General features: G+C 36.7%; 1 protein-coding gene and 2 long non-coding RNA genes across 4 annotated transcripts in view; all 3 read left to right on the top strand.

Moving 5' to 3' along the window:
- Positions 1-32,774: 32,774 nt before the first annotated feature.
- On the top strand, positions 32,775-34,839 carry LOC311288283. Its single transcript, XR_014626911.1, has 4 exons — positions 32,775-33,086; positions 33,325-33,434; positions 33,535-33,578; positions 34,687-34,839. It is a non-coding gene; the product is annotated as an uncharacterized lncRNA (long non-coding RNA).
- A 5,187-nt stretch (positions 34,840-40,026) lies between these two features.
- LOC311288278 lies at positions 40,027-43,403 on the top strand. Of its 2 annotated transcripts, XR_014626908.1 has the most exons (5): positions 40,027-40,873; positions 40,961-41,131; positions 41,230-41,293; positions 41,389-41,442; positions 42,143-43,403. It is a non-coding gene; the product is annotated as an uncharacterized lncRNA (long non-coding RNA). The 2 variants fall into 2 exon arrangements; XR_014626909.1 differs by having other exon boundaries at positions 41,389-43,403.
- Positions 43,404-68,480: 25,077 nt separating this feature from the next.
- The window catches only part of acsf3 (acyl-CoA synthetase family member 3), a 78,594-nt gene continuing 74,985 nt past the window's right edge, over positions 68,481-72,089 (top strand). Inside the window, exons 1-2 of the mRNA XM_084405090.1 lie at positions 68,481-68,527; positions 71,288-71,982. Of these exons, the coding sequence (XP_084261216.1) occupies positions 71,308-71,982 (675 nt within the window). The 5' untranslated portion in view covers positions 68,481-68,527; positions 71,288-71,307. The remainder of the gene's footprint in view (positions 68,528-71,287; positions 71,983-72,089) is intronic.

Genomic DNA, 72,089 nt, shown 5'->3' with positions numbered 1-72,089 from the left:
TAACAACATTCAGAAGACCTATAGCATACGGTACATCTGGTATCTTCTCTAAATGAACCCACTTCCATTACCAGATATTGCAATTCTATGATGTTTTGGTGCTGTTTTGTTGTGTAGTTGCTGTAGTTTTGCACCAGAGTTTTCACTTGAGGAATCAATAAAGAGTCTGTCTATCAGTCTATCAAGAACACAAGTTTACTGATTGGATAATGAAAGAGTGTGTGTTCCCTTGATTTGCTTTTGGAGTTATGGCATGTTCGTGTATTTTTATTTTTATTTTTTATCTGAGAGAGATGTGTTATCAAGATTCTTCTGATATTGTAAGGATCACTATAGCATTTCGAAACTGTGTGTGTGTGTGTGTGTGTATCTGGGCGAGTGCTGGTCTCCTCCATTGCTTCTGGCGCTCCTGATTAAATCAGCAATTCAGATAAAGACTTGGTCTGTTTTCACAGCAGACACAACGAGTAAATTAAAAGCAGAGCCTGACAGAGGACCATATGGTCCAAGTCTCGGAGAGAGGAAGGAACGGCAAGATTAATTGATAATATCTGCCTCTTTCACCACCTCCAGGTCTGGAGATGCCGCTGGATTTCAGCAGCTTGTCCGTAATCAAACTGCCAGGAGACATCAGCCACAAAACATGTTTTATATGGCGAAGTCATAGCCCGCCTCAACCTTTAAAGTTTAGTTTGCTAATTCAGATACAGCTGTGGTCGTGATGTTTGCACATGTGGGAAACATGGATACGATTCTCACTATGACTTCCTCTTCCTTCTTTTCTTGGTTCTGTTCAAAATGAACAACGGGCTCAATATATCATCCACTTTCTTGGCATTCTAGTATCTAATTGGACTTTACCGTACTGAGGTCAACCAGAGGTGTGTTTCCCAAAAGCATTGTTAGCCAACTTTGATCGCAAATTCATCGTTATCAGCAGTTCAACGAGTCTGTGTTTCCCAAAACCATCGTTTCAACGAACATTCGCAAACAGCATCGCAAAGTTGTGTGTTTGTAACGACACTCTCGACCTGCGGTTAGAAGCAGAGTTTCATGTTTGCATGACATGTGGACTCAATATATCCTGATCTTTCACTTTCTTGGCATTCTAGTATCTCCAAAAATGTTGTTGTCCTGAATAAAATTCATCCCAAGATCATCAAAAACCATATGCCTTCTACTATTTCATAAAGTGAAATAAACAGTATTAGCAAGATCTCTAGATGGTATCAATATTTAACTCAACATCTCTGTTTCACACATAACACTGGGTTAAAAACAACCCAATTTGGATTGTTTTCAACCCAAGGTCTGGGTAAATATAGGACAGAACACATGTTGGGTTAATTTTACCCAGCAAATTGGGTTGTTTATTTAACCCAGCATAATGGATTGATACATTTTTACTATAATACTAGCTTTCTTTTTTTCCTCTCTTCTTCTTCTTTTTTTACTTCATACGTGAATGTTTACAGATTAATAAAAAAAAAACTACAATAAACTTCATCCCAAGATCATCAAAAACCATATGCCTTCTACTATTTCATAAAATCAATAAGCAGTATTAGCAATATCTTTAGATCTCATAGATGGTGTCAGTGTTTAACTTGACATCTCTATTTAACCATACATCATCATCATCATCATCCGTTATCCTATTGGTTCTTTATTAGACATATAGGCCAATTCACTTTTTGAGAACTGCTTAATTTCAGCCCGTCAAAACATCAACGGAGAATATGACTGATCATTAATACAGTTAATCGGCCATCAGTGATCAATGGCTGCTCTTATGAAATCTCTCATGATGGCAAAATTATACAGTTTGCTCCTGGTTTTGTCAGCTAAGTAGAAGGCAGATGGTTTTCGATGACTTTGGGACGAAGTTTATTCCACAGTCCATTACAACTAAATTTCTGGAGATACCAGAATGCCATTGAAGAAATTGGATGATAAACTGGGCCCATCAAAGTGTTCATTTAGGACAGAATACTTCAGTCTGTGATCTATGGCAATGATAGATTGATAGATGAGAAGAGCGAGACAAAGGGAGAGATCCCACTCGGGGGAAATCAGTAAATTCTACACATAAACAGATTCATCATCAACACTGACAAATAGTGTGCCTCATAAAGATCGGCTTAAGTGAGAGCGAGAAGAAGGAAAATATAGTAACAAAAGAAATGGAGACCCTGCTGGAAAACAGCTAAAAGTTTCACGGGTTTTATAGGTAGTCTGCAGGGTTAATCATTTGGACTTTACCGTACAGAGGTCAACCTGGGGTGTGTTTCCCAAAAGCATCGTTAGCCAACTTTGGTCGCAAACTCATCGTTATCAGCAGTTCAACGAGTCTGTGTTTCCCAAAACCATCGTTTCAACAAACATTCACAAACAGCATCGCAAAGTTGTGTGTTTGTAACGACACTCTCGACCTGCGGTTAGAAGAGTTTCATGTTTGCATGACATGTGGACTCAATACATCCAGATCTTGAGCAAAATAAGCAAGCTGATATTCAGTACAATCTGTATCTTTTATTTAGGATACATACAAAAATAGTCCTCAGATGCATGTCTGTAATTTATAGCAAAACATCTAGCGTTAATTCGATCTCAAACAGATTCATTAAAATAAGTTATTACTCCAACACCTGCGTGACATCATTAACCAACGTGGTTGAACGACCAATTTGCGACAATGCGGTTTCGGGAAACAGTCGTGAATAGCTAGTTGATTTCTTCAACGATGGATCGTACTATGATAGTGAAGCAGCGAGTTACAGCGTTGAACGGGAAACACACTCCTGGTTAAAGCTGGCAAACAAACCAGCAACAAGTTTCCAAAAACCAAGTTGGTATTGCATGCTTTTTCTGAGACAACATACCACAGGTCTTCTGAATATTTTATCACAGAACCAACTTTGAGATTCATCCTCTGAGAGGAAGAGAGAGAGTACAGAGAACCAACAATGGAAGAAGAAGTGAGATGAAGACCTTGACCTCAAACACACACACTCTCCATCTAGATCAGAAGGAAAGCATTGCCCCAGGATATGATATATGAATTTCCAGAAGCTGTAGGGTGAAGCCTCTGTGGAGTTGAAGAGAAATATCAGAACTACCAACAGTCCTGAGTAGCTAAGACAGAATTACGCAGTTTATAAATCAGTAATAAAGCATTTTTAAGTCTTGAAAGGGTGTAAAAGTGAGATGATGGGGGCTGCGTCATTAATCGAGCCCTTGCCCTGTATGAGCAGCCTCTCTCTGTCTGTTAATGACAGTAAATGAGAGGCAATTATGGGCTGTCAGTTGGACCGATCCTCTCTTCCAATGCATTACAGGGGTCTACGCCATCTCCTACTGACTACACACACCCCACAGCCCTGCGTTACCCTACTATTGTCCAATCAAACACACTCAACTTTAGAATCGACAGAAAATGTACAGAAATACGGTCACACTTTATTTTACAGTCCTGTTTTCCATGTATATACTATGTACTTATATAGTAATTGCAAAAACTGGGTAATAACTTGGTACTAACCCTGAACCTACCCCTAAACCTAACCTTAACCCATGTAGTCACCTTACATTACCCAGTATACAAATACTTTCCTCTTTCAATTGTTTTGTTGTACAATTCATTTCAAGTAGTCTACACACAATGTACATTTCTGCTCTGCTTTCCGGTTTCTCTTTCTTCCCTTTCTTTTGCTGGACAAACCAAGTCAGAGCAGTTTAAAGGTACAATGTGTAGTTTTTTTAAGTATTTTATTAGCTAAAATCAATGTCTTTTTTCATAAATATGTCCTCATTGGTGTAAAATTACCTCTGCCAATGATCTGACTTATCCTCGTAAGCGAAACATTTCTTATCTTTATTTACATTGGACGGGTAAGTCCAAGGAGGCTTCCATGTCGTTCCGCCATCTTGAAAAACTATAATAGCAGAGAGGGACCAAAAGCACTAGCCTACCTCAATGTGTTTCCACAACGCGTTTTCGTTCAGAGCCAGCGTCATATGACTGAAACCAGCTGGAATGGCAGAGGTGTCAAAAGTATTCACATTTATTACTCAGGTAGAAGTATAGATACTAGGGTTTAAAAAGACTTCTGTAGAAGTTGAAGTATCAACTCAAGCTTTTTACTCAAGTTAAAGTATAAAAGTACTTGTTTCAAAACTACTTAAAGTATAAAAGTCAAAGTAATGTAAGGAAAAAAAATGCAATTAATTATCTCTCTCTCTCTCTTTCTCTCTCTGAATCATTTGACGCGATTTGCCCCGATTTCTCCCTTGCTTATCGCATCTAGGTTTCCTTCGGAGTAGTTTTGGCGCTTCGCACAACCAAATGTGACTACAGCCTCTCACAAGTTAGAAAGACACCACAACGCCAATCAGATTAGTGATGTGTATTCAGGAGGCGGGACTCAGATCTATTAACCGTTTGTGTAATTGGCCAATTTTTTTAACGACGACAAGCCGGAATGAAAACAAGCCGAAATGAAATAGGAGTAACGAGGCTATTTTTTAAATGTAAGGAGTAGAAAGTACAGATAATTGCGTGAAAATGTAAGGAGTAGAAGTAAAAAGTCGTCTGAAAAATAATTACTCCAGTAAAGTATAGATACCCCAAATTTCTACTTAAGTAAGGTAACGAAGTATTTGTACTTCGTTACTTGACACCTCTGTGGAACGGACACGGAGATCAGAGAGAGGTGCTTGTCACTGGCACATTTGAAAGGCTGCAGTGCACGGTACTTCATAATGCAGGATCATACTTATGCCGAGCCACAGGAGAAGGAATCCTCGTCGCCATAAAAGCAATTCAAAAATGTAATTTAAAATACTTTTTGTTCGTTGTGTGTCAAGTTGCAGTTTGTTTGAAATAACGAACCTCATCACCCGAAAGAAAACTTGATGAAGTGGTATTGGAAGACATGTTGTCATAGCTTCTTGGTACATAACGGCTACCGTAGTTGCAACACGCATTTGAAAAAGCGAGGCGCTATAGAGAGCACAATTCGTTTGAATGCAAAATACAATTTGACCGCAAGATGGGAGAAATCCTACACAGTGTACCTTTAAGGTTCAATGTTTGCTAGTTCGACCCCTGTCCCATCAGCTGGTAGTCTAGTTGACCAACCATGTAGACCATTTTCATAAATGACTAGCTTTGGTCAGTTAAAGCCTACTTCAGGTCCAGCAGGAAAAAGTCAATTTCCAGCTTATCTAAACAACACAGGCCCTGTTTACACCTGGTATTAAAGGAGAACTCGGTAACTCTAGCGAACTCTACTCACTTCTTCGCTGATTTTCCCTTTTGTTGTCGCATGTTTTCCCCACGAGCTCCCCCTACAGCTGTGGGAGGGTGTATATTTCACAACACGGTTGTAAAAAACTCACTTGCGGCGGCCTCCTCCCCCTCTCTACCGCTGCTCATGTGCGTTTGTTTTGATCGGAGCAAGCCAACTGTATCGTGTGGAGCTATGTCTACCGAGGTGGGTAATCTGGTAATACATCATACATGCGTGTTTGTTTATGTCGAATTGCCGTAAAGCAATTTGTGTTTCGCGCTCGTTCTCATTCTCGTTCTCGCTTCTCACGAGACTTCCAATTTCTATCTTGCCGGGACGGTAGTCCCCAAGTTGCAAGGTTGGTTTTCCACCTGGGAACGCTGGGGGGAGCGGGGGAAGTCACCAATATCACCAGAACAGGTTGTTTAACCATCCAAATGATTTCTAGACAGTTTTATTACGTTAAAAAAGTTACCAAGTTCTCCTTTAAGATGCAGTTTGGTCGGTCTGATCATAAGTGGACAACGCTAAATACAGGTGTAACAGGGTCTAAAACGTTTTGTGCTTGTCCACTTTTGACAACTTCCAGAGGTCGTTAAAAACACACTAGACCGGACTGCTTTCGTAGTGTAAACGCTCATGTGGTCGAATGTGTTCAAACAGCCACTAAAGACCGTCTTCTCTCCGTCTACTGACCGAATGCGTGAACATTATGGGAAGAGCTCTAGCCAGACAGGATTTAAACTTTGTCGGCTGACGACACAAGTTTGGTTTGAAGATGTAAAACATACTAAACACAATGTTCTCTCACCATTCCTGATTTCTAACACACACTCGCGTTCGGCTGATCTTGTGGCTGTCAGAGGAGAATTAAAAGCTAATGCTCTCCGTATGTTTTTCCGTCATCGTCGTTTCCCTCGTCTTTTCCGGGTGTGTTCATTGCACAAGCTTATTTTGTCCATTAGATACTGTAGAAATATCTGGTGGAAAGAAAAACCCACCCATAGACCCTCCCCTCGAAGAAATCAGGACAGAAGTGGCTGAAAGTGGACAAAAGAGACGGATTAAAACACCAGGTGTAAACGGGAATGTGTCTCTCGTCTAGTTGTGATCCGATCGACCAAAACCAAGGTGTAAACAGGGCTTTAGGTATAACGTTTCAGGTGCCAGGGCTTTACTTCTGCATGACTACTAGTTCTGTTTTTGACAAGGTAAACCAACATGAAAGTCCATGCTTCTCTGTTGTTGGACCAGTTCGAAGGAAAAGACAAAAGACCGAGGTGGAGAATATCAATGTTCTTAATTGTCGATCAGTAGAGAGAACAGAGTCCAAGAAGAAAAGTAGAAGAATCCGAGAAAGTCTAAGTGCGTTTTCACACCTATAGATCGTTTGTTTTGTTCTGAAACAGGGATTTAATTAGTTACAATGTTGCATTCTCTTCTTGGTTCGGTTCGTTTTCACAAGGCAACCTTTCAAAGCGTACCGAAATGTGTTCACGCAAGTCACATGTGAGTACAACAATCCTCTTATTGGTCAGTGTTTCCTCTGCGTCATCCATCAAGATGATTGACAAGTTCGTTTCATGAGCTTATTGTGGCTTTATTTGTAACTGTTGAGACACACACAAACATTATCATTGTCATTCCCGCTGTTCAATTCTATAATACATTCATATTAATGCAGCAGCAAATTCAAGCGCGCAGTGTCAAGACACACGCAAACACTATACGAGTGTTATAATGCAGCTGGAGCCGGAATCAAGGCTTCATCGTTTTTTACACAACGCAATTACTCAACATTTTAAGATGAAGAGGTGCTCTTTTGGTTTTCAACTGAGATAACTAATGTGCATAATCACAGAATCAGACACTACTGCTATTTATATCGCACATTTCCTGTTATGAATTGGTTCGTTGGTCTGTTGGGTTGGATTGTTTTCACACCTCAAGCGACCCGACCCAGAATTCGTTTGCAATCGGTCCGAGACCACGTCGTTCAGGCGGTCTGTGCCGTGTTCACATATGCCTAAACGAACAGAACCGAGGGAGAAAACGCACCAGGTTCTGATCTCTCGATCTTTATATAGTATGTAAGTGTTTGGCAATCAGACAGTTCTTGTTTCCAGTTCTTCACCTCTGACAGCAAAACAGAAAACAGGTCTTGCATATTGCATTGGCTGAAAAGCGAGCCCTTTAGAGAGATATAGAAAACTGAAATAGAGAGATGTAAAAATAGGGTAACACTTTATTTTGATAGACATTCTACTAACTACAGTATAAGTAACTTTGCAACTACATGTCAACTAGCAGTCATTATAGTATTAGTAGACTGACTGCTTAATATCTGCTAACACTTTATTTTGATGCTCCCCTACAGATATTCTACAGACTATAAGGAACTTGGCAACTACAAGTCAACTTATTCTACTAACCCGAACCCTAACACCTACCAGTCCACTACAGTCTACTAGTATGAGAGTTAGTTGACATGTAGTTGCAAAGATACTTATAGTTAATAGAAAGTCTAAAGTGGACTATCGAAATAAAGTGATACCAAAAATAGTGCATCTGTACTGTAGAGGTCTTGCAAATTGCATTGTCTGAAAAGCGAGCCCTTTAGTGAGATGAATGAAATACAGAGATATTAAAAGAGTACATCTGTACTGTAGAACCCATCATATCCCTTTTTCTCTCTACCTCTAGTCTTGTACAGATAACTCCGAAGCCTCTCTTTGATCACGGTGTGTTTGACTCGCAGTGAAATCCCAAGGAACCCGTGCCTCTTGCTCCTGTCTCTATTTGTCTCTTTGACTGGGGTGCAGGTGCCCAATCCTCCCCCTTTCACCTCTGAGAGGGTCCATCATGGTCCCAGCTGGTCCTGCTAACACATTCCAGCGCAGGCTAATTACAGCGGGGACTCGGGGCCGCTGTGACCCCTGCCTTAACCCGCCTTCATGGCCCCCGAGGGCCCGAGCCCAGAGGAGACTCAGATCACGGAGGACACTCCAGGTGGCGGGACAGCGCAGGGAATTGGAAGTCATGAATATATTAACAGAAGAGCATAATGAATTCAAATTAAATTATACGTGCCTAGCGCTGCGTGACAGGGTCTTGCAGCTAGCGGGGATATTTTAGGGGGCAAATTATTATACCTTTCAGATGAAAATGATGAGAGAGACGACGCCTGAAGTACAATACAAGTGCACGCATTTGTCTCAAAGTTTGCATTATGAAGATAAAAAGAAGATAAGCATTGAATCTGGGTTGTGTGCTAGCAGTTGTGTGTTGCCAAATGTGTGTAAAAATCAACTGTGGCGAGTAACTAGTCAAATCACTAGCCATATTTATTCACTTTGCTGGGGAAGTTAGTGTGTAAGCCAAATCTGCACAGAGTCATCATGATATATTAAACACAGCGTATTGCACAGAATCTGCATGCAAGTCACTACGTAACGAATAACGGCGCGCTTGTTCATTTGCATTGAAGCAATAGCGAAGATTAAAAAGCATTTTTTATTGCTTTAATTTTAGCAGACCTTGGCTTATCCTGAGACCACAGGTTTGTTTTGTTCCGCGTGTGTTTGCTGTTCATTGTCCTGTATTGATCTGTCCAATAAAACACAGGACGAGGATTAAAGAGGAAGGGAGGAGATGCTGGATGACAGGACTTTGTTGAAATAAGTTCAAATGTTATAATAAATAGATACGGTTACACTTTATTTTAAGGTGTCATTGTTACAGTGTAATTATATATTTAAGTACTGAGTAATATTACTCAACTACATGTACTTACTATAGGATTAGGGTTTGGTTGAGGGTTAGTTGCATGTAATTATGCATAATTTACTGTTATTACGCACATGTAACATATGTAACAAGGATACTGTAAAATAAAGTGTTACCATAAATAAATATACATAAGATGTGACGCAGTTAATCTGGTTTGTTTATGTTTTTATATTATTATTATTATTATTGGCTAATTGAAGTAGCCAAATTAGCCGGTGAGTGAAAAAGTTAATTTCAAACCCTGTTGTGTGAGATGATTGGTCATTTGCTTGGTCAATTGGAAACGGGGGCAAGAGGATTTTTTTGGGCTCAAGCTCTGAGAAGTCCTGAGGTCAGGAAGATCCCAGCTGTCCCACTTCACACGCCGGCCCAATCCGAGGCCTGGACCCTTGGGAATGGGGGGGATTCACAGACAGAAATGCCCAAGATGACCCTCCGGAGCATAAGGAGAAGGGTGGGGGGGGGTATTTAAAGTTGGAGTGGTTCATCCTCTTGAAGACGTCCCAGGACTGTCCTGTGGGATAAAAGGGAATAGGGAGGGTGTGTGGAAAATGGGAGGCAATGCAACTCATCGCCTACGGCAAGATGGAATAATTCTCTCTATTGTTCGGCATATCCTGTAAACAACCTGAATCCCTCATATTCAGGGAACTCACTCAAAATTCAATGGGATTTGCACACTGTGTGTTACCATTTTCAACCTGTCCGATGCATGCTTTGTTTGCTTGCCATTGATTTTATATATGTCATGATCATTTGTTAACAAACAAGTATTCAGTACTTCAATGAGCTCATTGTCATTGTCATCTGTCTGAAATTATTACATTGTTTAAATTAATACATTTTTAGCTAACTGATTTTGTATATGTACATTTCTGAAATGCATAACTTAGACAGTCACCTCTCATAACAGATCACTGTAAGCTGTAATGTGGACTCATGCATTTTCTGTAAATCGACACTGTATTGTGTTTAATATCAAAGTTTATTTGTGTCTATTTGTTAATGAGGGATTTGTGGACACGGTAATGTGTAAGGGTTTGTGGAGTAAAAGTTAAAAGATAAAATTAGACCATTGGGGTAAGATGAGCCACCCAGAACTGGATTCAATAAAATCATTAATTATTGTAATTATTGGCATATTATTTAGTATTTCCATGAATTAGAAATACATTTCAGTACAATTGATGCACAAAAATCAGTAACATATGCTTTGATTCTCTGAGGTTTCCACTATTATCTGCAGAACCGTAGCGTCGAGCTCTGGAGAGAAAACCTCTCGTCACACAGAAGGAGGTATAGCAAGAGTGTGTGAGTCTGCCACACTTTCATTCGCTGTTGCAAAGGCATAATGTGCAAACGACAGGAGCAATCGGAAATTAATGGAGGACAATACACGGGCAGCATGTTGAGGCATCGTCTTAATTATGAATGCTGAAAGCCAATTAATCCCGCTCTGCGGCACACTTCATTTGCAGATATTATTTAGTGAAACGGAAAGATGTGCGAATATGACAGTGTGGAGATCAGGGGTGTGTTTCCCCAAAGCATCGTTAGCCAACTATAGTCGCGAGTTCATCGTTATCAGCGGTTCAACGAGTCGGTGTTTCCCGAAACCTTATCCTGATCTGGAGCGAAAATAAAGCTGATATTCAGTACAATCTGTATCTTTATTTAAAATACATGCAAATGTCATTTACGTCTTTTAGTTTGTCGAGAGATTTAAAGTGTAGTTTACTGAAGAGTTTGCTATGTGTGAACGAGCCGATGATTGAATCTGGAAATAAAGCAAAATAACTGAGAAAAATGAGAAATAGTCCTCAGATGCATGTCTGTAATTTATAGCAAAACATGTTAATTCAATCTTTTAGTTATTACTCCAACACCTGCGTGACATCATTAACCAGCGCGGTTGTACGACCAATTTGCGACAGTACGGTTTCAGGAAACAGTCGTGAATAGCTAGCTGATTTCTTCAACGATGAACAGTACTATGATAGTGAAGCATGAGTTACGTCGTTGTACGGGAAACACACTCCTGGATGGGGAAAGATAAGCATGGAGCTCAAACAGTCTCTTCCCGGATCTCTTTCTCCCAGTGGTCTCCTCTTCTTCCCTTCTCTCGCCCTCCCCTGTTTCTTGCATGCACTCCTTCTGTCGTGTCTCCTCCCCCCGTCTTCCTCTTCTTTATCTGTGTTTCTGTGTAATCATGTTGAACAGCTCGTACCCCCTGCCTTCGGCTCTGTGGTGTACACGGATTAGGGTTCTCCTCTGCACACACACACACACACACACACACACACACACACACACACACACACACACACACACACACACACACGGGGTCGGTCCAGGTCAAACACAACCTGATTTACTCAGACTTAACTAAAGAAACTGGGGTGCACAATTAATCAAATTAAACCCAAAGTTGTGCCATGACCTTGCATGATTACTACATCACAAAAGAGTTAAATGAATAATAAATACATTTAGTCTGCAAGCACTGCATGCTTTCTTTGTGTGTAATTAGAATGCAGATTCTACACAATTATTATATATATATTTTTTTATATTTTTTTTGTTTGTACTGTATAGGGACAGGTACAATAAACATAGATAAAACTGTCATCCAATGCATGTATCATTGTGCTTTAAAGCTAATTTGCAACACGTGTCCCTATAAGGGCCTTCCATAAATTACATTTGCAACAGCAAACAAAAAAATAAAAATAATATATAAACATATATAATACAATATATTAAAACTTGCAGCTGCATTTCCAGATTTCGCCAAATGTTGGTGTTTGTGATATGACTTGCTACTCACAAAAGTCTGAGTTACATTAATAAATACATTTAGTCTGCAAGCACTGCATGCTTTTTGTTTGCAGTTATGCAGATTCTACACAATTTCCAGATTTCCCCAAATGTAGTTATTTGTTGCTACTCTGTATTTTTCACAGATGTTTCCTGCTCTTCACAATAAAGCAACAGAACTTATGCATGCAAAACGTGCGGCATAATGACATTTTCTCTGATTTTAAAGAAAAATAATGATCATTTTTTATTTCAGCGGATTATCAAACCTTTTCGAAACATGACAATGTGGCTGTTTATCAGCAAACGTGGATCCGTTTGCAGGTATTCCTGTGGTGTGTGTTTTTGAGCTGTTTCAGTGTGATTTTCTGACTTTCATAATAAAACAATATAGCAAAAAGAGACATTTAGTGTCTATTGCAGTTCAAATTGCATAATATAACCGTTTAAAATCATAAAATGTTTTTTTATAAATTAACAAAATAACAGACCATATTTTGCACAAAAACAATGCAACAATTTGAACAAACACAAAAGTAGAAAGTAAGTAATATAACGCATCATATTGCAATGTTTCTTTCAAAGCTCAGAGGGTTTTTTGTGAAGCTTCGGAGAAGTGAAGACAACTGTGACGTTCACTTGTGGTAAGATCATAAGCTTGCAGAAAAATAAATCATCAATGCAGTTATTGCATTTTAAAGTAGGCCAGGCAACCCTGAAATATGAAAAAGAAATGCAACTCTGTAAATATCGAGGCCTTATGTTTATGCTTAAGGCTTCAGTTCACGATGTACACAACCATCTTGAGTAACAGATCTGCTGTCGAGACGTGTGTGTGTGTGTGTGTGTGTGTGTGTGTGTGTGTGTGTGATTAGAAGGTGTGAGACAGCAGATGGGTATGTCTAAAAAAGCCCAGCAGTCATTGGGGGTCTACATCTGATGGGGGGGGGGGGTAACATTAATGACCATATAAAACATCCAGCAATGTTCATGCGTACAGATGCATTACACAAGAGTTTTAATGTTTTTAAATAAGTCTCTTCTGCTCACCAAGGCTGCATTTAAATATTGTTAAATATTATAACAATGTAAATCATCTGTTCTCTATGTGAATATCTAGTAAAGTGTAATGTGTTCCTGTGATCAAAGCTGAATGTTCAGCATCATTACTCCAGTCTTCAGTGTCACATGATCCTTCAGAAATCACTCTAATATGATTTGATGCTCAAGAAACATTATTATCAATGTTGAAAACAGTTGTGGACAAAAAATAAATAAAAAATCTGGATTCTTTGATGAATAGAAAGTTTAATGCATGACAAACCTCTGTGTGCAACATCTTAAATGCACTTTAAGTCATAATTCCCCCTCTCTGTCCCATGATCCTCTCTGTCCCATGATCCTCTCTGTCATGATAGGACAGAAATGGTTATAAATGGAGAGGACAAGTGTGTCGTCTTGAAGCCATCGCCATATGTGTGTGTGTGTGTGTGTGTGTATTGTCTTCCATAACTTTGGCACAGATGGCGCCTGCCGATGCCACAATACACACAGTGTCTATTGTCTCGCCATCACACTAATGACGAGACGAGATGGCAAAAATAATAATGGTCAAAAACTGAGTCGCTGAACTGGTGTCCAGACGGGCCTTTTCCGAAGAGAAGCGGCCGGTGCTGTAATTAACTTATATGATAATGAATGACTAATTATACTCGTCAGGGGCCATCAGGACACATACACACACACACACACACACACATCAGGAGAGGCCCCGCATGACCCGCTTTCTCACACACTGTCAGTCCAACACACACACACACACACACACACACACACGCACACACACACACACACACACACACACACACACACACACACACACACACACACACACACCTATAATATTGGTCCTGTAAGCAAAATACACATCGAATACACAACCAGTCAAAAGTTTTGGATCGGCAAGATTTTTTTATGTTTTTAAGGCTGCATTTATACGATTAAAAATACCACCAACAACAACAAAACAAAAAAGAGTAATATTGTTAAATATTATGACAATTTAAAATAACTTTAAAGTGTAATTTATTCCTGTGATCAAAGCTGAATGTGCAGCATCATTACTCCAGTCTTCAGTGTCACATGATCCTTCAGAAATCACTCTAATATGATGATTTGATGATCAAGAAACATTTATGATTATTATCAATGTTGAAAACAGTTGTTTACGTTTTTATTTCATGATGCTTTAATTAATAGAAAGTTCAAAAGAACAGCATTTCTCTGAAATATAATCTTTTATAACATTATAAATGTCTACACTGTCACTCTTGATCAATTTAATTCATCCATGATGAATAAAAGTATTGATTTATTTTATTTATTTCACCCAAATAATAAAATAAAAATTCTTACTGACCCCAAACTCTTGAACGGAAGTGTTTAATGTTACAAAAGCTTTTTTTTTTCCTCTTTTTTTTTTTTTATCAAATAAATGCAGCGTTGGTGAGCACAAGAGACTTCTTTTAAAAACATTTAAAAAATGTCTGACTGGTAGTGTATTTCATCAACTATATTAACAATAACCTAAACGCTGACTATAGAGCCCACAAAACTCAGTAATGTTGATCCTGCTGTCTTTAACCCCCCAGCGCTCGCTCCTGCCCCCTACAGGACTGAAGGAAGAACTGCAGTTACACTCTTCCTCTCCCGCTCTCTCTTTCTCTCAACACACTCTAATTGTGCTTCTTTCTCTCTCAGTGTGTATTCTTCATCCATCTGTAGTGCTTTCTAATGTTTTCACCGTCTCTGCAGGGAAGCACATCTGGAACAGAAGCCCACACACACACTCACACACACTCTTCTCTTCTGCAGGTGGAGGTGTGTGTGAGACTCTCACGAGGTGTCATGGCTGACTCGCTCTTCCTCAGCACAACACACACACACAATGAGCAGAATTAAACAGAGAGAAGTGACAGAAAGACAGATGGCTGGATGAGAAAGTCGTAGGTGAGTTCGCCACTTTCTTTATGGAGAGGTTTTTTCACTGTTATCATTATATGATTTGGTCAATGTTAGGGAATATGATTTGGTCTATGTTTGGGAATATGATTTAGGGAATATGATTTGGTCTATGTTTGGGAATATGATTTGGTCTATGTTAGGGAATATGATTTGGTCTATGTTAGGGAATATGATTTGGTCTATGTTGGGGAATATGATTTGGTCTATGTTGGGGAATATGATTTAGGGAATATGATTTGGTCTATGTTTGGGAATATGATTTAGGGAATATGATTTGGTCTATGTTAGGGAATATGATTTGGTCTATGTTTGGGAATATGATTTAGGGAATATGATTTGGTCTATGTTTGGGAATATGATTTGGTCTATGTTAGGGAATATGATTTGGTCTATGTTAGGGAATATGATTTGGTCTATGTTGGGGAATATGATTTAGGGAATATGATTTGGTCTATGTTTGGGAATATGATTTAGGGAATATGATTTGGTCTATGTTAGGGAATATGATTTGGTCTATGTTAGGGAATATGATTTGGTCTATGTTAGGGAATATGATTTGGTCTATGTTAGGGAATATGATTTGGTCTATTTTAGGGAATATGATTTGGTCTATGTTGGGGAATATGATTTAGGGAATATGATTTGGTCTATGTTAGGGAATATGATTTGGTCTATGTTAGGGAATATGATTTAGGGAATATGATTTGGTCTATTTTAGGGAATATGATTTGGTCTATGTTTGGGAATATGATTTAGGGAATATGATTTGGTCTATTTTAGGGAATATGATTTGGTCTATGTTAGGGAATATGATTTGGTCTATGTTAGGGAATATGATTTGGTCTATTTTAGGGAATATGATTTGGTCTATGTTAGGGAATATGATTTGGTCTATGTTAGGGAATATGATTTGGTCTATGTTAGGGAATATGATTTGGTCTATTTTAGGGAATATGATTTGGTCTATGTTTGGGAATATGATTTAGGGAATATGATTTGGTCTATGTTAGGGAATATGATTTGGTCTATGTTGGGGAATATGATTTGGTCTATTTTAGGGAATATGATTTGGTCTATGTTTGGGAATATGATTTAGGGAATATGATTTGGTCTATTTTAGGGAATATGATTTGGTCTATTTTAGGGAATATGATTTGGTCTATGTTAGGGAATATGATTTGGTGTGATTTGGTCTATGTTAGGGAATATGATTTAGGGAATATGATTTGGTCTATGTTAGGGAATATGATTTGGTATATGTTAGGGAATATGATTTGGTATATGTTGGGGAATATGATTTAGGGAATATGATTTGGTCTATGTTAGGGAATATGATTTAGGGAATATGATTTTGTCTATGTTTGGGAATATGATTTAGGGAATATGATTTGGTCTATGTTTGGGAATATGATTTAGGGAATATGATTTGGTCTATGTTTGGGAATATGATTTGGTCTATGTTAGGGAATATGATTTGGTCTATGTTTGGGAATATGGTTTAGGGAATATGATTTTGTCTATGTTTGGGAATATGATTTAGGGAATATGATTTGGTCTATGTTTGGGAATATGATTTAGGGAATATGATTTGGTCTATGTTTGGGAATATGATTTGGTCTATGTTTGGGAATATGATTTAGGGAATATGATTTGGTCTATGTTTGGGAATATGATTTGGTCTATGTTAGGGAATATGATTTGGTCTATGTTTGGGAATATGATTTAGGGAATATGATTTGGTCTATGTTTGGGAATATGATTTGGTCTATGTTTGGGAGTATGTTGATCGCAGATTAGAAAGAATCGCTCTTACAGTTTTTCTGTGTAACTGCTCGTCACACAATTTCTGAAACCTGACACTCAAAAACACCAAATCTGCAAAACCATACGCTAATTCTCGGCCTTCGACTCAGTTTTTTACTTTCATAAAACACTTTTTGCAAACCACAACACACAATTCTCTATGTAACACAACAATCTCACAGGAAGTAACTTGATTTCCTTATTCAAACACAACCCATCAAAATGCCACAGTAATTCATCAGAGCCTCAGACACACTCCTCACACACACACTCACACACACTCCTCACACACACACTCTCCTCACACACACACTCCTCACACACACTCCTCACACACACACACACACACACACACACACACACACACACACACACACACTCCTCACAGGGAATATGATTTTTTGGGACTGTGTAATACTGTATTCACAACCACAAATGCTTACAGTAAAAAAATGAATAGTTTGGTTTTCAATCTTGCTTTTGAAAAAAAGAGGCAAAGTTTTGTAAATGTGTGTAAGCAGTTGAAAAAGACACACATTGTCGGCACCGATAGCCTCATGGGCAGCGTGCTGACATATGGCGCCGTTGTGCTTCGGGTGACCCGAGTTCGAATCCCGGCTCGTGGACCTTTCCCGATCCCGTCCCCCGTCTCTCTCCCACCTCGCTTCCTGTCCAATCTATACTATCCTATCACAATAAAGGCAAAAATCACCCAAAATAAATCTTAAAAAACAACAACAAAAACACACATTCTCTGAACTGTAAGTGCGATTGTCAGGTGTTTTATAGGACATCGTAACTCTTCTGCATGTCTGCAAAATAACTCACACAAAACATTTAATTCATGCTTTAAAAACCTAGTTATTGTGTCAGTAAACTGGCCGATGCCACCAAAACGAAACGTTTTTTGTCATCATGTAAGCTGTACTGCTCAAACTGTACATGTTTTGGCAGTCTAACCACAAATGTTTGTTATTATATGCAAATTTCATGACTTTATTGTTGACCCTGACTGTCTGAATGCTGTGAGCTTTTCCAACAGCAGGTCAAAGTTTACTGGCAAAACTCAATACTATAGTACATACTGTTCACAGGACAGGAATATGTATATTTGTATGTGTACAGTACGTTTATTATTTTCGTAGGATTGTAAACAGAAAACATTCCACATCATAGATACTGTATTTATGGAATATACATGTACGTCTGACAGATTTTGATAATTAAATGGATAATTTTGCATGCAATTGCTCACACAAAGGAATGAGAACCAACTCATCCGTTTTGATCAGCAAGCCACATGCAAATTTAGTTATTGTGCACATACGTAAAAACACATGCAATTTGCTTCAATGAATAAGAAATTCAAAACTTGTATGAAAAAGAAAGCAATTGTTCAGAGGTCTAAACTTATTGTTTCGGAAGAAAGAAAAACAAAACAAATTTGAGAATCAAGTATGAAAATTCTCAATAAAAAAATGTATAATTGCTCATATTTGCACATTTAAATCTCTAGAAAACTTCCAAAAACTTTAGGAAAAAGGACGGACAGACAGAGAGAGAGATGGATGGATGGATGGATGGAGATATGGAGAGATGGATGGAGATATAGAGAGATGGATGGAGATATAGAGAGATGGATGGATGGATGGATGGAGATATAGAGAGATGGATGGATGGATGGATGGATGGATGGATGGATGGATGGATGGATGGATATATAGAGAGATGGATGGATGGATGGATGGATGGATGGATGGATGGATGGATGGATATATAGAGAGATGGATGGATGGATGGATGGATGGATGGATGGATGGAGATATGGAGAGATGGATGGAGATATAGAGAGATGGATGGATGGATGGATGGATGGAGAGATAGAGAGATGGATGGATGGATGGATGGATGGATGGATGGATGGATGGAGAGATAGAGAGATGGATGGATGGATGGATGGAGAGAGATGGATGGATGGATGGATGGATGGATGGATGGACGGACGGAGAGATAGAGAGATGGATGGATAGAGAGATGGATGGATGGATAGATGGATGGATGGATGGATGGAGAGATAGAGAGATGGATGGATGGATGGATGGAGATATGGAGAGATGGATGGAGATATAGAGAGATGGATGGATAGATAGATAGATAGATGGATGGATGGATGGATGGAGATATGGAGAGATGGATGGAGATATAGAGAGATGGATAGATGGATGATGGATGGATGGCTGGATGGAGAGATGGAAAGATAGAGAGATGGATGGATGGATGGATGAATAGAGAGATGGATGGATGGATGGATGGATGGATGGAGAGATGGAGAGATAGAGAGATGGATGGATGGATGGAGATATGGAGAGATGGATGGAGATATAGAGAGATGGATAGATGGATGGATGGATGGATGGAGAGATGGAAAGATAGAGAGATGGATGGATGGATGGATGGATGGATGGATGGATGGATGGAGCGATGGAAAGATAGAGAGATGGATGGATGGATGGAGATATGGAGAGATGGAGAGATGGATGGAGATATAGAGAGATGGATGGATGGATGAATAGATAGATGGATGGATGGATGGAGAGATGGATGGAGATATAGAGAGATGGATAGATGGATGGATGGATGGATGGATGGATGGATGGAGAGATGGAAAGATAGAGAGATGGATGATGGATGGATGGATGGATGAATAGAGAGATGGATAGATGGATGGATGGATGGATGGATGGATGGAGATATAGAGAGATGGATAGATGGATGGATGGAGAGATGGAAAGATAGAGAGATGGATGGATGGATGGATGGAGATATAGAGAGATGGATAGATGGATGGAGATATAGAGAGATGGATAGATGGATGGATGGATGGATGGAGAGATGGAAAGATAGAGAGATGGATGGATGGATGGATGGATGGATGGATAGAGAGATGGATGGATGGATGGATGGATAGATGGATGGATGGAGAGATAGAGAGATGGATGGATGGATGGATGGATGGATGGATGGATGGATGGATGGATGGATGGATGGAGAGATAGAGAGATGGATGGATGGATGGATGGATGGAGATATAGAGAGATGGATGGATGGATGGATGGATGGATGGATGAATGGATGGAGATATAGAGAGATGGATGGATGGATGGATGGATGGAGAGATAGAGAGATGGATGGATGGATGGATGGAGATATAGAGAGATGGATAGATGGATGGATGGATGAATGAATGGATGGAAAGATAGAGAGATGGATGGATGGATGGATGGATGGATGGATGGATGGATGGATGGATGGATGGAGATATAGAGAGATGGATAGATGGATGGATGGATGGATGGATGGATGGATGGATGGATGGATGGAGAGATAGAGAGATGGATTGATACCAACAATGATCCGGTCACTGATGTATTTCTCTGGTTTGTATGCGGGACCGTCCAGCGCTCTCCGGCTCCAGATGGTCGAGCTCAACAAGTGCTGTCGGGGGGGCGAGAGGTCTGACATCTGCTGTCCTGCACACATACACACACACACACACACACACACACACACACACCTTATCATTATATATGCACACATTTAAATATGTATCCATCTATTCCTGCTGCAGCACAGAGTGTAAGTGCCTTTAAAACCGTTACACAACATATGTTCAGATACACGGTTATTATCTGGCCCGTAAGTAACTCCGCACATCAGCTCACCTGTAGCGGGAAAAAGAGAATTATTTTATATCTTTACATCAAATGATGGAGATTTACTGAAATCTGAAGTGCTTATGGATTTACCAACACTTCAGTCTGCAATCAAAAAGACATTTCAATAGGAAATCAAACATTTCTCATCACATTCTTCCAACACCAAATGAGTTGTGCTGATATGTCTATTTTTAACTCTGATTTTAATGGAATTTTAGGAGATAAATATACAACAAAGTTTCCTGAGAACTGTATTAAGACTCTCGAGCTTTAAAAAAGCAAACTCTTAAAGGGACCATATACACTTCATATTCCAGAAAACATTAACATGCAAAACATGCGTAGATCAAATTAGGAGCACAACATTGGAACGCCAATGTTAGCAGAAAAATATAATTCATAAAATGCATTAAGCACATAAACTTTATAAACTTTACAAAACATTGTAAAAAATGCTGTAGTAAAAAGTTATCTTACCATATGCAAAAGAGAAAATGGGTTAAAAATATACTGTTTAATGTATAAACATTTTCATTTCTTGCTATCTTTGTACATTTTACTGTAATGTACAATGATTTTTTTTGTGTTACATTTGATGTTATTTATTTGCATTATTTTAGTGTTGTGTGTGACCCTGATGGTCTTTCGTCTTTGTGTGTGTGTGACCCTTGCACGTCTATATACGAGTATTGATCATGTTTTATGGACATTTTACCAGTTGTATTATCATGGTGGCTGCACCATCACCTTTATTAGTCAAGTTCAAAAGTAAAAGAATACAATGTCCATGTATTATATACATTAATAATATGCATATGCAAAACAAAAATTTAAACTTTGCATTTTAGCATCATGAGTAAAACGTGGTTTAACACTTTTAACTGAGATATTGCATAATCAGTTTATTTGCACTTCGTCCCGTGTGTGTTAATGGCATCTGAGTGTGTGTGAGGTTAGCGAGCAAGCCGCCAGATGAAGCCGTGCCGTGTTCTCGTTAGCACCAGGAGTCTTTGGCTAAATTGGGCAACGAGCGTCTCGACTTCAACAAGCACCTGCTCTCAAACACACAGCTGTCACTCAATGGTGTCATCGGCGCCCGAAACTCCCACCAGGACAACAATAGAGCTCAGGCTCTCAGAGTGAGCTTATGATCAGCACCGCATGCTTCTCTTCTCACTCATCTCTCACTTTAACCCAATTAACATCTTCCTTCAGGCTAGATTCACTTTCTTTTGCCTTTGCAAGAAAGTACTGAGGTGGTACCATGGTGCATGACACATTATATCAGATGCAACACTTTATTTCAAGGGTCCACTTTAAACATTTACTAACTACAAGTAACTTTGCAACTACATGTCACATGTCTACATTCATTATAGTATTAGTAGACTGTCTGCTTAATATCTGCTAACACTTTATTTTGATGATCCACTTTAGACATCCTACTAACTACAAGTAACTTTGCAACTACACATCAACTAGCATTCATTATAGTATTAGTAGACTGTGCTTAATATCTGCTAACACTTTATTTTGATGATCCACTTTAGACATCCTACTAACTACAAGTAACTTTGCAACTACATGTCAACTAGCAGTCATTAGAGTATTAGTAGACTGTGCTTAATATCCGCTAACACTTTATTTTGACGATCCACTTTAGACATTACTAACTACAAGTATCTTTGCACCTACATGTCAACTATCAGTCATTAGAGTATTAGTAAACTGTGCTTAATATCTGCTAACACTTTATTTTGATGATCCACTTTAGACATCCTACTAACTACAAGTAACTTTGCAACTACATGTCAACTAGCAGTCATTAGAGTATTAGTAGACTGTGCTTAATATCCGCTAACACTATATTTTGACGATCCACTTTAGACATCCTACTAACTACAAGTAACTTTGCAACTACACATCAACTAGCATTCATTATAGTATTAGTAGACTGTGCTTAATATCTGCTAACACTTTATTTTGATGATCCACTTTAGACATCCTACTAACTACAAGTAACTTTGCAACTACATGTCAACTAGCAGTCATTAGAGTATTAGTAGACTGTGCTTAATATCCGCTAACACTTTATTTTGACGATCCACTTTAGACATTACTAACTACAAGTATCTTTGCAACTACATGTCAACTATCAGTCATTAGAGTATTAGTAAACTGTGCTTAATATCTGCTAACACTTTATTTTGATGATCCACTTTAGACATCCTACTAACTACAAGTAACTTTGCAACTACATGTCAACTAGCAGTCATTAGAGTATTAGTAGACTGTGCTTAATATCCGCTAACACTATATTTTGACGATCCACTTTAGACATCCTACTAACTACAAGTAACTTTGCAACTACACATCAACTAGCATTCATTATAGTATTAGTAGACTGTGCTTAATATCTGCTAACACTTTATTTTGATGATCCACTTTAGACATCCTACTAACTACAAGTAACTTTGCAACTACATGTCAACTAGCAGTCATTAGAGTATTAGTAAACTGTGCTTAATATCTGCTAACACTATATTTTGACGATCCACTTTAGACATTTTACTAACTACAAGTAACTTTGCAACTACATGTCAACTTATTCTACTAACCCGAGCTCTAATAGTCTACTAATACTAATGAGAGTTAGTTGACATGTAGTTGCAAAGTTACTTATAGTTAGTAAAATGTCTAAAGTGGGCCATCAAAATAAAGTGTAATGTAATATGGTACTGACAATCAAATAGGCCCATCAAAGTATTTCCATTACTTAAAAAAGTATATTGTCAAAAACATGGAAACATACTATGGTAGACTGCTATTCGTACACCATAGTTCTGGATTGTCAAATTCACGTTTTGTGGTATTTACTTGGTACTTTGAAGAATACCATGGTATTACCATCTCTCTACACCTCTACAGGTCAAAACAAGTGCAGTACAACGTTTTGAGCTACAAACCAGTGTGTTTATGATAATCCATTAAAAAAATATGATAATAGTTTTCAATAATCAAGTAGCATAGACTGTTTTTGTACAGCTAAAATAACTGGAGGCTGATGACACTGAGCAATCAAGTTACCAATGGCTGCACACGTTTTCATGGTAAAAAGAAGGTGGATTGTTTCTTTCTCTCTCTACAGCACGTAAAGAGTCTCATTATGTGTTTCAATAAACTATGAGGAGCTTTTGACAGATGGCATATGTATAGGGGGAGGAGACGGGGTTGTTTTAATAGACCGTAGACTACACTAATGATTCTTTACAAACATCAAGTTACCTATACATTCTCATGGCAATTCTGAACTATTTTATGTTTGGGAATTTTTGGAACTCATTCAACTCTCCATAGACTATATGTATACTGTGCACAATATGTACATTTTCTGTATGCATTGCATAACTTATAGATTTGCTCAAATGTGCAGCATGCACAATCTGTATCCACAAGCTTTTCCTTTAATTTTGAGGTTGACAAATAAAGTTAAGAAACACCAAGGTCATGGGTTCAATTCTCAGAGAGAGTGCATGAACTTAAAGTCTCCCTGTAGTCAATAATGTTATCCCATAAAACTCATCTTTGATCACCAAAATGACATATTTAAACGTTTTTTCAATCGTTTTTTTCTCGCCTCATTTAGTATTCGCGGTTCTATGAATATGCAAATGAGCCCCGCCTCCACTCACTCACTCAGCTCAGAGATCCACTGGTTGACGATCACACGTTGATCTGATTGGTTACAAGGTAGTTTGTGACGTCAGAAACACCAGCGATTTCAAAGCGTGTTTTTGAGAATCGGAGGAAATACTCAGCAATGGTGTCGACTTATGAACTTACACATGCTTTGTCTTAAAGCAGATTAAAAACACCACATAGACATATAAACAACATTAAAAGCTGGATTTTCACCACAGGGGGACTTTAACAAAAAAAGGCAATGTACAGTATAAAATGTGTTAACCTGTTAAATTAAAGAACCTGCTTTTACACATAAAAATGAGTTTTGTTGGTATAAATTAGGATTCGGTGATGTTAACTCATTTTTGCCTTTAATAAAACCAGTTAATTTAGATTTTACCATTTTAAGTCACGTTGGATAAAAAGCATACATGTCTGTATTACAACAATGTATACAGTACTAATGTTTGTTTCATACTGCATACTATTTCCTACACTATTTTAAATGTATACTCTAATGTAAAAAAAAACTGAATTACAGTGTGAACTAAAGAGAAAGTGCTTAACAGCTCCAACTCTATGGTCATCTTACCCACACCTAGACCTGAGAACCTGTTTGTTGTCTAAATATCTGAAGCCTTCTCTGTTTTCCTCTTCTCTTTTCTCTCTCTTCTCGAACACATTCTGTCTAAAGCAGCGTGACCTTCATTTTCCCGTCTGGCTCGCGGGGTTTGCTCAGCCCTCTGCAATATTGCTTTTAAACGAGTTCCTATAAACAAACAATTACAAGAGAGGATGACTTATCTGCCTCAATGGCTTCACTATGGGGAAGCGTTTCATTTAAGATTTCACAGTCCCTTAGAAGAGAGAACAGGGGCCTAACGAAACATACATTCAGTTTCCCAGGAACACACACACACACACACACACACTCGACAAGAAACGTCATGCCCATTAAAACGGATTGAGCGTGTGCAAACTATTTGCTTGGGAAAAACCCCACACATATACAGTTTACAGTACACATGCGCACTCCCTCCAAACCTTTCGTATTTATGATGTTTAATAGTTCTTCTCAGTTGTAACTGTGGCAAGCATTAATCTTTGTCACACGATTTATAGTTTATGGTAGCATGACCACATAGTAAATTAAAATATAGGTCAATTTGTGGCCTCCTTCAGCCATTAAGTTTGAACGGCCACAGCAATAATATTACATTAATGGATGAGTGTGCGGACGGGAATAGCGGACCCGATCGATGGATATGTGTGTGAGTGTGTGTGTGTGTGTGTGTGAGGTGCGGTCAAGCTGAAAGTGAGTCTGAACACACAGATCCGCTGGAACGGGCTTCATAAAGAGAGACGATGGCTGGGTGGATGAATCTCTGCTAACACTTTATTTTGATGGTCACTTTTGAACATTCTGATGACTATAAATGTCAGCTTATTCTAACCCTAACTCTACCAGTCTACTAATATTTTACTAACACTCTAATGAGAGTTAGTAGACATGTAGGTGCAGTGTTACTTATAGTCAACAGAAAGTGTTAAAGGGACTATCAAGATAAAGTGAAAGTGAATCTGTTTAACTGCAGTTGGAGCTCCAGCTAGAAGTGTGTGAGGAGTGGGTTTGGGAAAAATATGTTCGCAGTTTTTACAATTTTCTGTAATTAAGTTGGCTTGAGAAAGTTGAAATGTCATCTAAACTTATCATTATTCTTCCGAGACTGACATTTTGACTGCTATGCTCTTGCTGCTCCTCACTCGGCTCAGACCTTCAGACTGTTCTGACTTGTGGTTTTCCTAAAAATGAAGATTAAAAATCATAAAAAATCCCATAGATTTACATTGAAGGATGTTTGAATGAGCAAAGACAATTTAAACTGCCAGAAGCTCATTAGACGCATTTAATCTATCTATCTATCTATCTATCTATCTATCTATCTATCTATCTATCTATCTATCTATCTATCTATCTATCTATCTATCTATCTATCTATCTATCTATCTATCTATCTATCTATCCATCCATCCTTCTATCCTTCCATCCATCCTTCTATCCTTCCATCCATCCTTCTATCTATCTATCTATCTATCTATCTATCTATCTATCTATCTATCTATCTATCCATCCATCCTTAGTTCTATCTATCATCCATCCATCCATCCTTAGTTCTATCTATCTATCTATCCATCCATCCATCCATCCATCCATCCATCCATCCATCCATCCATCCATCCATCCATCCATCCTTAGTTCTATCTATCCATCCATCCATCCATCCTTCCTTCCATCGTTCCATCCATCCATCCATCCTTAGTTCTATCTATCTATCATCCTTCCTTCCTCCATCCATCCTTCCATCCATCCATCCATCCATCCATCCATCCTTCCTTCCTTCCTTCCTTCCATCCATCCATCCATCCATCCATCCATCCATCCATCCTTCCTTCCTTCCTTCCTTCCTTCCTTCCTTCCTTCCTTCCTTCCTTCCTTCCTTCCATCCTTCCATCCTTCCATCGATCCTTCCTTCCTTCCTTCCATCCTTCCATCGATCCTTCCTTCCTTCCATCCTTCCATCCATCCTTCCATCCATCCATCCATCCTTCCTTCCTTCCATCCACCCTTCTATCTATCCATCCATCCATCCTTCCTTCCATCCATCCATCCATCCATCCATCCATCTAGATAGTAAAACCTCAATACATATTGAACTTGCTTGATCCGAGCCAAAACAATCATACATGTGCGTATAAACAGTCATAAAGTGACACGGCAGGATACATGACATCAAGCATCAATAAAAATGTCTGGAGTTACTTCACATTTTTATGTCACAGCCTTGAAAACAAAGGATTCATATCGCTCAGATGGTTTAAAAAAATTCCTTATGCATATGCACACACATATGCCCTCATCTAGAGTAACACGCCTGCCCCTGGCCTGTCCTTTTGTCCTGCTCTTTTATTGTCCCGGATCCCCCTTGCGTCTGCTTACCCCGAAGCATCTGCCAAGGCATTGTCCCCGACCGTGTCACACAAACAGAGCTCAATTAGGAAGCCGTTCTCTCCACAGAAACACCGCGGTCTGAGCCTGTAGCCTGTCATAGCACCTGCCACACACATGTCCATCACTTTAAAGCCCTGTAACCAAACCCCTCTTCAATTACACGGCACTAAAAATAGCATCTGAGGACCTTCACTGTGCCTGTAATGCTAGAAAGCTTGTGGCATTAATTGTTAAACACTGTTTTTGTGAATGTGTACACCCCCAGAAGGCCAACAGCCACTTAAAACGGGATTTTGATATTCAATACAGTGAATGAATGAGTTAGTAGTCATTGACGAAAAGTGTGTGCGAGTTTGACTTGAGGTGCGCCTAGACACTATGAAGGCATATTGGTGACACTTTATAATAAGGCTCATTAGTTAACATTTAGTTAATGTATTAACTAACATGAACTAACAATGAGCAATACATTTGTTAGAGTATTTATTAATCTTTGTTAATGTTAATAATAATACAGCTGTTCATTGTTTGTTCATGTTAGTTCAGTGCATTAACTAATGTTAACCTTTGATTTTACTAATGTATTAGTAAATGTTGAAATTGATATTAACAAATGCTGTAGAAGTGCAGTTCATTATTAGTTCATGTTAACTAACTAATGTTAAATAATGAACCTTATTGTAAAGTGTTACCGGCATATTAATATAAATCTGAAACTCTATGCGTCGTACACTTGCTGACTTTGTAACAGAGGGGGGAATTGGCATCAGTCACTAAAAGACTGAGGATTTACACACAGCCAGAGGTGTGTCCAAACACAACAAACTCACGCAGAAACACACTCCTCGAGACGCATGACAGATGAAAACATTATGTGTTGTAAAACCGGCTAAAAACATCAAACATAGTCTGAAGCTAAAATATCAGAGTCTGTGCCGAACTGTTACGAAACTTGGGTTGAAGATCCAAATGCAGCTTTATTGGGAAAATCCAGAATCATAATCCATATTATAATAACAGGCAAAAGGTCAAAGGTATCTTACTGCCAAAGTCACATGATTTCAGTAAACCAGGCTTTGTTACGTCATACCCAGCTAGCAGGGAACGTTCTCAGAACTTTCGCTAACATTCCCTACAAGTTTGGTTAATGTTCTAAAGAAAACATTTGAATGTAATGTTTACCGAACATTTTAAGGATGTTTTCTCATTTAAAAAAATGTTCCTATAACGTTATATGAAAACTAAGATATAACATTTTAACTGCAACATTCAAAAGATGTTTTGGGAATGTTTCTGAAATAACAAGTTGTACTATGATCTCAAAATATCATTGTCCCTATGTTTCATTATAACGAAAGAAGAACGTTCTCTCTGTCACGTTAGGAAAACGTTTTGAGGATATCATTGAGAGATGAGATGTTGAATGTTCTTTATAAAACGTTATTTTAATGTGACGAGTTAACAAAATTATAACATTTTATTTGCAACATTTTGAGGATATTTTGGGAATGTTGTTAAAGTTAAAGTTTGTACAATGATCTCAATATAACATTGTCCCAATGTTTCATAAAAACAAAAGAAGAACATTCTCTCTGTCACGTTTGTAGAATATTTTGAGGATATCATTGAGAGATGAGATGTTGAATGTTCTTTATAAAACGTTCTTCTAATGTGACAAGTTAACACAATTAGAACATTTTACTTGCAACATTTTGAGCATATTTTGGGAATGTTGTTAAAGTTAAAGTTTGTACAATGATCTCAAAATAACGTTGTCTTAATGTTTTGTCATAACAAAAGAAGAACGTTCTCTCTGTCACGTTAGGAAAATGTTTTGAGGATATCATTGAGAGATGAGATGTTTATTGTTCTTTATAAAACGTTCTTCTAATGTGACGAGTTAACACAATTAGAACATTCTACTTGCAACATTTTGAGCATATTTTGGGAATGTTGTTAAAGTTAAATATTGTACAATGATCTCAATATAACATTGTCCCAATGTTTCATGATAACAAAAGAAGAACATTCCACTTGCAACATTTTGAGGATATTTTGGGAATGTTGTTAAAGTTAAAGTTTGTACAATGATCTCAATATAACATTGTCCCAATGTTTCAAAAAAACAAAAGAGGAACATTCTCTCTGTCACATTAGGAAAATGTTTTGAGGATATCATTGAGAGATGAGAGGTTGAATGTTCTTTATAAAACGTTATTTTAATGTGACGAGTTAACAAAATTATAACATTTTATTTGCAACATTTTGAGAATATTTTGGGAATGCTGTTAAAGTTAAAGTTTGTACAATGATCTCAATATAACATTGTCCCAATGTTTCATAAAAAACAAAAGAAGAACATTCTCTCTGTCACATTTGTAGAATATTTTGAGGATATCATTGAGAGATGAGATGTTGAATGTTCTTTATAAAACGTTCTTCTAATGTGACGAGTTAACACAATTAGAACATTTTACTTGCAACATTTTGAGCATATTTTGGGAATGTTGTTAAAGTTAAAGTTTGTACAATGATCTCAATATAACATTGTCCCAATGTTTCATGATAACAAAAGAAGAACATTCTACTTGCAACATTTTGAGCATATTTTGGGAATGTTGTTAAAGTTAAAGTTTGTACAATGATCTCAAAATAACATTGTCCCAATGTTTCATAAAAACAAAAGAGGAACATTCTCTCTGTCACATTAGGAAAATGTTTTGAGGATATCATTGAGAGATGAGAGGTTGAATGTTCTTTATAAAACGTTATTTTAATGTGACGAGTTAACACAATTAGAACATTTTACTTGCAACATTTTGAGCATATTTTGGGAATGTTGTTAATGTTAAAGTTTGTACAATAATCTCAAAATAACGTTGTCTTAATGTTTTGTCATAACAAAAGAAGAACGTTCTCTCTGTCACGTTAGGAAAATGTTTTGAGGATATCATTGAGAGATGAGATGTTTATTGTTCTTTATAAAACGTTCTTTTAATGTGACGAGTTAACACAATTAGAACATTTTACTTGCAACATTTTGAGCATATTTTGGGAATGTTGTTAAAGTTAAAGTTTGGACAATGATCTTGAAATAACATTGTCCCAATGTTTCATGATAACAAAAGAAGAGCATTCTACTTGCAACATTTTGAGGATATTTTGGGAATGTTATTAAAGTTAAAGTTTGTACAATGATCTCAATATAACATTGTCCCAATGTTTCATAAAAACAAAAGAAGAACATTCTCTCTGTCACATTAGTAGAATATTTTGAGGATATCATTGAGAGATGAGATGTTTATTGTTCTTTATAAAACATTCTTTTAATGTGACGAGTTAACACAATTAGAACATTTTACTTGCAACATTTTGAGCATATTTTGGGAATGTTGTTAATGTTAAAGTTTGTACAATAATCTCAAAATAACGTTGTCTTAATGTTTTGTCATAACAAAAGAAGAACGTTCTCTCTGTCACGTTAGGAAAATGTTTTGAGGATATCATTGAGAGATGAGATGTTTATTGTTCTTTATAAAATGTTCTTCTAATGTGACGAGTTAACACAATTAGAACATTTTACTTGCAACATTTTGAGCATATTTTGGGAATGTTGCTAAAGTTAAAGTTTGTACAATGATCTCAATATAACATTGTCCCAATGTTTCATGATAACAAAAGAAGAACATTCTACTTGCAACATTTTGAGGATATTTTGGGAATGTTGTTAAAGTTAAAGTTTGTACAATGATCTCAATATAACATTGTCCCAATGTTTTGTCATAACAAAAGAAGAACATTCTCTCTGTCACATTAGGAAAATGTTTTGAGGATATCATTGAGAGATGAGATGTTGAATGTTTTTTATAAAACATTCTTGTAATGTTATGTGTTAACACAATTAGAACATTTTAATTGCAACATTTTGAGGATGTGTTGAGGATGTTGTTGAGATAACAGATTATATAATGTTCTCAGTAAAACATTGGCACAATGTTCCATAATAACAGAGGAGGAACATTATCAAATCAACGTTCGTAAAATGTTTTGAGGATATCACTGAGACCTGAGATGATGAGTGTTTTTAAAAAAAATTCTTGTAATGTGACGTGTTAACAACACTAGAACATTTTAAATGTAACATTTAACAATCAAACTACACAATTATTGTTAAATTGAGCTTGCTGGTCAGACAGCAGGCCAACAGGGTTCACGATGGAACATATGGTGCGTTTAAGTCCTCCTGGGAAGTTTGTATTCATGAGGTTTTACAATTTTGTTTAATGTTTTAAATTAATGAAGCCACTGTAAACTTTATCATCACATATTATACTGTTACATATTAATGCTATCATATTTTGTGCAGGCATTAGCTTACTTCATTGTCACTGCTAAATACCTAAGCATAGTGGTATCCCACAATGTTTCCCACTGACACACCCCTAACTCTTCAAGATCAGGGTTAAAGAAAATCCTGAGCTTCCTACTCATATTCTCATCATTGTGGTGGCGTTCAACTTGTAAATACGATCTTTATGACATGACTTGAATGCACCAATAGCTCTAGCTTAATTAGGGACAATCCATACAAACACTCTTTGCTAAAATACATTACAGACTGTCACAGTGAGAAGTTATTCGTCCTGTATCAACGCTAAAGGCCTAACCACTGCAGTCAACACCTTGGAGTATCCATGCTGTTAAATAAAAGTCTGTAGACAAGGGTTAGGGTTAGGGTTAACCTTAACCTTAACCCTTAATTTCTAACCCAGACCCGGTTTCACAGAGTTTAGATTAAGCCACGATTAGGCCTTAGTGCATTTAATTAGCTTTTAAAAATGTGCCTTAGAAAAAAGAAAAAGAAACATTACTGGTGTGCATCTTGAGACAAAACAATGGCACTGACATATTTTAAGATATGTCAGTGCAAGTTGCTTTCAGGTAAAACAGCTCAAACGTGCATTTTAGTCTGGGACTACAGGCTTAAACCTTGCCTGTGAAACCCGGGGTATATGTTGCAACTTGTATAGAATTATGCCAATGTTACCAAAGTGTTGTGTTGGACAGAGGATTTACCCTAAACCAACAGGTTGTGTAACTGTGCCACACAGGGTGAAAAGCAAGTTGACATTATTAGGCATAAGAGTGTTTCTAAAGGAAAGGTCAATATTTTGTTAAAGTGCAAAAGGATCATTATGGGTCACATGAATGTAACTCTAATGTTACCATGATACCAATCCATTAGTTTTTCATGTAGGTAGGTATACAGAATTGTATATGAATAGCCTACATTTGCAATGTTTGCTCTGTTTAATATATAATATGTTTGCTCTTTTAAACTGCTGTTTGGCAGAGCAGTGGTAAATATATGTTGTTATACATGGTATATATTATTTGTGTAATTTATTATTATTATTTATATGTTATTGTAAGTTTATTATTTTTTTTATCATGCACTGCAATGAAGACACCATTTAACCAATTGATTAAATATAACAGCCAGCTTACAAATACAACTAAATAAATAGCCGTGCACATTTGTTTCATATTCTTTCTTTTAAAACCATGTTTAAAACATGTAATCTTTTCCTGTAATTGCAATGTTACCACATTATTGGCTGTCTCTTCGAGTTGTTTTGAGCATGATTGGCTATTCAGACTGTCATCCAGGAATCTGGCCAATGGCAGCTATGCGCGCCTTTTACTGGTCAAGTTTGAAGTTTGAATATTCGTCTGTTAGAGTGAGAGTGTGTGTGTGTGCGCGCTGCTGCTGCTCGGGAGGATCTTCAGTACTAGCCTCCTTCGGTTCTGTGGCTTTTACATTGTTTAAAACATGGATTATTTTGCATCGTACTGTTACATTTTTATTTTGAGCGAGTTGCGGGATGTAAATGGACAACGAATTTTAACAACGTAGCCTACGTGTAACGGACATATTGCAATCTGCGGAAGGTAAATAACTTTATTTTATATAAAAATACATTCTGCTACATCAAAATATAGTGTGTTAAATTGAGAAGCTAATTTTAAATGCGACTAGAGCAATATCGATATTATGTCAATGTTTCAGGCTGCATGTAGGCTAAATATTGTCAGCTAAGTTAGTCTTTGATAAAAATAAATAAAAATAAACCTCAGCATAGTCTGAGCTTTACAATGAGTGAACTGAGAACATTGTGTCTTTATACAGAGAGGAACTCGAACCACACTATGAAAACTAGGCTTTTGAATGATCGCGGGATATCGGCCTAACGTTACCGTCAAAATGATGAGTCATCATCATAATATGTTTTTGAGCTGGTGAGTAAAAATTTGCAAGCTTTTTATGTCTCTTTTAGTAAGTAAATACAAATAGCTAATAATATTGCTGTAGGCTATGTGTGTGTTTCCCATTATCCAGGAATTTTGGGAATAAATTATCCAGCCACATGATCTTCAGTTGCGGTGAGTATTGTCATAGTAAAATACACGTGAAATAGAGGCAGAACATGTAAACTCTGCTCAAAGGCACACTGGTCCAAACCCTCCAGTCAAAATTGTACCTGTCTTCTTGATATGAGTTTTTATGGGCCTAGCTGACCCAAACATAAATGTCCTTTCAAAATGAAATTATTTTCAAACCTGTATGACTTCTGTGAAACACAAGAATGTTGGGAATAAAACAACATTGGAACCCATTTTATGGAAACAAATGTTCCCAATGTTTCATGATAACAAAAGAAGAACATTCTACTTGCAACATTTTGAGCATATTTTGGGAATGTTGCTAAAGTTAAAGTTGTACAATGTTCTCAATATAACATTGTCCCAATGTTTCATGATAACAAAAGAAGAACATTCTCTCTGTCACGTTAGGGAAATGTTTTGAGGATATCATTGAGAGATGAGATGTTGAATGTTCTTCATAAAACGTTCTTCTAATGTGACAAGTTAACACAATTAGAACATTTTACTTGCAACATTTTGAAAAAATTTAATAAAATAAACCTCAGCATAGGAGCTTTACAATGAGGGAACTGAGAACATTGTGTCTTTATACATAACATAAATGTCCTTTCAAAATGAAATTATTTTCAAACCTGTATGACTTACTTCTCTGAAACACAAGAATGTTGGGAATTAAACAACATTGGAACCCATTTTATAAAAAAAAAAAACAAAAAAAAACAGTGAAGTCATTTCTCAAGATATCTTAATTAAGGTTATACAAAATAAATTCATACAGTTTTGGAACAACATGGAGTACCGGTAAATAACGAGAGAGAGTCTATTTTTTGGATGAGCTGTTCTTTTTAGGACATGTTCCCAGGGTCCTTTGCTAAATTAACCATGGTTTTTATTATAGTAAAGTGTAGAAACAATATTTTTATGGTGGATTGATTACAATAATTTATTACCATTTAGTTAGTGTAGCAAAACCATGGTTAATGTTAGTAAGGGTTCTCCAGATTTATATAGCCTAACACTTAAGGAAAACATAAAAAATGGTCCTATGTCACCCAGATCAATAGTCTGTTAACACACATTAACACACTTTTTACATTTTCTTAAGATCAAGCATTGGACCAATGTTTACGGAGCAGAACAGGCACCAACAGAGAAACAAGTCCATCACTAGTAAGTATCCACTGCATTTTATAAAACCGTAGTCAATTTTAAACGCACAATGCACTCCAAAATAAAAATTATCTATTTTTTTCTCCCTCGTGCCAGATTTATATCTGTCCCAGATTTATATCTGACTTTCTTTCCACAGAGATTTTTAGAAAAATTATCATTAAAGAGAATCATATAAAGAGAAATGTGGGAGGAGCTTGAATTTATTGCCTAGCCCTGTTTGTTTGAACCGCGAGAGCCGTCAAAGCTTATGCTACTCCTATGTCATGCACCGACAAGAGCCTTTTATAGTCAACACGTCGGACGCAAGCAACTTGCAGTTTTGGGACATTCTAAAACGCTTAACGTGAAAAACGCTTAACGTGGCTTACTGTACTAATACAGTGATATTAAAGGACCAAAATCAGCACACGTCATATTTATAAACCATAGTATGTATAAAAAATCAGATGAGCCCAGAATATGAACGCAACGCGTTTAATTACACGTTAAGCGTTTTCCTCCCATAGAAAACCGTTATAAGAAAAGGCTTAACGTGGCTTACTGTACTAAGACAGTGATATTACATGACCAAAATCAGCACACGTCATATTTATAAACCATACTATGTATAAAAAATCAGATGAGCCCAGAATATGAACGCAACGCGTTTAATTACACGTTAAGTGTTTTCCTCCCATAGAAAACCATTATAGGAAAAGGCTTAACGTGGCTTACTGTACTAATACAGTGATATTACATGACCAAAATCAGCACACGTCATATTTATAAACCATACTATGTATAAAAAATCAGATGAGCCCAGAATATGAACGCAACGCGTTTAATTACACGTTAAGTGTTTTCCTCCCATAGAAAACCATTATAGGAAAAGGCTTAACGTGGCTTACTGTACTAATACAGTGATATTAAAAGACCAAAATCAGCACACGTCATATTTATAAACCATACTATGTATAAAAAATCAGATGAGCCCAGAATATGAACGCAACGCGTTTAATTACACGTTAAGCGTTTTCCTCCCATAGAAAACCGTTATAGGAAAAGGCTTAACGTGGCTTACTGTACTAATACAGTGATATTAAAAGACCAAAATCAGCACACGTCATATTTATAAACCATAGTATGTATAAAAAATCAGATGAGCCCAGAATATGAACGCAACGCGTTTAATTACACGTTAAGCGTTTTCCTCCCATAGAAAACCGTTATAAGAAAAGGCTTAACGTGGCTTACTGTACTAATACAGTGATATTACATGACCAAAATCAGCACACGTCATATTTATAAACCATACTATGTATAAAAAATCAGATGAGCCCAGAATATGAACGCAACGCGTTTAATTACACGTTAAGTGTTTTCCTCCCATAGAAAACCATTATAGGAAAAGGCTTAACGTGGCTTACTGTACTAAGACAGTGATATTACATGACCAAAATCAGCACACGTCATATTTATAAACCATACTATGTATAAAAAATCAGATGAGCCCAGAATATGAACGCAACGCGTTTAATTACACGTTAAGTGTTTTCCTCCCATAGAAAACCATTATAGGAAAAGGCTTAACGTGGCTTACTGTACTAATACAGTGATATTACATGACCAAAATCAGCACACGTCATATTTATAAACCATACTATGTATAAAAAATCAGATGAGCCCAGAATATGAACGCAACGCGTTTAATTACACGTTAAGTGTTTTCCTCCCTAGAAAACCATTATAGGAAAAGGCTTAACGTGGCTTACTGTACTAATACAGTGATATTAAAAGACCAAAATCAGCACACGTCATATTTATAAACCATACTATGTATAAAAAATCAGATGAGCCCAGAATATGAACGCAACGCGTTTAATTACACGTTAAGTGTTTTCCTCCCATAGAAAACCATTATAGGAAAAGGCTTAACGTGGCTTACTGTACTAATACAGTGATATTACATGACCAAAATCAGCACACGTCATATTAATAAACCATACTATGTATAAAAATTCAGATGAGCCCAGAATATGAACGCAACGCGTTTAATTACACGTTAAGCGTTTTCCTCCCATAGAAAACCGTTATAAGAAAACGCTTAACGTGGCTTACTGTACTAAGACAGTGATATTACATGACCAAAATCAGCACACGTCATATTTATAAACCATACTATGTATAAAAAATCAGATGAGCCCAGAATATGAACGCAACGCGTTTAATTACACGTTAAGCGTTTTCCTCCCATAGTTCCGTTATAAGAAAAGGCTTAACGTGGCTTACTGTACTAAGACAGTGATATTACATGACCAAAATCAGCACACATCATATTTATAAACCATACTATGTATAAAAATTCAGATGAGCCCAGAATATGAACGCAACGCGTTTAATTACACGTTAAGCGTTTTCCTCCCATAGAAAACCATTATAGGAAAAGGCTTAACGTGGCTTACTGTACTAATACAGTGATATTACATGACCAAAATCAGCACACGTCATATTAATAAACCATACTATGTATAAAAATTCAGATGAGCCCAGAATATGAACGCAACGCGTTTAATTACACGTTAAGCGTTTTCCTCCCATAGAAAACCGTTATAAGAAAACGCTTAACGTGGCTTACTGTACTAAGACAGTGATATTACATGACCAAAATCAGCACACGTCATATTTATAAACCATACTATGTATAAAAAATCAGATGAGCCCAGAATATGAACGCAACGCGTTTAATTACACGTTAAGCGTTTTCCTCCCATAGTTCCGTTATAAGAAAAGGCTTAACGTGGCTTACTGTACTAAGACAGTGATATTACATGACCAAAATCAGCACACATCATATTTATAAACCATACTATGTATAAAAATTCAGATGAGCCCAGAATATGAACGCAACGCGTTTAATTACACGTTAAGCGTTTTCCTCCCATAGAAAACCATTATAGGAAAAGGCTTAACGTGGCTTACTGTACTAATACAGTGATATTACATGACCAAAATCAGCACACGTCATATTAATAAACCATACTATGTATAAAAATTCAGATGAGCCCAGAATATGAACGCAACGCGTTTAATTACACGTTAAGCGTTTTCCTCCCATAGAAAACCGTTATAAGAAAACGCTTAACGTGGCTTACTGTACTAAGACAGTGATATTACATGACCAAAATCAGCACACGTCATATTTATAAACCATACTATGTATAAAAAATCAGATGAGCCCAGAATATGAACGCAACGCGTTTAATTACACGTTAAGCGTTTTCCTCCCATAGTTCCGTTATAAGAAAAGGCTTAACGTGGCTTACTGTACTAAGACAGTGATATTACATGACCAAAATCAGCACACATCACTATACTATGTATAAAAAATCAGATGTACTATTTCTAATTTATTGAGACTCATTTAAGTTTTTTCTTTCTTTCTTTCTTTCTTTCTTTCTTTCTTTCCTACTTTCTTTCTTTCTTTGTCTTTCTTTCTTTCTTTCGACTCCATCAGCTGCCATTCTATGTACTATTTCTAATCAATCAAGACTCATTTAAGCTTCGATTCTAATAATTCTAAACTGAAAACCTTCAAACTTCTACAAACTTCTACAAACTTGTAAAACTACTAAACTAAAAAAAACTAATTAAAACTTCAAAAAACCTTCAAGCTTTTAAAAATTCTTCAAACTTTCTGGCAAGGCTTTTTCATGCCAACTTAAAGTTTGTCAACAATTTGAAGCAAATGCTTTATAGATATTAAACTACATAATATAGTCTGCATATGGATATGGCATACCCTTCTTCAAATTTGAAACATTTGAAGATAGATAGATAGATAGATAGATAGATAGATAGATAGATAGATAGATAGATAGATAGATAGATAGATAGATAGATAGATAGATAGATAGATAGATAGATAGATAGATAGATAGATAGATTAGATAGATAGATAGATAGATAGATAGATAGATAGATAGATAGACTTTCATACATAGCATATACATTATCTAAAGAATATATAACTATTGAATAATAATAATGTAACAGAACAGAGACTCAAGAAAGAGAAAATGATGATGAACAACAGTTTATTTGAGATAAGGTGGTAGACAGGAAATACTGGCGAGTGTGGCAGATGCAGCAAGGTGAAACGTGAATGTAACCAGAGTGAATACTGACAGTCTATTGTGTTGTAGAAGATGGAGGAGATCGTGGATGACAGACGGTGAGGGAACCTGTGAGTAGCGGAGTCACAGGACAGGAGACATGGAGGACCAGGAAGACAATGGAGGTAACATATACTTTGGATTTAGCAGGCACAAGAGGTAAGTGAGTCCCTAGCTCAAAACAAGACCAGACAAAGTGCCAGAGTGAGGTGTGTGCTTTTACACTCCCTGTGATGATGAGGAGATGATGTGCAGGTGCAGGTGATTAGTATTCAGGTGATGATGACCTTCGTGATTTGATGGTGATGGAGCCTGGCTGGACCCTGCCAAATTATTAATTGTGTGTGTGTATATGTATATATATACGCACACACACACATATAAAAATGGTATACATTATCTATTCTATCTATCTATATACACTGCGTGCATATGTATTATTTATGATTTTCTGATCACATTTTTTTCCCCAAGCACATTTTATCAATTCCAAACCACATTAATCTTAACAACTACTGTTAATTTTGTATTTAATCATTTTTAAGTGATATATAATTGTTTATGAAGGCTGGAAATGAAAAACACATTATATTCAGGTGTGCATAATTATTAAGCCGGTTTTCTTTTACAGATAAAATGAGCCAAAAAAGAGATTTAAAAGGTGCTTGGGAAAAAAATATTATCAGAAAACCAACTTAATAATTTAATAACTTAAAAACCAACCAGCATAATAATTAGGCACACAGAGTATGTGTGTATATATATATGTGTGTGTGTGTGTGTGTGTGTGTGTGTGTGTGTGTGTGTGTGTGTATATATATATATATATATATATATATACATACATACATACACACACACACACACACACACACACACACACATATATATATATATATATATATATATAAAATTCACATAGGCTATATATATATGGAATAATAATATATATGTGGAATAATAATATATATGTGGAATAATAATATATAAGTTAAATAACAATAATATATATGGAATAATAATAATATATGTGGAATAATATAATATATATTTTATAGTATTTTTTACTTATTTCTTTTTTTTTTTTTGGGGGGGGGGGGGGTATTTGCAACAGTTCACTCTCAACTTTATTTATCAGTGAAACCTGCACTATTCCATTCACAGTGTTAACACATTTCATTGTGTTGTTTCAAATGTGTTGCCTCAGGAACAGCACATAAGACATTTATGATAATCAGTGCAAGCAACATCTAACCGGTCAGCTGATTTTGTGCATTTAAGGTGGAACCACCGTCTGCAAATAATGCACAAGATATAGTCATCTCTGTGCTTTGGGTCACCCTTACACGTTGAGGTTAAGCAGAGAGTCCAGTCTTTGCTGTTCGGTTGTAGTTTTTTCAAGGTACCAGTGTAATCTGCTTTGCTTACATGTACTGTTTGTGTGGCTGCCTCATATGTCTGTACTTCTTTTTTAAAGCATTGCAGTTTTTCCTGTGAGAGTCCCGCCCTTTTGACCTTTGGAGGCTCATACTTTTCAATAAGGGTATGAATCCACATTCTTGCCTTGACACTGTTGACTGGACCTAATGGTGTGTTGTCAATGATAGCACAACCATTCACTACAGCAAAGACACCGCAGTCATACCCATTTCCTTGTTGTGGAGTATTCACCACATCTGAAGTTTTCCAGTCAGAAGCCTGAAAGTTTTCTGTTGCTGAAGTGTACATGCAAGCTACTACTTTCATTAGTTTTGGAGCAGCATGCTTCACAGTTTTAAGACTGTGGATTGAATTGAACACTGAGATCTCTCGCTCTCTGAAATTTACAGTGGCAAGAACCCAGTGATATCCATGGCCAGTAATGTCAGTGTTGAAGGGAATTATGATTAGATCATAATTTAAAGCCTTTTTTGCAGCACAAAACTGCAAAACTGGACTAAAGTCTCCTAGTGCAGCTAGCTGGTAAAGGTATGTGGGTGCACATAGAATTGAGTCTGACTTTTTTTGCTGATGAATGAAGACATTAATTGCCTGCTCAATTGTTTCCCCTTCAAGCCAGGTCATTGGAGAAAGACAGCGGCTTTTGGGAGAGACCTTTGCCCAGTCATGAATGATGTCACTGATGCTCATCCAAGGAGCAAATGAAGCTGCTGTACTGTTTGGTGTGGATACTCTGGAAAGGTGTGGTTCTAGAGGCAGACTGTCGCCATTTGAAAGCCAAAACTGGTAAGTGTTCTCCTCTTTTTCAGCACCTGGTCGTGCTGGCATGTTTGACAATGTAGCTTTATCAGAACACTCCTGCTCTGTATTTTTTTTATTTACAGCATTTAAAGAAACTGATGGCATGCTGTCCACCAAAGAGGCTGATTCATATGAGCACCCAAACTGGCAAGTATCTTTTCCAGCATCAGTCTGTGGTGGCTCCTTAGACAGAGCAGCTGTATCGGAACACTTATTTTGATCTGTTTTGTCCTCCTTTTCAGCATCCATAGGAATTTGTGGAATGTTGTCTACCAGAGAGTCAGGCATTGAAGACAGTAAGGAGTCTGGTGCCGGGTTCACCAAATAATCATAGTCTTTTGTTCTGGGTTTTTTCCGGCCCGATTTTGTTTCATTGCCTCGCCCTCTCTTCCGCATCACTGAGAGGCTGTATGTTCGATTTGTAGCAAAGTGAAGCCCCGTAGCCATTTCTACCGCAAAAATGTGGTAGCATTTTCCAGTGCTGGGACAAGAGCATAATGCACCATTTGCAGTATTTCGAACTACATGTACTGATTCGTTTGAGGGACTTTTCACGACAAACACTTTCAATGATGGATTTAGACTCACCAGACCCATTTCAATGACTGTCTTGGCCAAAGATGTCTGAGAAGACAGAAGTTTAACTCCTTCAACTTTGCATGGCTCATTTTCTTTGTTGGTCTTGATCCTTTTGATAATTTCTTCCAAAGGAAGAAAAGGGGGCATTTTCACATCTGTCACTGCTACACTAAGGTTCTGCTTCATTGCATAATTTCCCAAGCCACATTTTGCCCTCTGAAATTCAAATAAAAAGTATGACTGCATGTAGTACAGTGAGAGCACCATTGCGTCCACTGGAAGTTCTCGCCATTCATTTTGGGATTTGATCATTTTGTTGATGCTCTCACTTATATTGTTTGTTGGTGTTTTGTCTGTAAATGCACAGAATTGTTTGGTGTAGTATGCAGCCATGTTTTCACAAATGTCTGCTTTCAGGTGATGGTCAAAGTAGCAGAGGAATCCTTCTGACCATACTTTTGCGAAGGCATCATAGCGGGCATCAAACTCATTTGGACAGGAGGAATCAATGAGCTGCTCAACGTGGTCTTTTAGGACCTTCACATCATCCCTTTTCCCCCCATGTGTCTTAACCCAATATTCCACATCTCGTAAGATGTGGTTGCGGCAGAACACTACACTTAGATTGGTAAAGTTTTTTTTCAAAGCACCAACAATTCCTTTCTCCCTGTCAACTGTCACTGGTATCTTTTGGTATTTTTTTGAGTCCATTCCCAGCTTTCCAAAAATCTCAGTCAGAAATTTCTCATGGTGTTGCATGAATTTACGTTCATGTAACATGAAACCAACTGGATACACTGGGTCATTGACCAGTGCAGTGTTTCTCATAGCCAGCACAGACACATAAAAATCCCCCATTTGAAATGTTGTGTCATAACTTATCATTTGTGGGTAATCAAACCTCACTGATTCATCTAAGTTTTCACATGACAAATCAACAATGTCTGTCATGCCGGCATAAACAATTAGGTCCGGGAATGTGGTAATGTGCCATATGAAACCAGGTAGTTGGTATGCCAATTCATGCAAACTAAACAGTTCATCTCGTGAGATTCGTTGGTTGCATCGTTGTGCATATACTGTGTTCTGGACTTGTTTAAGGTTTCGTGGGGTGTTTACTGCCATGTGCTCCAGATTACCACTGCACGTTTTAGCAAGGACTGTTTTGTAGATGTTTGAAGGGGCTTGACCGTGGTCATTTAAAAGTATGTCTGAGAAAACTTCTTTTTTGGAAGGAATAAACACTCTGTCCGTTTTGGCATTTCCATGCTTTCGTGGTACATATACTGTCTCATTTCCCAGGTAATGAATCAAATAGTAATTTTTTGCCAAATTTATGTCATCATTAACCAGAGAGTAAATGCACTTCCTGAATTCTGAGGAGGTGCCTTTTTCACATTCACCAGCTCTAATGTGATAGTAGCGTTTCAAAACTCTTCCCCCATACTTTCTAATGTTGTGATAATTTGAACCTTTCTGCTTCCACATCATTTGATCAAATCTAAAGTCCATTTAAGATTTATCTGACTGTGAACTTTTGTAAAGGAACACATCACCACCCTTTGGATGTAGTGGAGGTTCGCTGGAAATGAATTCCTTGTATTTTTCAACGTCATCTAGAATTGCTTCTGCTTCTTTAAGTGAAAACTCTGACTGTTTTTGCATTAAAGTCATTTTTATATTCACCTGTGTCCATGTGAATATACAACAAAGGGGGAAAAAAGCAAAACAATGTAATAAAACAAAATATAATATAGTATATAATATATATAATATATAATATAATATATGTATATTAAGAATACCCTGGTAATTTGAAACCAGTGAAAATGAGTTGTAGCCTTTAAAAAGGCTTTTTATAAAGAAAATTTGAGTCCAAAAATAATGTAATAAAACAAAATATAATATAGTATCTAATATAATATAATATAGTATATAATATAATATATGTATATTAAGAATACCCTGGTAATTAATATGACACCAGTGAAAATGAATTGTAGCCTTTAAAAAGGCTTTTTATAAAGAAAATTCGAGTCCAAAAAACAATGTAGGCATAAAACAAAATATAATATATATAATATAATATAGTATATAATATAATATAGTGTACAATATAATATAGTATACAATATAATATAGTATATATAATATAATATAATATGTGTATATTAAGAATACCCTGTAATATATGACACCAGTGAAAATGAGTTGTAGCCTTTAAAAAGGCTTTTTATAAAGAAAATTCGAGTCTAAAAAAATCTAATAAAACAAAATATAATATATTATAGTATACAATATAATATAGTATACAATATAATATAGTATACAATATAATATAGTATACAATATAATATAGTATACAATATAATAAAGTATACAATATAATATAGTATATAATATATATAATAGAATACAATATAATATATGTATATTAAGAATACCCTGTAATATATGACACCAGTGATAATGAGTTGTAGCCTTTAAAAAGGCTTTTAGATTAAATAAATTTAGATACCAAAAATCTGAATCCAACTGAATAACGGCAAGACATACAGCGACACTAGCAAGGTGACTGCAGAAATGACAGTTTGTGCCACTTGACAGTGTCTTATATACCTACAGATGACAGTTGCATGCATTTCAAAAGATTACATTGTGTGGTGATTGGACGAATCAAAAACAAAGATTTGTGATTGGTTGGAGGCAACCATGTGCTCTAAAAAGGGGCGTGGGGAAACGTTTTTTTTTTTTTTTACTCCACAGCGTTTTCTTATAATGGTTTTCTATGGGAGGAAAATGCTTAATGTGTTTAAACGCGTTGCGTTCAATTTCTGGGCTTATCTTATTTTTTATACATAGTATGGTTTATTAATATGATGTGTGCAGAGTTTGGTCATGTAATATCACTGTCTTAGTACAGTAAGCCACGTTAAGCCTTTTCCTATAATGGTTTTCTATGGGAGGAAAACACTTAACGTGTAATTAAACGCGTTGCGTTCATATTCTGGGCTCATCTGATTTTTTATACATAGTATGGTTTATAAATATGATGTGTGCAGAGTTTGGTCATGTAATATCACTGTATTAGTACAGTAAGCCACGTTAAGCCTTTTCCTATAATGGTTTTCTATGGGAGGAAAACACTTAACGTGTAATTAAACGCGTTGCGTTCATATTCTGGGCTCATCTGATTTTTTATACATACTATGGTTTATAAATATGACGTGTGCTGATTTTGGTCTTTTAATATCACTGTATTAGTACAGTAAGCCACGTTAAGCCTTTTCCTATAATGGTTTTCTATGGGAGGAAAACACTTAACGTGTAATTAAACGCGTTGCGTTCATATTCTGGGCTCATCTGATTTTTTATACATAGTATGGTTTATAAATATGATGTGTGCAGAGTTTGGTCATGTAATATCACTGTATTAGTACAGTAAGCCACGTTAAGCCTTTTCCTATAATGGTTTTCTATGGGAGGAAAACACTTAACGTGTAATTAAACGCGTTGCGTTCATATTCTGGGCTCATCTGATTTTTTATACATAGTATGGTTTATAAATATGATGTGTGCAGAGTTTGGTCATGTAATATCACTGTATTAGTACAGTAAGCCACGTTAAGCCTTTTCCTATAATGGTTTTCTATGGGAGGAAAACACTTAACGTGTAATTAAACGCGTTGCGTTCATATTCTGGGCTCATCTGATTTTTTATACATAGTATGGTTTATAAATATGATGTGTGCAGAGTTTGGTCATGTAATATCACTGTATTAGTACAGTAAGCCACGTTAAGCCTTTTCCTATAATGGTTTTCTATGGGAGGAAAACACTTAACGTGTAATTAAACGCGTTGCGTTCATATTCTGGGCTCATCTGATTTTTTATACATAGTATGGTTTATAAATATGATGTGTGCAGAGTTTGGTCATGTAATATCACTGTATTAGTACAGTAAGCCACGTTAAGCCTTTTCCTATAATGGTTTTCTATGGGAGGAAAACACTTAACGTGTAATTAAACGCGTTGCGTTCATATTCTGGGCTCATCTGATTTTTTATACATAGTATGGTTTATAAATATGACGTGTGCTGATTTTGGTCATGTAATATCACTGTATTAGTACAGTAAGCCACGTTAAGCCTTTTCCTATAATGGTTTTCTATGGGAGGAAAACACTTAACGTGTAATTAAACGCGTTGCGTTCATATTCTGGGCTCATCTGATTTTTTATACATAGTATGGTTTATAAATATGACGTGTGCTGATTTTGGTCATGTAATATCACTGTATTAGTACAGTAAGCCACGTTAAGCCTTTTCTTATAACGGTTTTCTATGGGAGGAAAACGCTTAACGTGTAATTAAACGCGTTGCGTTCATATTCTGGGCTCATCTGATTTTTTATACATAGTATGGTCTATAAATATGACGTGTGCTGATTTTGGTCTTTTAATATCACTGTATTAGTACAGTAAGCCACGTTAAGCCTTTTCCTATAATGGTTTTCTATGGGAGGAAAACACTTAACGTGTAATTAAACGCGTTGCGTTCATATTCTGGGCTCATCTGATTTTTTATACATAGTATGGTTTATAAATATGACGTGTGCTGATTTTGGTCATGTAATATCACTGTATTAGTACAGTAAGCCACGTTAAGCCTTTTCCTATAATGGTTTTCTATGGGAGGAAAACGCTTAACGTGTAATTAAACGCGTTGCGTTCATATTCTGGGCTCATCTGATTTTTTATACATAGTATGGTTTATAAATATGACGTGTGCTGATTTTGGTCATGTAATATCACTGTATTAGTACAGTAAGCCACGTTAAGCCTTTTCTTATAATGGTTTTCTATGGGAGGAAAACGCTTAACGTGTAATTAAACGCGTTGCGTTCATATTCTGGGCTCATCTGATTTTTTATACATAGTATGGTCTATAAATATGACGTGTGCTGATTTTGGTCTTTTAATATCACTGTATTAGTACAGTAAGCCACGTTAAGCCTTTTCCTATAATGGTTTTCTATGGGAGGAAAACACTTAACGTGTAATTAAACGCGTTGCGTTCATATTCTGGGCTCATCTGATTTTTTATACATAGTATGGTTTATAAATATGACGTGTGCTGATTTTGGTCATGTAATATCACTGTCTTAGTACAGTAAGCCACGTTAAGCCTTTTCCTATAATGGTTTTCTATGGGAGGAAAACGCTTAACGTGTAATTAAACGCGTTGCGTTCATATTCTGGGCTCATCTGATTTTTTATACATAGTATGGTTTATAAATATGACGTGTGCTGATTTTGGTCTTTTAATATCACTGTATTAGTACAGTAAGCCACGTTAAGCCTTTTCCTATAATGGTTTTCTATGGGAGGAAAACACTTAACGTGTAATTAAACGCGTTGCGTTCATATTCTGGGCTCATCTGATTTTTTATACATAGTATGGTTTATAAATATGACGTGTGCTGATTTTGGTCATGTAATATCACTGTCTTAGTACAGTAAGCCACGTTAAGCCTTTTCCTATAATGGTTTTCTATGGGAGGAAAACGCTTAACGTGTAATTAAACGCGTTGCGTTCATATTCTGGGCTCATCTGATTTTTTATACATAGTATGGTTTATAAATATGACGTGTGCTGATTTTGGTCTTTTAATATCACTGTATTAGTACAGTAAGCCACGTTAAGCCTTTTCCTATAATGGTTTTCTATGGGAGGAAAACACTTAACGTGTAATTAAACGCGTTGCGTCCATATTCTGGGCTCATCTGATTTTTTATACATAGTATGGTTTATAAATATGACGTGTGCTGATTTTGGTCATGTAATATCACTGTCTTAGTACAGTAAGCCACGTTAAGCCTTTTCTTATAACGGTTTTCTATGGGAGGAAAACGCTTAACGTGTAATTAAACGCGTTGCGTTCATATTCTGGGCTCATCTGATTTTTTATACATAGTATGGTTTATAAATATGATGTGTGCAGAGTTTGGTCATGTAATATCACTGTATTAGTACAGTAAGCCACGTTAAGCCTTTTCCTATAATGGTTTTCTATGGGAGGAAAACACTTAACGTGTAATTAAACGCGTTGCGTTCATATTCTGGGCTCATCTGATTTTTTATACATAGTATGGTTTATAAATATGATGTGTGCAGAGTTTGGTCATGTAATATCACTGTATTAGTACAGTAAGCCACGTTAAGCCTTTTCCTATAATGGTTTTCTATGGGAGGAAAACACTTAACGTGTAATTAAACGCGTTGCGTTCATATTCTGGGCTCATCTGATTTTTTATACATAGTATGGTTTATAAATATGATGTGTGCAGAGTTTGGTCATGTAATATCACTGTATTAGTACAGTAAGCCACGTTAAGCCTTTTCCTATAATGGTTTTCTATGGGAGGAAAACACTTAACGTGTAATTAAACGCGTTGCGTTCATATTCTGGGCTCATCTGATTTTTTATACATAGTATGGTTTATAAATATGACGTGTGCTGATTTTGGTCATGTAATATCACTGTATTAGTACAGTAAGCCACGTTAAGCCTTTTCCTATAATGGTTTTCTATGGGAGGAAAACACTTAACGTGTAATTAAACGCGTTGCGTTCATATTCTGGGCTCATCTGATTTTTTATACATAGTATGGTTTATAAATATGACGTGTGCTGATTTTGGTCATGTAATATCACTGTATTAGTACAGTAAGCCACGTTAAGCCTTTTCTTATAACGGTTTTCTATGGGAGGAAAACGCTTAACGTGTAATTAAACGCGTTGCGTTCATATTCTGGGCTCATCTGATTTTTTATACATAGTATGGTCTATAAATATGACGTGTGCTGATTTTGGTCTTTTAATATCACTGTATTAGTACAGTAAGCCACGTTAAGCCTTTTCCTATAATGGTTTTCTATGGGAGGAAAACACTTAACGTGTAATTAAACGCGTTGCGTTCATATTCTGGGCTCATCTGATTTTTTATACATAGTATGGTTTATAAATATGACGTGTGCTGATTTTGGTCATGTAATATCACTGTATTAGTACAGTAAGCCACGTTAAGCCTTTTCCTATAATGGTTTTCTATGGGAGGAAAACGCTTAACGTGTAATTAAACGCGTTGCGTTCATATTCTGGGCTCATCTGATTTTTTATACATAGTATGGTTTATAAATATGACGTGTGCTGATTTTGGTCATGTAATATCACTGTATTAGTACAGTAAGCCACGTTAAGCCTTTTCTTATAATGGTTTTCTATGGGAGGAAAACGCTTAACGTGTAATTAAACGCGTTGCGTTCATATTCTGGGCTCATCTGATTTTTTATACATAGTATGGTCTATAAATATGACGTGTGCTGATTTTGGTCTTTTAATATCACTGTATTAGTACAGTAAGCCACGTTAAGCCTTTTCCTATAATGGTTTTCTATGGGAGGAAAACACTTAACGTGTAATTAAACGCGTTGCGTTCATATTCTGGGCTCATCTGATTTTTTATACATAGTATGGTTTATAAATATGACGTGTGCTGATTTTGGTCATGTAATATCACTGTCTTAGTACAGTAAGCCACGTTAAGCCTTTTCCTATAATGGTTTTCTATGGGAGGAAAACGCTTAACGTGTAATTAAACGCGTTGCGTTCATATTCTGGGCTCATCTGATTTTTTATACATAGTATGGTTTATAAATATGACGTGTGCTGATTTTGGTCTTTTAATATCACTGTATTAGTACAGTAAGCCACGTTAAGCCTTTTCCTATAATGGTTTTCTATGGGAGGAAAACACTTAACGTGTAATTAAACGCGTTGCGTTCATATTCTGGGCTCATCTGATTTTTTATACATAGTATGGTTTATAAATATGACGTGTGCTGATTTTGGTCATGTAATATCACTGTCTTAGTACAGTAAGCCACGTTAAGCCTTTTCCTATAATGGTTTTCTATGGGAGGAAAACGCTTAACGTGTAATTAAACGCGTTGCGTTCATATTCTGGGCTCATCTGATTTTTTATACATAGTATGGTTTATAAATATGACGTGTGCTGATTTTGGTCTTTTAATATCACTGTATTAGTACAGTAAGCCACGTTAAGCCTTTTCCTATAATGGTTTTCTATGGGAGGAAAACACTTAACGTGTAATTAAACGCGTTGCGTCCATATTCTGGGCTCATCTGATTTTTTATACATAGTATGGTTTATAAATATGACGTGTGCTGATTTTGGTCATGTAATATCACTGTCTTAGTACAGTAAGCCACGTTAAGCCTTTTCTTATAACGGTTTTCTATGGGAGGAAAACGCTTAACGTGTAATTAAACGCGTTGCGTTCATATTCTGGGCTCATCTGATTTTTTATACATACTATGGTTTATAAATATGACGTGTGCTGATTTTGGTCCTTTAATATCACTGTCTTAGTACAGTAAGCCACGTTAAGCGTTTTTCACGTTAAGCGTTTTAGAATGTCCCGCAGTTTTGCCCCCACCAACAACGCATAGTATTGCATACAACGGTGCGTCGCGTATCAAAAACTGGGACGACACATTTTTCTACTCATAGACGCATATGGCGTATCGATGCGTATCGATGCGTTGACTAACTCTTTGGGCGTAATTTGACTTGCATATGGCTGTCTGCTGGAAGCTAGTTATTTAAGTCGATAAAATTATAAATATGGTAGGGCTGGGGGAATTAACACGTTAATCTTCGCGATTAATTTGAGATGCTTAACGAGTTTATAAAAAAATGCAATTAACGCAGCACTTTTTTTGCCTCATTTTAATGACTTCCTGTTGCGGAAAAGGCTGCAAAATATGCCGTCCCGCCCCTCCGTGTTTGGCGATCAGGTTTTATTCTCGCGCAGCTTTCATGACCGGGTCTTTTCCGCTCCGCGCTCTCCATTCCGTGTGTGTGTGTCGGCGCACTGACACACACACACAACACTGAGCAAACAATGTTCTGCTCCGTGTTTGCGCTGCGCGTTCTGCTCTGTCGTTAACGGCCCAAACGCTCCAATCATGTACCGATCACGCACTGGAAAAGCAAAGTCAAATAACGTGAAATTTCTCAGTAGTAGACTTCTGTGAAATAGCCCTACTGAGCTGGTATAGTCATGCTGACAACAATGGTAAAATTACCTGCTCTGATCACATGCTCTTGTAATAATAGCTTTGTAGGACTATGTTTTATTTTGATAATTAGAAAAAAATATATAATAATAAATTGTTAAATTTATTATGTTGATTGATTATTGAAAATAATAATATATTGATATATTGATGTTTAATATTATTTTAATACAGGGCTATTTTCTGTTCCTTTTTTTCCTTTTTGTTGTTTAATTAGGTTATTCTAAGTTTAAATATTGATGATTACAAGCTTGGGGGAAATGCAATTAATTGCATACAATTACAGCAAATTGTGTAAATAATCAGTTACTTTTTTTAATCGATTCCCAGCCCTAAAATATAAAATATGGATATGTTTCTTACACAAACGCATCACTTCGCTTCACCTTTCGCCTTTATTAACCTGCCAGAGCCGTGTGGAGTACTTTTATCATGGATGGATGCATTTTTATGGACTTGTCAAAAAAAATCCCACAGGGAGCTACAGAATAAGAAATCTTTGAAGTCCACTTTTTTACTGTCTGTTTCCATCAGTAAAATTACAGTTGTTTTTTTTCTCTCAGAATTGTGAGGCAAGAACACACAATTGCAAGAAAATATCAGAATTGTGAGCTGTCTTTTTTACTCCCCTCAGAATTCACCCTTCGAGGGAGTTTGATTGACAGGTATTTTTTACATTTTTATTTTACCAAAAATATTTTTTTCTAAAAAAATTACACAAATTAAACGTTGAGACTTTGTTTCAACTTTCATATCAAAAGTAACCTGCTCTGTCTTGTCTCTGAAACGTTTCAGCGTTTTTTCTGTGATCCGCAATGTATTTTTCATTGCGTGACAACATGATGTGTGGCGTGAGAGCGCCATGGCTTGTTGGACATAGCAACAGTAACTAAAGGGGGCGGGTCTTTGCAAATTGCATTAACCATGGCTGCCTGTTAATTATCACTGGACTACTTCGCTCTCGCATCTCCCAAAAGTATTTTTTTTGTTTGTTTTCTTGATTCCATTTGAATGGTTTAATTAAATTGCTATAACCAATTATTTAAAATGTAATGATTTAAGCAAAACGTTCTTCAAAGGTTAAACCAAACTTTTATTTGACGGATTGCCGTGTAGACCTTTGAGTTTCTCTGTGTTTTATGATATGATGATAGTTTTTCTCAAATGAAGCTAAAATCCTGCTGAAGTGACTCTCAGAGCGGCTGTGTTGATGAAGTGCATTAATGTTCTCATATAGAAACGACAGCAAAAAAAAAATAAGCCAGAATTGCTTTTTTTTTCTCAGGTTTTACTAATTTATCCTGTGATTCTGACTTTCAAACGGCCAATTGCAAGTTTATATCTCGCACTTCTGAGAAAAAAAAGTTTGAATTGTGATTCGCAATTACCTTTTTTAAAAATTGTATTCCATGGCGGAAACAAGCTTTCATATGCACAGACAGTAGCTCACATTTAACATGCAGATTGTGCGCACACAGAAACCTACTGGAGCACAAAAAGTTAGTGTCAACACTGTCCTGTGATTTCTCAATAAGAAACAGAAGTTATAGCATATTTTTCTTTCTGCTTTTGAAGTAACTAAAACTTACAGCTTAGCTAATAGCAAAGAGACGATTCACAGGTATGATTAAATCACACTAGAAATTGTTCTATCTCAAATGCAGTACTACTTTATCTGTATCTGATTTAAAACAAGCAGAAATCTGTAAGAAATGTAACAATCCATAGACAATATAACTGATGAAAATGAGCTGTTACATCAGAGCAAAAGCATCGTGGGCAGTGCTGTGACATGCTGCAGCTGTGCTCAAGGCTACCTGAGTTCGAGGTTCACACTTCTCAAGCCAAGTTTGTAGTTTGTTAAAATAATTTAGCCTCTAGTTGTGTTATTAAAGGGATACTCCACTTTTTTGGGAAATAGGCTCATTTTACAACTCCCCCAGAGTTAAACAGTTGAGTTTTACCGTTTTCGAATCCATTCAGCCGAGTTTCTGATATTTGGAAGAATATCAGTATTGAGACAGTTTCTGGTCTCATTGACTTCCATAGTAGGAAAAAATATATACTATGGAAGTCAATGAGACCAGAAACTGTCTGGTTACTGACATTCTTCTAAATATCAGAAACTCGGCTGAATGGATTAGAAAACGGTAAAACTCAACTGTTTAACTCTGGGGGAGTTAAAAAATAAGCCTATTTCCAAAAAAAGTGGAGTATCCCTTTAACATGTATATAATGGATTAAGTATATGTTTTAAATTACAGAAACAAAATAGATACTCATAAGGTATCATATTTATACTTTTAAATAAACTAATCTAATTAATTTCTGATTAATAATTAGGCTGGCTAATTTTGAAAGTTTTCAAAGTCAATATTGCTTGTGATCTTAATATGTAATATGTATTTGTATTATTTTTGTTTACACTGTTGCATGATCTTCTTTTATAGGCTATGAGGAAAAACTCTACCATGCACACTGAGAATGGAGCTCAATTCTGCTAACTGGGATAGCAGCTGAAAAAGAAGAAGAGAAGAACAGTAGAACACCTATTAATGCAGATGACTTTATTCTTTTTCTGCAAGAACCAAGACAACCAAAGACTGATGATGAGCGCTCTGAGCAAACAGCAGTCAAGACGTGTGATTGCACATTGGACTTTACTGAGTTCTTCATTTAATGTTGGGCATCTACTGTACGCAGAACTTCTAATAATTTATGTGAATGCCATTCATAAACCTGTTAGATTTTTGTTTTATTTTAGAGATTAATAAAATTGTATGTTTTAACAAGCTAAGCATTTTTTATGTTTAAGAGAACATTTTGGGAACAAAAATAAAACTTCCCACTAAAAAATTTATAAGAATGTTAAGTAGTATTTTTAAGAGTATTTTTAGAGAATGTTATCCTAACTTTTAGAAGAACGTTCTAAGAATAAAAATAAAACTTCCTGCTAAAAACTTTATAAGAATAAAGGGATAATGTTCTAAAAATGTTATGATTAAACATTTATAGAAGGTCATCATCACGAAACATTTTTAGAGTGTTCTTAGAGAATGTTATTCTACCTTTTAGGAGAAATAATGTTCTAACAATATTATTATTAAACATTTTTATAATGTTGTAAAAAAAAATGTTATCTGAACTTTTAAAAGAACATTCTGGGAACAAAAATAAAAACACCCCCTGAAAACTTTCTAAGAACGTTAGAGAATAATGTTGTAAGAATGGTACACCTAAACATTTTAATAATGTTTTTAAATAATGTTATCCGAACATTTAAAAGAACATTCTGGGAACAAAAATAAAACTATCCGCTTACAACATTATAAGAACGTTAGAGAATAATGTTATAAGAATGTTATTACTAAACATTTTAATAATGTTTTTAGAAAATGTTCTCTAAACATTTAAAAAAACATTCTGGGAACAAAAATAAAATTACCCGCTGAAAACGTTCTATGAACATTAGAGAATAATGTTATAAGAACGTTATTACTAAACATTTTAATAATGTTTTTAAAAAAATGTTATCCGAACATTTATAAGAACATTCTGGGAACAAAAATAAAACTACACGCTAAAAACATTATAAGAACGTCAGAGAATAATGTTATAAAAATGTTACTACTAAACATTTTAATAATGTTTTTAGAAAATGTTCTCTAAACATTTAAAAAAAACATTCTGGGAACACAAATAAAACTATCCGCTGAAAACGTTCTGAGAAAATTAGAGAATAATGTTAAAAGAATGTTACTACTAAACATTTTAATAATGTTTTTAAAGAATGTTCTCCAAACTTTTAAAAGAACATTCTGGGAACAAAACTAAAACTAGCCGCTGAAAACTTTCTAAGAACGTTAGAGAATAATGTTAAAAGAATGTTACTACTAAACATTTTAATAATGTTTTTAAAGAATGTTCTCCAAACTTTTAAAAGAACATTCTGGGAACAAAACTAAAACTAGCCGCTGAAAACTTTCTAAGAACGTTAGAGAATAATGTTAAAAGAATGTTACTACTAAACATTTTAATAATGTTTTTAAAGAATGTTCTCCAAACTTTTAAAAGAACATTCTGAGAACAAAACTAAAACTAGCCGCTGAAAACATTTATAGAACAATACATGCTAATGTTCTTAGAACATTTTTAGAACAAAAAATTTCTAGCTGGGATAACTGTTTCAAAATGTCATTTTATATCACTCTAAAAAATGCTGGGTTGTTTTAACCCAATTTTGGGTCAAATAAGGACAAACTCAAACATTGGGTTAAAAATGTAATAAAATGTTTTAACCCAATGGCTGGGTTTCTCCATATTTGACCCAAATTTGGGTTAAAACAACCCAGCATTTCTAGAGTGTATACGTTTTAATTAGACAGTAGAATAATTAAAACAAGGAAAGGAATAGTAGTACTTAATTGTCTATTGTTGGCCTATTTAGCTGAGCAATTAATGGAACAAACAAAACAAGCCCTGAAAATTGATAAAAGAACATATATTATACAGACACTTGATATTTAATCTTATTAGATGATTAGTTAAATAGATTTTACTTTCAATAAAACATTTGCAATGGGTTTGTAAAAAGTGTTTGTTGCACTTACTCTGTTCTGACCAGCAGGATTACCAGCAGCACAGGCCCCTCCCCCCTCATGAGTGGACACGCCCCTCACTGCTGATTGGCTACAAGTGTTTTGGTGCTCACTCTCTCAGAAATCGCTTACTGCACCTTTAAACGCAGAAACATCCAAAAAGAAAGAAAAAAAGGATCCATTCATTCATCTTGTCATAACGGTCTTGTCAGGCTGCGTTAACATGCAGGGTTAAAACTAAGCACAGCACATATAGGGTCTCGATGTTGACCTCTGACCTCCAGCTACTTCCACATGTCAGGGTACGATGAATACTGTCGTTAATGGGTAAACGGGGTTGCCCTGCGCCTCAATGAAACCACTGACCTCATTAACTGGCACCATCAAAGATCTATTTAAGCGTGTTTCACTGGGCCTTTACAAACGCAACATTAACAATGAGAGACAAGGAGGTTAGCAAAAGATGTGCTCCAATACGTTACGCCAGTTTCAGCGAGTGAGTGATTGGGTTGTAAACCGCATGGAAAAGTGAAAGCGACATCCTTTAAGCATCCACATCAAAGTATAAGAGACTTTAAAGCATCAAGGATTATGTAATATCTTGAATATTTCAGTTCATAAAGTGTACATGACAACAATATTGTGGTGGATTTAGTGAAGTTAATAAACTAGATCTTAAAAATATAGTTAATATAAACATGATTTATTTAAATATTTTAATTTAGTGGCTTGATAATGTGCCAAACACACACACTAATCAGCTACGAGGTGAATCACAACATTACAAACTTTGATTTGAAGAAAGAAAGTATTTTGAAATAGGTGAGGGAAAGAACTAGGCCTGCGATCGATGGAGAAATATAAAACTACTCATTTAAAAATGTTCATATATTTTAAGTTTAATGTTAAATATGCATGTATACTTAAAGGTATAGCGGAGGATTTTTTACTTCCGGGTGGATCACCTATTCTATTGGTCCTCCTAATTGTCAATCATTCTGGTGAATCAATCAAACTTATTCAAAAAGTGGAGAGGGCGGGTCTTATCTAAAATTCGGAAAGATCCTCCACTATACCTTTAAGTATTTTGAGAGCGCAGAGAGATCGACTCGATGTCATTTTGCGATGTTTCACGGGAGTGGGCGGAGCTAACAAGATCGTTGTGCTTGTTTCGACTCTCTGATTGGTGGAATTTTCTGAACAGCATCATGGGTAATGTAGTTTTTCCACCACGAATTATGCTGTTAAACACGATTATTTTAAAACTAAGTTGAAATAATTCGGGCTGACTGCTTAAACAGAAGCAAATACCATCGATTAACAACCTCGTAGCTCACAGTAACGCTGTCTTTAAAGGTTTATAAGCCATTGTTAAAAATCTATTTCCCTGTGGAGAGATTGAATGAGGTTTTTTGCACTTTATTTGGCAGATAAGAAATTGGACAAGTGAAATCATCTGTAACCCATAGGTACATTATTGTTTGAGCAGAAAATGCTCAAGTGTCCCAAAACATAAAGGTCCAGTTTTGGAGTTCATGCCGAGCAAAACCTCCTTAATCTAGTTTAATACTTTTATATATACATTACAAAAGCCAGCAGATGCTCACAACAGCAAAGAAACAGCTCCAGATTGTTATTAGAAACATCAATCCGCTGCTAGTATAAGTTAAAAGCAGTTTACACAATGCAAGACTCGAACCCAATATCTCTCATACTCAATGCAACCATCAGATTGTGATTTTAACCAAGTGGTATAAGCAGAAGCATTTATGAAATAGCAATTATCTTGTGACTGACAGCGTTACCCTTAATCTGCTCACAAACTTCTTGGCTTAAGAACTGCAGCTAATTAACCACACACACAAAAACAGGAATGCATTTAAATATTGATCGTCTCACACACACACACACCACCACGCTCAAGTATTACGTGTGTGCGAGTATGATTATGAATATTTTAGGAGCACATTTAACACGGTGAAGCCACACAGCCTCGGAGAGGGATTTGAGCCCACTCATCAGCTAATGACCCCGGGCGCTTCCAGCAAACCTCTTCATATTTTAAAGAAAGTCGATAACACAAGCAGCCCAGTCAGCAGCATTAAGATTCATACAGACGCCACGGGACCTGAAAAAATTAATAACACGCGTGCCTAACAATCCATCCTGTGATTTAGAGCAGGACTGAACCGCTCTGCTCAAGATGCAAAGTGGTAATGAAAACACATCCGAGATGAATTCTGAACACGCGCCCTTTCAAAACCCTCGAAACAAACATCTTAGTCTCTTTTCAAAACTACGCTCGAAGTCATTTGCAAAAAGCTATCTGTGAGTCATTTTAAGTTAAATAATTATAAATAAATAAAAATGTGTGGAGGGTTGATGAAGATATCACTAAATCCATTTAAAGTCCCCCTGAAGTCAATCGTTTTATCCCTGAAAACTCATCTTTGATCACCAACATCTTCATGCCTTCAAATATCTTGAGTGTAACTCGACACCCTCGCCTCATTTAGTATGCGCGGTTCTATGAATATGCAGATGAGCCCCGCCTCCACTCGCTCGCTCAGCTCAGAGATCCACTGGTTGACGATCACACGTTGATCTGATTGGTTACAAGGTAGTTTGTGACGTCAGAAACACCAGCGATTTCAAAGCGTGTTTTTGAGACTGTCTTTGGTTCACTGCAGTTTTAAGGAGGAAATACTCAGCAATGGTGTCGACTTATGAATTTACACATGCTTTGACTTAAAGCATATTAAAAACACCACATAGACACATAAACAACATTAAAAGCTGGATTTTCACCACAGGGAGGACTTTAACAAATGAATAATAACCAGAACTATCAGTTTTCGTAGTACACCGTTAAAGTCTAGTCACCAACGTGCAAGAAGGAAAAGACACAAAAACACACAAGCTAAAGAAAATGAAAAAAGATGGAGCGCTTGCTCTTTCATTCTTTCTTGCTTATCAGCTATTCAAAGTTTGCCCTCAGCCACATGCACTCACAGCATCATCTCTACAGCGAAGAGAGGCTAGACAACATATGGTGCCCGCCGTCTCTCAACAGTGCCTCACACAAAGAGAGAGAGAGAGAGAGAGAGAGAGAGAGAGAGAGAGAGAGAGAGAGAGAGAGATGCATCTTTAGGTTCACAGAGCCAGACGGGGGGGGGATTTACTTATTTTTGAATTAATACTTTTATTCAAAAATAATGCATTAAATTTGCATTAAAGTGAATGTAAATACAATTATAATGTTACAAAATATATCTATTTCAAATATAATGAATGCTTTTTTTTTTTACACATTTATATTAGCATTTTTTATTTTTCACACAACAAACACAACAACGATAATGATGATGAGAATGAAAGATAATTATAATAAAAAAATGTAAATAGAAAATAAAAAATACAAAAACTTTTGACAAAACAACAGAACATTGAGGGACAAATGCATCCAAAGACAAATTATCCTTGACTGGACAGGTGATTATATGCAAGATACAGAGCCAGACTTTTGACCATTCGCAAAATAAATAAAACAATTATTTTTATTATTATATTTTCTTACATATTATTTCTAATTTTATTATAAAATTATTAAACAACTGCCTTATTCTTGGATGAATCAGCCGTTTGAACGAATCGTTTGAATGAATGACTCAATGACTCGCTCATTAAGACGGTCACTTGCTGCCACCTACTGGCGGTTTAGTTTCATGTTTAAAAGTATAATTTTCCCCCAGCATTTCTTATTTGTATTTTCAAAAAATGCTTAAAACTATATCATAACATTATTTAATGCTTTTTTTTTTTAAGTGTAAATGATTTTGGTAACAGCCCTATAGTGTCTTTTTTTTTTTTTATTGAATTGAATTTATTGATCAAATTTAAGAATTTAAAATGAAAGATGACGCATACATTTAACAATATTATATCACAAATATGCAGATTTAAAGATGTCAAAGCTGATAGAACACTGATGAGAATATTGCTTCAGAATAAAGTAGATTTACACCACAACAAATCCTTCTTCTTTTTTTCTCGAACAGTGAATAATCGATTTACTTATTCGACATGACAAGGCTTAATGTCGAGCCCTGCCTTAAGGCCTGTTCACACCAAGGATAATCACAATGACAATAACCATGAAGTTTTAATAATCATTCTAATTCCATGAGAATAGGGAACTCCAAACTACAACGACAACGAGGAAGAATATCGTTGGAATCATTTTCAGAATTTTTTTTTTTCCAGCTGATGATGATTGATAAAACTATTGGCAGCCAAACAGAATCCAATCTGCTTTTTAAGCATTTTAAAGACTGTAGCATTCTTGGAACATATAAACATGCCTCTATTTCCTGGCAGACTAACTAAACTACACTGTAAAAAATAATCCTGTTAAAAAAACGGTAAACTACTGGCAGCTGTGGTTGCCAGCATCATACCGTAAAAATACGGTATGTTACTGTTTTTGAAATTAACAGCTAAATACCGTTTTGTCAGCTACTGTAATTTAACAGCATATGGCTGTTTAAACATTAACAGTAACACGCCGTATTTTTACGGTGTGATGCTGGCAACCACAGCTGCCAGTACTTTACCGTTTTTTAACAGGATTATTTTTTACAGTGACAACTAAACCTGTGTACCATGACTCACATGGTCTCTAATCTTGTTGTGCACATTGCATGATATCATTGCATGGTGTCCCAAAGGGGAAAAAAGCCTTTGTAGTCATCTATTAAAACTTGTGTTACACTTTAGACATTCAACTAGCGACAGATAACTTTGCAACTTCATGTCAAATAAGTATTAGACTGTTAGGAGACTGTAAGAGTTCGGGTTAGTAGACTAAGTTAACACGTAGTTGCAAACTTATAGTCTAGATTATCTGTTGGGGAGCATCAAAATAAAGTATTAGCAGATATTAAGCAGACAGTGTACTAATACTCTAATTACTGCTAGCTGACATGTAGTTGCAAAGTTACTTGTAGTTAGTAGGATGTCTAAAGTGGACTATCGAAATAAAACGTAATTGTCTTTCAAAACGAAATGTTCCTCTGAAATAAGTGGCTTTTCTTTTTGGGTGACATCACCAAAAATCCCACATAGTTTTCAACAAACAATTTACGAAATTATTAAAATGGCTTTTATTATTTTCCTATAAAATTGGTTATAGAACATAGAAAACCTGCACCAGTTCTCCTCCATGGTTGCTTTTTAACCACATGAATCACAAATCGCAAATGTAAAAAGCCATAGATGGTCGCAAATCTAGTGAGTGTGCATGATAAATCATCCTCAGTTTTCATGCACAAGCTTGGCATTGCTGGGTTCAGAACCACATGAGTTCTGCCATCTCTCTACAAATGCAAATGAACATCTGTGATGTGTAAAGCAGCCCCTATCATTATTATTTCAAAACAAACCTCTTGCAATATTTTTTTTTTTTTTTTTTTTTTTGTGACCTGCAGAACTAGAGCAGGTCTAAAGAGGACATTGTAAGCTGGATTGGGAAAGCCCTGATTGTCTCTCCTGTGCAGTCATTTCCGTTGCCTCGAAAGAAAGCAAAGAGAAAACAGAGTGGATCAATAACTCATTAGAGGGAGACTATCAGTAAACTGGAGTGCCATGAGGACGGTAATGGCCAGCAGAGACTGACTGTGAAACAAAGAGCAAATGCCCAATCTGTGTTTCAAGAATCAGTCCTCAGCAAAACACACATTTGTGATGAATATCATTAGTGCTTTCGTATGAGATTCTTACAGTTTTTGTCAATTGTTTACACACAAATACTGGTACTTGAGACACAATGACCACAACATGTAACTCATTCACCAACCCCCTGAACCAATTCTGCTAAACTACAAGCACAGTTCCTGCTTTACACTCACATTGCAGCTCTAAAACACACCTTTTTCAAAACACTACACACAATTCTCTGCTTTTGGCACAATTTTCATGCAGAAAATCTCTTGTTTTCACAAGGAACACACTGCCATTCAGATATGCACACTGACTCATCACATGGGCAAACACCCGTCACACAGTTTTACAATTAGCAATCAGAGCTTTAGCATAAAAGGTGAGCTCTTCAATGGAGCAATGGATGCCAACATTGGAAATTTTTTTTTTTACTGTAACTGTATACAGTCAATTCTTCTGTTGTTTTGTATGTAGACCACTGTATGTACAACTTTGTGTTGGTTGGGATGTACACTGTGTACATTGTTTTGTGGGAAAAATAAAATATATTTGTTACCGTGTATGTGTGTGTTCTGAGTATAAAAACAATATTCTCAAATATTTTACAACACACTTATGTATGTACTGTCTGTAGTAAGTGTAACACTGAACAAAAAAAGGCCCAAGTCATTATGATGAATGGAGAAGAAGTGTTTTCCATTCATCATAGTGTTTCACATTGAGCACATCAGTGTTCAACTGGTTCTTATAAATGTCTATTCATATGATGGTTTGTGTGTGTCATTTGAAAACAAAATACCATTTTGAGAAGAAATAACATTGTTTTGAATGTAAAGTTTCATTTTGCAGGAGAATTGAGGGGTTTTGCCCGTTGTGTGTGTGTTTTTTTATTTGTGTGTAGAGTTCTGAGAATATGAGGCATGCTTTCAGAAAATGTGTGTAAACAATCGAGAAAAACTGTAATAGGTCAAACCCTATACAAAACTAGATTTTTGGTCGTACAGTCATTACACCTCCAGTGGTTCCCATGAGGTTCTTAAAGCGTTTAACGTTGTTTATGTGTTTATGTGGTGTTTTTAATCTGCTTTAAGACAAACCATGTGTAAATTCATAAGTCAACACCATTGCTGAGTATTTCCTCCTTAAAACTGCAGTGAACCAAAGACAGTCTCAAAAACACGCTTTGAAATCGCTGGTGTTTCTGACGTCACAAACTACCTTGTAACCAATCAGATCAACGTGTGATCGTCAACGAGATGCAGTGAGTGAGTGGAGGCGGGGCTGATCTGCATATTCATAGAACCGCGCATACTAAATGAGGCGAGGGTGTCGTGTTACATTCAAGATATTTTAAGGCATGACAAAAAAAAATTCAAGGGAAAACCTGATCAAAGATGAGTTTAAAGGGATAAAATCATTGACTACAGGGAGACTTTAATTCCAGGACAAAACCCTACGTATTAAACTTTGACTCAAAACTTCATTTCTCTAACATTGTTTGTCATACAGTCATTACACCTCAAATGATGTCGCTTATTTAAAAAAATGGCCTGCTGTGTTTCTAAACAATCTGAACAAGATCCACACCAGCATTAAGTCTGTTTGATTGTCTGGTCTGGTTCATGTGAACTGTGAACCGAAATTAAAACACTGTGTTGATGACAAATAATATGCATCTATATGCATACTCCAGGTCACACTTCTTATAGTAATATAGCGTTATAGTAATGGCTGCTTGTCTCCAAACATGTCCTTTGTATCTCTTGCAATAAATACGTGGGAGACAAACACAAGCAACAAAAACATGAATAAAACAGTGAAGCTGACATCTTCCCATCCTGAGGCGTTAATAGTTACTGCTGCTAGAAATCAACAGTGGTATTAACATGGATGATGTAAGCAAACAACAATTCACAATTCACCCAGAGGTATTCTGAGTAAAAAGGGGACAGGGCAAAGATGGTGGATTCCAGCTTGTAATCCAACCAATTGCACTGGGTCATTGGGACACAACAACTTGGGGATGGGCTCTTTGGATGAATAAGAACCCAACCAGGGGTGTGTTTCCCGAAACCATCATTCCAACGAACATTCGCAAACAGCATCGCAAAGTTGTGTGTGTGTAACGACACTCTCGACCTGCGGTTAGAAGCAGAGTTTCATGTTTGCATGACGTGTGGACTCAATACATCCTGATCTTGAGCAAAATAAGCAAGCTGATATTCAGTACAATCTGTATCTTTTATTTAGTATACATACAAATGTAATTTACGTCTTTTAGTTTGTCGAGAGTTTTGAAGAGTTTGCATGTGAGAACGAGCCGATGATTGAATCTGGAAATAAAGCAAACTAACTGAGAAAAAGATGCCATGTCTGTAATTTATAGCGAAACATCTAGCATTAATTCGATCTCAAACAGATTCATTAACAGTAGTTATTACTCCAACACCTGCGTGACATCATTAAACATCGGTTGAACGACCAATTTGCGACAATATGGTTTCAGGAAACAGTCGTGAATAGCTAGTTGATTTATTCAATGATGCATCGTACTATGATAGTGAAGCAGCGAGTTACAGCGTTGTACGGGAAACGCACTACTAAACATCTTTGCAACTCCATAGTTAGATGTTAACATCCACTCAGCTTAGCGACAGTCACCCATAATGCCCCAGGACGGTAGCAGCAGTTTTGCACAAGCAGACATCACTCATGTTTTGTTCAGATGCAGTTATCTGTGTTGAAAGAGAGTGATAGATATGAGCCACGGCCTGACTGAGAGCTGTTTCTGTAATTTCCGTCTTGCTGCATCAGCTGAACACCAGCATGAGGACCCATATGTGCATCTAACACTCTGCTCCCAGCGGGCACAAGCTTTGGCACCGATACCGTCCACACATCTGCCGAGCTGCCAATAGTGCCAGTTTCCACTGCCCTGGTTATCGGGGAAGCCCTGCTTCTTTCTCTCCATCTGCGCTGGCTAATGCAGATAATGCTAGAGGTCTGTTACCCCGACCCCAAAGCCTGTTAGGACCCGGAAAACTGTTTAGTAACTTGAGGTTTGTAATTGATGAATTGCATGCACACAATCCTTTAAGTCGGTGATGAAATCAAACATGATTTGGGGTTAGGTCTTGCATTGTAAAAAAAAAAAGTTGCTGCCTTAAATTTTTAAGTACAACCAACTTAGATGTTTAAGTCACCTCAAATTAAAATACATTAAACTGACTTAGTTTAAAAATAGTTCAATCTTGTATAACTTACAAAAAAAGTTGAAAATTATTTTATTTTGATGAGTTTAAAGCAATGTACAAATATATGTTGTCATAACTTGTTGATCATATAAATTTTTTTTGGCTTCATTTTACCTTTAAATCACAGTCCTGACAAAATTACAATAAACAACACTGATAATGTTCTCGTTCTTCTTTCCCACACACTGTCCTAACCAGACACAATGTGACAAGCTTCGGGAACGCTTTAGATTACAGCCCGGAAAGTTCTGCATAAGTAAAACGAATTTACGGCGCAACTTTCAGTAATTGTAATATACCTATAAAGTGCGTACGTGTAAGTATAAGGGAACAATGTAAAGTTTGGGAAATAAAGTAATAAAAACTAAGATTAATAAATGCTGTATAAGTGCAGTTCATTATTAGTTCATGCAAACTAATATATTTAATGAACCTTATTGTAAAGTGTTACCATCATGTTATGGTGAGTACAGTATCTCTCCCTCTCTCAAATTAACATTCACTTATAATCCACAAATCAAGATTCAAAAGCAAAATCACCATCCATGCTCATACAACCCCAAACGCAAAACCGTCAAACCATTCAGTTTTCAAAGCAGAATAACTCTTATTATGTTTGGGTCCTGAAGGCCAGCCCTGTTCTTGACATATGCTCTGGGAAGAAGGCAGACTGGAGTCAGGTCCAGTGTCATGTCTGCAACGCGCTTTTCTCGATCCCGCGTGGTGAGGATCGCTTATCCCCCTGCAACTGCACATATGCTCGAGACATTGAACAGTTGGACGTGGCCGTGGGCTAAACTGGGTCAGGCTGGCACAGATGGAGCCAAACTCCCAGTGGGTCACCAGAAGCAGAAAACTGCTGTCTTTGAATCCTGACAGATATAATCTGTCTCCATTTACAAAACACCTAAAAAACAAAACCTGTAAATTCAATCCAATCTGGGTCGCGTGGCTCTGCGGATGTCAGGCCTCAGAACATAACGGATGTCTAGTTAACTTAAAAAACAAAGCTTGACATGTTTTTGCTGCTTGATGCTGCCTTAGCTATTCCTCTCTGGTGTAAGTACTCCCCCCGTTCCTCTCGAATAGAGCAGAGTTCGTTGTTTTATTAAAAGGCTGCGATGTCTGAGATCCTCTGGAGGTTTTGAACTTTTGCAAAATTTAAAGAACATGACAGTTACCCCTGGAGAAAGCGAATGATGCTTTCCAAATGAGGAAAGCTTGTAACTGCTTTAGAGCGCTGATATGTCTGAACAACGGAGTTGAGGAAAATCCTAGGAAATCCAACATGGGAAGACCTGTTTTAAGTAGGAGTCCATTGCAAACCACACATTTTGGCACAGCTGGAGAGCAGCATTAGCGAAGCTTGATTCATTATTTCTTATTTAATACAACAAATGTTGCAGAATAAACATGGAACATAATAGGACCCAGTAGCGAACCCTGGGGAACTCACGTGGAATAAACCAGGAAAAGGGTGTCTTTTTCATATATAGTCAACAAATTCCTCAGACGTGTTTTAAGTAGCAGTCGATTGTAAACCAAACAGTTTGGCAAAGCTGGAGAGCAGCATTAGGAAAGCTTGACATAGTCTATATTTCTTATTTAATACAACAAATATTATATTTACATTTAATCCTTAAAGCAGCTTACAAATAAGGAGAGCAATAGAATAAATATGGAACATAATAGGACCCAGTAGCGAGCCCTGGGGAACTCATATGGAATAATCCAGGAAAAGGGTGTCTTTTTCATATATTATAGTTAAGAAATTCCTCAGATGTGTTTTTAGTAGCAGTCCATTGTAAACCAAACAGTTTGGCAAAGCTGGAGAGCAGCATTAGGAAAGCTTGACATAGTCTATATTTCTTATTTAATACAACAAATATTATATTTACATTTAATCCTTAAAGCAGCTTACAAATAAGGAGAGCAATAGAATAAATATGGAACATAATAGGACCCAGTAGCGAGCCCTGGGGAACTCATATGGAATAATCCAGGAAAAGGGTGTCTTTTTCATATATTATAGTTAAGAAATTCCTCAGATGTGTTTTTAGTAGCAGTCCATTGTAAACCGCACATTTTGGCACAGCTGGAGAGCAGCATTAGGGAAGCCTGGCACAGTCTTCAACAATTTCAACAAATGTTGAATTTACATTTAATCCTTAAACCGACTTAGAAATAAGGAGAGCAATAGAATAAAAATGGAACATAGTAGGACCCAGAAGCGAACCCTGGGGAACTCATATGGAATAATCCAGGAAAAGGGGGTATTTTTCATATATTATAGTCAATAAATTCCTCAAAGCTTTTCAAGTAGTACGAAAAAAAGTCTTCTTCTCACTCTTTCATGGCTTGTTCAGTAAAAAATGGGCAAAAAGCAGTATTTCCTTGTATAATAGAGTACAAAGGTTTCTATGTAGTAATGTTGTGAACTTCCTCAAGAGACCAGACGCCCAATGTTGAATAAACTAAGCCCAGATGCAGAGTTGTCCTCCTGTATGCAAGTTGCCCAAGTATGCAAAGCATTTGTTTATGTGTGCCATGAGTCTAGCACGTGTTTACACAACTGTATCTCTTGGAGCGAAGTCAAGTTTGCAGCTGCAGCACCAAATAATTCATCGCCCGCTTCACGCCCAGGAGAAGCCACAGGTAGTTGATGAAGTGGCAGTGCCAAGCATCCCAACTGGCATAGACAAAGCGCAGCTGCTGAGAGTCAACGCAGCCAGATGCTGCCGTCAACGTGCCATGTGTTTAAAGAGGGGCAAGAGGGGGAGAGCGAGGCGCTTGCCAAGGCATTCTCATCTGGTGCCAACCTGACACATGTTTTTGGAACACCCCTTGATTTTCGTTCCCTACTCACTCTCCGAATCTTTCCGAAAAGAGGGGGCTTCTCTCATTTCATCTCCCACATTTTTCAGCAAATCCTTGGCCAACCCAATGCGGAGTTGGCGCCCACTGCCGGACATGCTAGTTGCTAACACCGAGACTGAGAAGATACAGGGCTGGCGGATAGCCATCGTATAGCTGCGCGTCAAATATACGCTCACCGGGTTCCCTTCTGTTCTTCGGTCAGCTTTCGGTCTTCTTTCCAATCCAATCCAATCTGATATGTTTGAAGAGCAGCTGGAATTTCAAAATTTGGACCAAGAACATGCCGGGATCCAAGCCTGATTCCATCAAAAAGAAAATCCTCACGAAACAAGGGCGCTCCATCGAAACGTCTGCATCACATGCAATACAAAGCAATGCGTTAAGAATCAATGATCTGTTGAGCGTTTAACGCCTTAAGGAGAGTGTCCTCGCTTCCAGCTCTTTCTGTGATTGTGAATGGATCGTTCGTTGACGATACTACTTCTCAAACCGGAGGGGAGATTCTCAGACAAAGCTTTCAGTTTTGCAGGAACATGCCATCCCTATTTACCACGGAGGGGTTTAGGGAAGTGAGAACTTTTTGAATGAGTGCCATGTCTGAACAATTCTTATTTGAGGCCCGCGACTGCCAGCTGGTGGCTAAGTGTGCCCGTGCTGTGAGCTGATGCCAAAACCAGTTGGCATGATGAAGCTTGGGTGATAACAGTGTGATGGCAAAATACACGCAAGCTTAGATGTCAATACTCACCAGCTTTAGTCCATCTGTCTGTCTGTCTCATAAATTTTCATCCTATTTTATGTATGAGTATTACGTATTTGACTTTTCAGCAAAAAAACATTTTTAAAATCTGTATTGTTGTTATTTCATTGTATATATATTTTTAGCATTCCTAACATGCCTAAAAATGCTAATAATTTCTACCTGATGACATTCATGTTACTAAAACAAGGTATTCTTCATTTAAGTCTCTAATGAAAACAAAAATAACATTTTAATTAAAACACTTTCCTATTCTGTCTAATCGCAAGTTAAAAGCTAAAATAAAATCTAAAGATATTGGTGTGCCACTGTGCCTTATAAAATGCAAGCTAAAAGACTCAAGGACAAGGTCCTTTAAATAAAGGTTCCGCTTCGCTTCGATTTCCACACGGATTCATTTATACGGCGCACCGTCTCCAGTATGACTTTAGGTAAGAAAGGCATAATTCTGCATTTATGTTTGAGGAAAGTATTATAGTTCTGTTATGATTTTATGCGTAGCGACATCAGAAAACATTACATAGAATAAGCTTTCGAGTAGTGAGTCTTTCGAAGCCTAAGAATCGCGGAATGATATGTTGTATGGGCACCACTGTTGTTTTGAGATTTACTTTTATTATGCTTGGGGTCCATAGTGCAGTTTGTGAAAAATAATGAATGAACGAATGAATATTAAAGGTAAAGGTATCTTTAATAATAAAAAAGAAGCGGGTACATTTTATTTCGATAGTCCACTTTAGACATTATACTGACTATAAGTAACTTTTGAACTTACATGTCAACTTATTCACGAAATCTAAAAGTCTACTAATACTATAATGACTGCTAGTTGACATGTAGTTGCAAAGTTACTTGTAGTTAGTAGAATGTCTAAAGTGAATCATCAAAATAAAGTGTTAACAGATATTAAGCAGACAGTCTACTAATACTTTAATAACTGCTAGTTGACATGTAGTTGCACAGTGAGTAGAATGTCTAAAGTAGACCATCAAAATAAAATAAAAATTCTGAAATAAAAATAGGTTGATAATTTTCAGCATATTTATGTAAGGGCCAGTGAAAATGCTGACATTAAAAGTGAGAATCTTTCATGTTAAATCCTGTGTTGTGAGTAATGCCTATTATTTGGCTATTTTTAATCTTTGTTTTAATTTATATGGACTGTATATTAAAGGAATAGTTCACCCAAAAATTTAAATTCTGTCATTATTTACTCACTCTCATGTCGTTCTAATCCCGCAAGACACTTGAAGGCTTTAAAAAGTTAATGAAGAGATCGTAAAACTAATCCATATGGATTGAGAGGTTTAGTCCAAATGTTCTGAAGAGACTTGAATGCTTTATATGATGAATAGATTTAATTTAGGCTTTTATTCACATATAAACATTCATCAAACGAACTCACACATTAGGGCTCAATATTTTTGCCCCGGTCTAATCTTATTAAATTGATGCTTCATCTTTCATTTTAAATTCTTAAATTTTTATCAACAAATAAATTAGAATAATAAGACTCTATGGGGCTGTTACCAATCAAATTAAATAATTTACACTGAAAAATTCCAAGTGCATTAATTAATGTTATTATATTGTTTTAAATGTTTTTTTGAGAATACAAATAAGAAATGTTGAGGAAGAAAAGATACTTTAAAACATGAAACTAAATGGCAGTAGGTGGCGGCAAGTGACCGTCTTAATGAGCGAGTCATTGAGTCATTCATTCAAACGATTCGTTCAAACGTCTGATTCATTCAAGAATGAGGCAGTTGTTTATGAATGAGTCATTGAATCTTTGACATGAATTTTTATTGCACTTATTATTGAGCAGTGTCACATAGCTTATTGCACATGGTCAAATAGGGAGATGTCAGAGTTTAACATAGTTATTGGTGTTTGTGCGTAAACGGTTTAAACAAGTTATGACAGTGTTCACTGATCAATGTTTATAAGTGAATAAAAGACTCATTTAAATCTGTTCATCATATAAAGCGATCGAGTCTCTTAAGAAAATTTGGACTAAACCCCTCAATTCATATGGATTAGTTTTACGATCTCTTTATGAAATTTTTGAAGCGTCAAAGTGGTAGTTGCGTAGACTGTCAATGGAGGAACTGGCTCAGATTTAATGAAAAATATCTTCATTTGTGTTGCGAAGATGAACGAAAGTCTTACAGGTTTGGAACGAGGGTGAGTAATTAATGATTTTTGCGTGAACTATCCCTTTAAAATTAGCTTTGGTTTCATTTTATTTTCCCTTTAAAGGGGTGGTTGATTATGATTTCACTTTAGTTAGTGTGTAATGTTGCTGTTTGAGCATAAACAACATCTGCAAAGTTACGACGCTCAAAGTTCAAAGCAAAGGCAGATATTTGCTTTAAAATAAATGGTTTTTAAGGACTACAACAAACGTCTGGTAGAGACTACACCACATTCCACCCGGGTTAGTGACATCATGAACCCTAAAATTTACATAAACCCGCCCCCTGAACACGATTTATAGATTATCATGACAGAATATGCTAATCAATGACTAGAAGATAACTGCACATAAACTACATAAATTCATCAACTAACATTCAGAAATGTCCTGTTGCTTCTACATGTTGTCTCTTCTTCTTGAGTCTCTCCATCATCGTCTGAATCCGGTTTAAACATAAAAGGATAAAAGTTTTTGAAATTTTCAGTGCATGTGTGTGTGAGTGCAAACTGTTGAAGCTCCGCCCCCTGTGCCGGGAGCAGCAGCTCATTTGCATTTAAAGGGACAGACACAAAACGGTGTGTTTTTGCTCATCCTCAAAAAGTGACAATTTTAACATGCTATATAAAAATATCTGTGGGGTATTTTGAGCTAAAACTTCACACACACACTCTGGGGACATCAGAGACTTATTTTACATCTTGTGAAAAGGGCATTATACCACCCCTTTAATATACAGTCCATTTAAATGAAAACAATGATTAAAAATAGCCAAATAATAGGCATTACTCACAACACAGGATTTAACATGAAATATTCTTACATAAATATGGGGAAAAAAATGATCAACCTACTTTTTTTATCAGAAAATGTATATGAATGAAAGTCTTACAGGTTTGGAACGACATGAGGCTGAGTAATTAATGACAGGAATTTAAATTTTTGGGTGAACTAACCCTTTAAAATGTGCTTTTCTTTCATTTTATTTGCCCAGGTTTAGACGGATGAAACGCTATGTCTTTCTGGAGATGCTCTTCAGTGTGGCCTCACTGTAAAGCTGGCAGAAGAGCCCTGAAGTGGCTTCTGGGAAATGTAGTGCATCAGAGAGCCATCCACAAAACCTCTCCAGCTCTAGGGAAAATCACTCCCGTTTTCTCCAGAGCTTCTGCGTATGGAGACAATGTGGCCATTATGGATCACAGCGGGAGCCACACCTACAGCTCCCTCTACAAAAACAGCAAAAGCCTGGCGGGACTCATTACCAAAGCCCTCGCCTGTCAATCAGGAGACCTGAAGGGCGAGCGAATCTCATTTCTGTGTGCCAACGACGCATCTTACACCGTGGCACAGTGGGCGTCATGGATGTGTGGCGGGATATCAGTTCCCTTATACAGAAAACATCCTCTAAATGAGCTGGAATATGTCATTTTGGACTCCCAAAGCTCACTGTTGGTCGCCGGAGAACCTTTTACTGATACCCTCGAGCCCTTGGCCCAGAAACTAGGGCTTCCCTGCCTACAGCTTCCCTGCACCTCCAGCCTAGACACTCTTCAGTTTGAGGACACACAGATGTTGCCCGAGGAGGAGGTCTCGGACTGGGCAGAGAGACCAGCGATGCTCATCTACACCAGCGGCACCACAGGACGACCCAAAGCAGCGCTGCACACGCACAGCAGTCTGCAGGCCATGGTGAACCAGTGCTTTGTTTTTGTAAACTGGTGCATGAAAGTTTTATCAAACTTGAATAGCGATGTTGACCTCCTGTGATGCAGGAGTAACTATATATATATATAATA

This window comes from Rutilus rutilus (assembly GCF_951802725.1).
Source record: "Rutilus rutilus genome assembly, chromosome: 3".
Classification (NCBI taxonomy): domain Eukaryota; kingdom Metazoa; phylum Chordata; class Actinopteri; order Cypriniformes; family Leuciscidae; genus Rutilus; species Rutilus rutilus.
Note: the sequence above shows the minus strand (reverse complement) of the source record. Positions and strands in the feature narration are given on the sequence as shown.